This window comes from Schistocerca piceifrons, chromosome 1 (genome assembly GCF_021461385.2).
Source record: "Schistocerca piceifrons isolate TAMUIC-IGC-003096 chromosome 1, iqSchPice1.1, whole genome shotgun sequence".
Lineage (NCBI taxonomy): Eukaryota > Metazoa > Arthropoda > Insecta > Orthoptera > Acrididae > Schistocerca > Schistocerca piceifrons.
The window spans coordinates 330,166,831-330,235,489 of NC_060138.1; the positions used below are offsets into that span (position 1 = coordinate 330,166,831).

A 68,659-nucleotide genomic window follows, 5' to 3' on the forward strand; every position below is an offset into this window, starting at 1 on the left:
AACATTTACGATGTTTGTATTAATTTCTTGTCTAACATTCTTATCTTGGTGTGAAACCACCGTCAGAAGTTCGAGTTAATGTCGTGATTTTTGTTTAGCAGAATTACATTATCACAAATCAGAAGAACAACGCTGGTAAATGTCATATAGTCTACTGCAAAAACGCTGGTAAACGTCATATCGTCTATTGCAAATGGCTCTGTAAAGATCAGGGTTCAGAGGAAATTCTTGCCGCTCTTATCCTTCTCGGTCGTATAAAGATGCCTGCCACACGTCGAAATCGTAGCCTTTAGTTAAAGTTGCGAAGATACATGAAACGAGCTTACTCTGTGGGGTAGCCCATTGTAATGCTGACACCATTGCGCGAACTCGACTACAGATTCTCTCGAGCCCCAGTTCAGGAAAACCTTCTGTATGTATTCCCCTTTTCAAAAATAACAACACAGACACCTTCCGCCAATGAGATGCTCGGCCCAGTTACTTACCTGCTCTGGCATCGTTCTTAAAGATGCTTCCAGTTTAAAGAGAAGGGAGCATTTGTTAAATACAGAGAGTGCAGCCCTGAGAGCCTATAAACAGATAAGATTCAGTTTGAAAATGGGCGTCTTGTACATGAACGACAAACATTTCAGTGAAATAACAACAGGATTAATTTCAAAAACATTTTTAATCATATAAGTTGTCATTATAAAAGTGATATTTCAACGTTGCACTCCGTAAAACATTAAAAATTTATTTCCTTCGTCACAGAGACCCGAACAAATTGGTTGATGGCGAAATTGTAGACTACAGAGCGGTGAAATAACTATTTCCCTGTGGCTTCTTTATCGTCCTCAACACAATCTGTTCACAATGTTCCATACCTGCATTCTGCTACATATCTCCGAAACCGTTGTCAACTGAAACAAGGAAAAAGTGAGAATGACACAGAAAATTTTAAAAAGTTCCCAATTTTTTCTCACAAGAAACAGTTAATTACGAAAAATGATTATCTGGTAATTTACCGTCGATGACTAGATAATTATGGAAAGAATGAAAAATCATTCCTTATTGTACTATAACATTTTAATTAATCGGAGACAAATTTACACTTAGTAACGTCTGCAGTTCTCTTGTTGCCGTGTTAAATTCCGCTTCTTTTAACAAAACACGGCAGCTCGCCCAGCATCACTTCACTAACGTTCTAATTCAGAGGCAACTGTGACATAATCCTGTGACAGTGTGTCATTAAACAACCGAAGACAAGACAAGTCAAAAACTTTCCTAAGCGCTCAGTCTCAGCAGAAAGATAAACGTGTATTTTCGTCACTTCTGCTGTTGCAAACCCACGCCATTCTCATTTTACCTGCCATAGATGGTACTTGAAACTATTACATTATTCAATGGTAAGAAAGCTTCGCATATTAACTGTATCATAAAATAATGTTCTCCTGGGTGCGATAATCTGCCAAACTCGTTTCCATATCTTGAACCTTTTATGAGATACGACAGGCGGAAGTTAGTGCAACTACATACAATCCACCTTCTTCGTGATTAGAGTCAGATACAGATCTCCTCCCAGGTGTAAGAAAAAGCAATACGTTAGCTACATTTCATATGCAGCACCAAAGAAACTGATATAGGCATGCACATTCATTAACATAGATATGCAAACAGGCAGAATACGGCGGTGCCGTCGGCAGCGCCTGTAAAAGACAACAAGTGTCTGGCGCAGTTGTTAGATCGGTTACTGCTGCTACAATGGCAGGTTATCAAGATTTAAAAGAATTTGAGTGTGATGTTATAGTCGGCGCATGAGCGATGGGACACAGCGTCTCCGAGATAGCGACGAAGTGGGGACTGTTGATGACTGGAAACATGTTGCCTGGTCAGATAAGTCTTGTTTCAAATTGTGTCGAACAAGTGGACGAGTACGGGTATGAAGACCATGAATCCATGGACCCTGCATGTCATCAGCAGGGGACTGTTCAAGTTTGTGGAGACTCAGTAACGGTGTTGGGCGTGTGTGGTTGGAGTGTTATCGGACCCCTGATATGTCTAGATGCGACTCTGACAGGTGACACGTTCGTAAGCGTCCTGTCTGATCACCTGCACATCCATTCATGTCTGTTGTGCATTCCGATGGACTTGGGCAATTCCAGCAGGACAATGCGACACCCCACACGGCCAGAATTGCTACAGAGTGGCCCCAGGAACACTCTTCTGAGTTTAATTACGTCTTCTAGTCACCAGGCTCCCCAGGCATGAACATTATTGAGCATATCTGGGATGCCTTTCGCCGGCCGGGGTGGCCGAGCGGTTCTAAGCGCTACAGTCTGGAACTGCGCGACCTCTACGGTCGCAGGTTCGAACCCTGACTCGGGCATGGATGTGTGTGATGGCCTTAGGTTAGTTAGGTTTAAGTAGTTCTAAGTTCTAGGGGATTGATGACCTCAGAAGTTAAGTCCCATAGTGCTCAGAGCCATTTGAACCATTTGGGATGGCTTTCAACGCGCTGTCCAGAGGAGATTTCCACCCCCTCGTGCTGTTACGGATTTATGGACAGCCCTGCAGGACTCATGGTGCCAGTTCCATCCAGCAATACTTCAGACATTAGTCGAGTTCATGCCACGTCGTGTTCCGGCACTTCTGCGTGCTTGCGGGGATCCTATACGATATTAGGCAGGTGTACCAGTTTCTTTGGCTCGTCAGTGTAATTTGCGCCAAACGTAAAATCACAGCAACTGCTGTTTTTCGTTATAAACTATTCGAGTTTCGTGTGTCACGATAGTTTACTTCGAAATATCACAGTCACTATGAATGCTAACGAAAAGGTAGGCAGTTCACCATGAAGCTCACGAATGAGGCAAAGTGGAAATGAACGTATTCCGTCGGTGGCCGGGAGGCCCCTACTCGGGGAAGTTCGGCCGCCAAGTGCAAGTCTTATTTCATTCGATGCCGCACTGGGCGACTTGCGCGCCGGTGATGAGGATGAAACGATGATGAGGACAACACAACACCCAGATCACGAGCGGAGAAAATCTCCAACCCGGCCGGGAATCGAACCCGGGCCCGCTTGCATGGGAGGCGAGCACGTTACCACCCAGCAAAGCAAGCGGACACGAATGAAGCTATAAGGTGCTAAAAATAATTTTTTTATCGTATACTTTGTTTAAAAATTTTTTGATGAAGATTCACAGCTGCCGGCGCGTCTCCGCAGTACAGCGAGATGGCCACCGGCCGTGCTGGAGCCACCAAAGGACGTTGCGCCCGTTGGCGCCTCTCCGCTCGTTGACGCCGCTGTCGTGCCCCCAGTGTGTGTAGTCCCATTAGGCTGGATAACAAGAGGACATCCTTCACGCTGCTTCAAGTTGCCTCACGCTGACCATCACTATGAGGGCAATCTTTCTTTTTGTGCGCACCCTAATACGTTACTTTTGTCAGCGCGCCGGACGCTGAATGTCACAAGAACCTGGGAGTCAGAAATTTCCTCGCCGGCCTCGCGCTAACTGAGCATGGTAGCCAGTGAGGTAGAATGAGCGGGACAGCAGCTTTTGACACAGTCCATTTTCTAAAACGTATCTCAGCCCATCCCTTTGATGCTGTCCAAAATGTAGAACCATGTGTTATGTAACTTTTTACCTTGTGTTTATCTCAATGAATGGTCACTATTGTTTTCATGATTTGGGGAATCTATTTTATTTTAACATTATGATCGGATGTCCTTCCTGTTGCCACGGTCGTCAGTTAATCTGAGGGAAGGGAGTCGTGTGCACAGACTGTCTGTGGATCATGTAAACTTTGTTTTCTGTGTTATCGAATTTTAACTGGTTGTGTAGGCTATCGTATTTTCTGAGGCAGAGATTGGAGCAAGCCGAACATTTGCAGTAACGAGCGTGGAAAACGACTAAAGCTGTGTAGTGATACATCCTACTCCTTGAATGAGAGGAATCACGTACTCAAATACGTATGTCAGAGAAAAGATGTTCATGACTGAAAGTAGTCGATAAGTGGTGAGCACCCCACTGGTGGGGAGATCCAAGGTTAATGTTAAACAGTTATTTCAGCTTGATGCGCCTATGACTTCTGGAAATCAGAAACGAAAGAGTGCAGCTCCAATCTTTAATAATAATCTGGATCTGATTATTATTGAGGGGATAAATACTGTTTCCCATGCTATTGGGTACTTTATTTGAATCAACAAAATTGAAAATAATAATATTGTCGATGCTATTGCTTGGACAATAAAATATTTAATTGATGATTCATTTATCATTTTAGTTTTATTTCTTGTTAGAAGTGGGATAAATGAAAGTAAGTTGATCTCAAGTCCTATTCAAACCCCAAATCAGGAATTTGATGAAATGGACAGGATCGTTCCTATTATTAATATTGATAGGAAGAGAAGTTTTGTAGAGTTGTTGGTCAATAAAAAGGAGAGGATTGATATCTCTATAAATGGGGTATGAACCCATTAGCTTGATTACCTTACCTTTTTACATTAAGGTGTTTGATGCCCAGTAGTTTTTGATACTAAAGGAGGTAGTTTAATTCTATCTTATGTAACCTGTTTAATGAAGGTAATATTTATTTACTTAATTTACCATATCAAGGTAACCCTTTAACCAGGCACTTCATTTATTTAATATATCAATTAAAAGTTTTTTTAGAAATTAGGTTGTGTATTGTTTTGGTTATTTTGAATTAATTCGTTTCGATTTAGGCATATTTTTCGTTTAGTAATAATTTTTATTAGTATATTACATCTAATTAAATATAAATACCTATAAGTTTATTTTATTATTATTAAGTGATTATTTTAATACATTTATCTACCAAGAATTATAGCTACTTATGTTTTTAGCTTAAAATAAATTATTGTATTATAAAGTATATAATAATATGTAGATTAATATTAAATATTATTATAATTGAATATAATAAATAAGATTAATAATATTAAATATAATACCTTATATTAATATAAATAATTATATTAATTGTAATAATATAATTAAAGAATGATTTATAATTAGATTATTTAATTAATTAAAATTTAAGTTAACTTAATATAAAGTTAATTTTATATTAATAACATATTACATTTATTTATATATTTGTATCGAATATATTTATTATATTTAAATATTTATATTGTATACTTATACAAACACGTTAGCGACAATCTATATCAAACTCGACAGGAATTGTTGCAGTCAGTGAATATAGATCCATATCCAACGGTTTCCCCAATTGAAGGTACTGTAGGTGAAAAGCCGGAATGCGTTTTCTCTTAAATAAAGGTATATGAAAAGTGGCTGGTTGCTTTATTTCTTCAAATACTTTTAGTTCGCAGCCACGAGCTCGACCACCATTAACGTGGATGAATTATCAAGTTCACGCATATTTTAACCCAATGGCGATGACTTTTCAACAAAACTAAAACGTTTTTGACGCAACTGTTAATGTGTCAGGATTGGCGAGGAAGGGAAAGCAGTGGGCACCCGTTGAGGTGGAAACATATTTTAAGTGCATGGTTGTTTAATGCAATACAGAGGAAAGGCAGACCTAGAGAACTGAATGGTTCTGCTGCTCAAGAGAGCAGGAGAGGAGAGCGTCTGCTCGGGTCGGAAGCTGTCGGCAGAAGAGGGCGTACGGAGAGTCCGCTCCTGGCGGCTCGCCGCGGTTCCACCCCCACGTGACCGCCTCCAAGTCTCCCTATTGGACAGCCAAGTTGTAGACGTGCAGTTCGGTAGCGCTACCTCGTCAGCAACACGTGAGTTCATTTGCTGATGGTTCAACACGTGAGTTACAAAGTGGTTCAAATGGCTCTGAGCACTATGGGAGTCAACTGCTGTGGTCATAAGTCCCCTAGAACTTAGAACTACTTAAACCTAACTAACCTAAGGACAGTACACAACACCCAGCCATCACGAGGCAGAGAAAATCCCTGACCCCGCCGGGAATCGAACCCGGGAACCCGGGCGTGGGAAGCGAGAACGATACCGCACGACCACGAGATGCGGGCAGTTACAAAGTGGTTCTGTCCTGTTTTGTGTAATGTGACTGATATGCTGCAACTAGCAGCCAGGAAGAAGGCACTGGCGAACATCAGTGAAAAATAAAAATCAGATTTTATACTATTAAATCCATTCAGTAACGGCCCTCGCCGTGCTAAACATTAAGAGCATTTATTCCTTCCACGGAAGGAAGATATAGTAAAAGAAATGCTGTAACAAAAATCATTAGTATTCTACTGGTGTCTATTGCCGTTGATGGTTGTGCATCATCAAATACAACCATATCTACTAAGGAGCTTCGTACTAATTTTATACGAGTAAACTCAAGAGCATCCCGCATAGACCTGTTTAGGAAACTGGTGACATTAACCATTTCTACCCAATATATTCATTCCTTAATGAAATTTGTCGTTAGAAATATGTCTCTTTCTCAGACCAACAGCTCAGTTCATAGGTTCAATACTAGAAACAAGAAAATCTTCACAAAGATTTAAAGTCACTTACTTTTGACCAAGAAGATGTCCATTCTTCAGGAACAAACATTTTCAAAAACTTGGCGGCAGCCATAAAACGTTCAACTACAAATAAAGTTCAGTTTAAGAGCATCCTAAAGGATTAAAGGATTTATTGGTGGCCAACTACTTCTACTTTACTGATGAATTTCTTAGTAGAACCAACCGATGTTTGTTTGTGTGTGTGTGTGTGTGTGTGTGTGTGTGTGTGTGTGTGTGTTAGCGTTACCAACAATATGTAATAATCCGAGTATTAGTACAATTGGACTTCTGTACAAATTCAGTGCAGCAATGCGGCCATTGTAAGTAAATAATGTAACATTGATTTTTCTATTTAGCGTTTGTTGCCATACAAATGGAAATATTTTAAAAATTTTGTATTTATTCCACATCCATGACAGTCTTTCCATTTGAGATATGTGTAAGGTAATTAGGACATTTGTTTTTCATAGTAAATATTTATTGTGTGGTCCTGTTTTTCTGACATGTTTTACATCCTGGAGGATCTCCTAGCTATGGATCAACTGGAACGAAAAGTACACCTAAACGTAATCTAATTTCATCTTATTGTCATCTTGTTACACTGCTTATACCATCACGCAGTATTAGATAGCCATGTAAAAAAAGTGTTTATTGCATATCAACTTTGACCATGCTCCGCCGAAGGACATGCTTCTTTGCTGTTGGGCCAATATATCTAAACAATTGTAAAACTTTTTGTAAGTCTGATATAGATTCGTGTTTGGAACCACCGCACGAAATGTTGCAAGAACTGGAGTGAACCCACTTTGTAAAATGCATACCTCCACCTCAGCCGTTAAAACTCAACTAGCAGTTCAAAACCATTCGTGTGGATATGCCATATCATGTTGTTAGTTCTGCAATCCAAAAGCTCTAAAAAACGGATCCTCGGCTCCCCAGCTAACGCAACTATTACCAGCTACATTTTTGTTGCTTCGTAATCAGTTCACTTTTACAGCTGCTTGCAGGCCAGTCATTGCGTCGCAGTATGAGAAACACCCTTAGTGAGATTGTATATAAGCTTTGTTTAAACGCACATAAGCAGTTAGTATTACATAATGTTTAACTGATATGTAAGAATGGCTATAAATCAAGGTGATATTTACAAACGCTTTTACCCTTCGATAACATTCTTGTCGGGTCCAAAGCCAGATTGTACAATCATCCAGATGCAATATTCTGGCAGTCTATCTGGCCCCATCTGTTTGCTAATCTGAGCGTAACCGGTTCATGCCGTGAACGACAGCCCTTTTATACGCCGACAATAATATCTGTAGTTAATACTCCATAGTCGCATTAACCCTTTTATTATGACAGATTTGGATCCCGTTCCTGGGATAGGTCATATGACTCCTCACTTGGTTGTTGCTTAGTTCTAGCGATTGTCAAGCCCAAACCTAATGCATTTCTGTATTTGCAACGGACATGATAAAATTTTGATTATCGCTCTCTCTATAACAACGGTTACAATTATCATGTCTAATAATATAATAACCATATCCCATCATCTTTCTGGAGACCATCAGGGACAGTATTTCAGCTTCCGATCCTCAGGCCTTTAACGTGTAACCACCTTCAAGGCGGTTCAGTGACTGAATTCTGAGTATCCAAACGTGCCTGTGTGTAAGATAACAGGCTGTTAATTTTTTACCGTTTCTATCTGATTATAGAGGCATCATTCCGTGAAAGGGTAGTAGGACACTTGCAAACGCAGAGATTTGCGACCCCGGACATTTGCGTTTTACCTGTTCTGAAGAGTTGGGTACCCTTGCCCACTTCTCTTCCCGCCCCTCCTCCCAACCCAATCAGGCTCCACGGCCTTCTGCTCATTGCAGTGGTTATGTGTATCGTAAAGTGAAGGAATTTAAAGCAGGTTTTGTTAAGAGGGAGTGCTTAAGACAAAATCGGAGCATTGCAAGGGAACGATGCATTCGAAGGACCGGGAAGTGGTTTAACTTGTCAGATCATCTCTTTGGACCACCTGATGCAGCTCTGGAAGTGACGTAGCAAGTGGAGAGGGCGAAGAGATGGTTTCGAGAAGAAACCACCCAGTTATCCGAGGTATACGTGCGTGAAATGGAAAATCTTAATAATAATAATAATAATAATAGTGGTGCCTAACTCAGAATCTATGAGGAGGACCTCGTGTCGTCAGCGAAGTCACCCGCGGGGGAATCAATAATAGCCCAAGAACTCTTATGAAATTGCTCTTCATGAATATCTCTTAAACTGGGAGATGGCAGCAGTTAAAACGCCTTCCCATTTTTACGGATGGAACATTTAAGAGCTGCAGCAAGCAATTTGCATAGATCTATAACACACATACAGACATAGGAGTCCCAAGTGACGAAATAAACATTCTTCCTGTATTTACCCTGCACGCCAATAAGGAGGAAGACACATATGTTCGCCTGTTTCGTCTGATTAAAAAAGAATTTTCTCAGTGGTGTCCTAGAGAAGTGAACATAAATTTTGAGACTGCTAGGATATCGGTCCTTCGCCAAATTTTCGCCTCAAGAGAAATAAATGGACGTTATTTTCAGATGAAAAAGATTTATAGAGAAGGCTTCAAGATCTCGGTCTAAGAGTGCTGACAGAATGAAGATTTAAGACTTCACGTCTGCATTTGTAAAACCGAAGAAGCAAGTAACAGATGGGTTATGCACAAGTTCCTGATGACGAAAGGCTCTCTCAATTTTTTGACTACTTTGTCGACAACTGACTACGGGATGAGGATATCGCAATGACAATGTGGAATTGTTATGCATGAAAGGCACTCAGCGACGAATGCTGTTGAAGGGTTGCACAGCAAAGTAAATTAGAGTCAGATAATTAACCGCTTCAGTTGTAAATAGTTTGATTGGTTCAAAATAATGCAATAAAATAAATAATATTTTTGGAAACCCTCACTTGTTTGGTGGAATGCGTGAAGAAGGAAGCGGAGCTCACAAGCTGCATGTACATGAAGTTAGAGATGCATCTTAGAGGGAAGAAGAAAAAGAAGAAATACTTGAAGCTGGACGATAGCATAGAGAGAACAGTACAGACAGAGGGAGGGTGGAGCTATATTTTAGCTTGGAAGAAGTCATTACATATTTACATAGTCGATGGTATTGCTTTAGTTGCCCAAAAGTTTCAAATATTTCGATTTCCGTATACTGAACAGATAATAAAAGAAATATATAAAATATATACATATATAAAATATAAATATATATAATATATAAATATATGAAATAAAAGAAATATATTTCGGCAGAGTGGAATGGCAGTTGGAAATACGTTGGCATTAGGTAGAACTACTGTATCTAAAATCCATCTATGTAGTGGAGCATCTTCAGTAATCATATCAGTATTTTCATTTGGCAACGTGATTTCAGGAAGCCAAGCTGTGGAAGAAGGAGGCCCGCTTAGGTACTGACTATGTCGGTTAAGATGCGGAGACGGCGACGTGAAAGCGGACACGACGAATACAAAAAAGGGCCGCCCTTGCCTTGAGAGATTGCTGCTAAACTACCTGGCGAAGAGGGTGACTGCAAATGTCCTATCGACCGCAAATGCCCGCGATGGTAACGGTCTGGCATTCCCTTAAAACACGCAGTGCACAAACAAATAAAGTGCTTGGCTCCATATATTTATGCACGTCAACTAATTTTCGTAACATAATGTCGGCATTCGAAGAACGTTGCTGATATCCTCAGCTTGAAGTAATATGGAGCAATTCAGAATGTGAACGCCATTTATCAAATAACATGGAATCTGCTCAATACTAACGCTGATGGATCTCATTATCGTAAGCTGGTATCCGGTTCATGGTACAGGAAGAAAATTATTGCGCAAATAATTTGTGACTTTTACCCTATGTCTAAGAGCCACAATGCACATACATTAACTAAAAGTCTTTATAGTTACCAAAAGGTGAGTAGATTCGATGTTGTGCACGTGATCGAATGCTTTGAGAACCTCCGTATTAATTGTTCTGATGAAGGAATTTATGTGCATATCGTCAAGACTCCGCTAAGATTTAACAATTCCAGGCATATACGCTCTTGTAGCAAAAGATCCTCTCTATATGAGTTGCATACCCTTCAGCTCAATTCCAACCCTTCTGATTTCACCTAAACAATTCCCTCCCTCAGTTAATTTTCCTAAAATCATCTTGCTACATGTAATCTAACTTCCTTCGTCCTCGCTAAGATCCATTAACCCACTTATCCCTCTGGTTTGTCACAAGATTGCTTCCTCTCCGTACAAAACACCATTAACATCAAAATCAACCATTGGAAGACAACACGTTTTAAATCGTCTGCATTTCTTTACATCACTTAAAGTTTTATTAGTTCGTCCACTTTAGTGGCTGTTAACAACAAATTTCGACTTGGGATGTCTAACATTTCTTGAGAAAAAGGGCTGTTAACCGACGGACAGATGAAAAATCGGGTAAAGAATGACAAAAAACGTTTTTCGTGCAATATAATTACAAATTAACAAATTCCGGATTTTCTCCTTTTGTTGTACTGTGAAACCTTGCTTCTTGACAAATTTCATGATTCTCGGTCAACATCAAGTACACTGCGCGTTTTGATGAGTGAGTTTTCGAATGCGAAAATATGACATAAATGGCCGCATCTTTTGATAGCTTTGACTTAGAAACTTCAGTTTTTTACAGTCCCAAGGAACCGTAGACCTTAGTATGTGATACAGGAAGAGATGCAAATATGGAATAGGGGTGTTAATATGGAATACTATGACTTCTCACTTTGTAAGAGCTGTACTTTTATTATCTGCTTAAAAATTACGGTCAGCAACTGTAAACTGCTTTGGGATGCATTCATATTACAGTCGGCAGCCACTGCAAGTGAGTGAAACCGTTTTAACGAATTCGCTAGGAGGCATAATTGTTGCAGGTTGCTAGTTTTCAGCTTCATTCTTGTCATAATACATAAATTATTAATGTATTTTGTAAACAGACGTTTAGCTAATACATTAAGCCGTAAAATGGCGTGTTTGTTGGCTATTTAAATTTAATTTTCATTTTTATTTTCGTTTCTGAATTTCAAGATGGCTGTGTCACTAATATGGAATACTAATATTCCATATTTGTACCATACTTTCGCAAGCTGTTTTACTGATGGGAATTGCCTCAGAAATGACTTCACGAGCTCGAAAGCAGTGGGATGAGTCTCCTACGCAAATATCAATTAAAAACGTCACAGAAAATAAAATGGGCCACTCCAGTAATCTGGATGTTATAAATCTCGTACGTGAAACCATGCCAAAACCTTGTGGCTGCCTCCACTTGCCTCCCACAAGATGCAACGGCTAGATAGAACTTTCATGAGTCCTATGAAAGCCTATTATTCTGAGCTGGTATTCATATGGATGAATGTAAATGTACGTCCAGTAACAAACATGGACGTCACCGAACTGGATGGGCAGGTGTACCTCAAGTGCCACACAGGAGAGATAGCAGTCAATGGGTTTAGGGTGACAGGCATATACCCGTTAAACCCTCACATTTTCACGGTTGCAGTTTTGCATTGCCAGCAATAAATGTATAATTAAGGATTTACCTAATGATCCAGTCAATGTAACATCTGCAGGAGCTGTGGCTTCTAGAAGTGGGAAGGCTAATATTGAAGTCAAGGGAGGAACATCTTGTGCCTATTCTGAAATTATACCTTGACAAATCTCACCCATACAACAAATAAAGAAGAGGCCAGGCACCAGCGGAAGAAAAGCAAGTCCTTCAGCAGTCATAAGCTCGTCTCCATACAAGAGATCTCTTGAAGTATCGACGACAGCAACAAATAAACCGGAGACAAAGAAGCAGAGACCACCAAAGCCTAGGAACAAGGAATCATCTGATTCTGAGGGTGATGTTTTTAGTGTGAGAGTTGATTCTCCACCCTGGATAACAGTGTACCCACTAATGAAGATGGCAATTGTCTGCTCTGCTCAGGTAAATTTTCGCAGAACAAGGCAGATGGAGAATGGGTAACGTGTCTAATGTCCGAATTGTGTGAGCACATCGTATATGTACGTTATGGTAAAGGACGATAAGTGTGTGACTTCTGCAAGCGAAATTACTTAGGGTAAGGAATTTAATAACAGAAAAGGGTATATTTCGTGTATTGTTCTATTGTATTATTATGTTTTCTAGTGTTTTCTTTTACAATGATTTGTTAGATCTTCCATTATTTGTTTTAACTTTAACAAATTTGAAACGAATGGAATATTGCATATTTGCACCCCATAATCTGAAGTGCCAAAAATGTCAAACTTCACGGTAAGCTTAATTTAACAATGTTTCTAATGTAGTATGTATTCGAAAACACAGTAAGCATTGAAATATATTCCAAAGAATGTACTACGCATGTTTTGTTTGCTTAATGTGAAAAACTGAGAAACTTATGAAAAAAAAGAAAATGGTATTCCGTATTTGGACTACGTGCTCTATTCATTTCTACTTGATGCGTCTACCCTTTTCCCAGGAAGATAGTACACTACTGGCCATCAAAATTGATACACCAAGAAGAAATGCAGATGATAAACAGGTATTCATTGGACAAATATATTATACTAGAACTGACATGTGATTACATTTTCACGCAATTTGGGTGCACAGATCCTGAGAAATCAGTACCCACAGCAACCACCTCTGGCCGTAATAACGGCCTTCATACGCCTGGGCAATGAGTCAAACAGAGCTTGGGTGGCGTGTACAGGTACAGCTGCCCATGCAGCTTCAAGACGATAGTCTACCACAGTTCATCAAGATTAGTGACTGGCGTATTCTGACGAGCCAGTTGCTCGGCCACCATTGACCAGATGTTTTCAATTGGTGAGAAATATGGAGAACGTGCTGGCCAGGGCAGCAGTCGAACATTTTCTGTATCGAGAAACATGCGGTCGTGCATTATCCTGCTGAAATGTAGGGTTTCGCAGGGATCGAATGAAGGGTAGTGTCACGAGTCGTAACACGTCTCAAATGTAACGTCCACTGTTAAAAGTGCCGTCAATGCGAACAAGAGGTGACCGAGACGTGTAACCAATGGCACCCCAAACCATCACGCCGGGGGATACGCCAGTATGGCGATGACGAATACACGCTTCCAATGTGCGTTCACCGCGATGTCGCCAAACACGGATGCGACCATCATGATGCTGTAAACAGAACCTGGATTCATCCGAAAAAATTACGTTTTGCCATTCGTGCACCCAGGTTCATTGGTGAGTACACCATCGCAGGCGCTCCTGTCTGTGATGCAGCGCCAAGGATAGCCGCACCCCTGGTCTCCGAGCTGATAGTCCATGCTGCTGCAAACGTCGTCGAACTGTTCGTGCAGATGGTTGTTGTCTTGCAAACGTCGCCATCTGTTGACTCAGGAATCGAGACGTGGCTGCACCATCCGTTAGAGCCATGCGGATAAGATGCCTGTCATCTCGACTGCTAATGATACGAGGCCGTTGGGATCCAGCACGGCATCCCGTATTACCCTCCTGAACCCACCAATCCCATAATTGTGCTAACAGTCATTGGATCTCGACCAACGCGAGCAGCAATGTCGCGATACGATAAACCGCAATCGCGATAAGCTACAATCCGACCTTTATCAAAGTCGGAAACGTGACGGTACGCATTTCTCCTCCTTACACGAGGCATCAGCACAACGTTTGTGTATGCGATATCGTTTGGAAACTTTCCTCATGTCAGCACGTTGTAGGTGTCGCCGCCGGTGCCAACCTTGTGTGAATGCTCTGAAAAGCTAATCATTTACATATCACAGCATGTTCTTCCTGTCGGTTAAATTTCGCGTCAGTAGCACGTCATCATCGTGGTGTAGGAATTTCAATGGCCAGTAGTGTATTTTAACAGACTGACCGACAGACAGACACACTCACAACAAAGTGATCGTATAAGGATAACTTATTTACCGATTGATCTATGAAATCCGAAAAAAACATAAAAATTGGCAGGTTGCTGCATTCCTTAAAATAATTTAAATTTTTTAATAACTCTAATTTATAAAATCTGTGTTCGTGAAGAATAGCCAGCCAGCTGTTGCCAGCCTATGCAATGTCTGAGGGGACGATACAGCAAAGAAATAAAGCACCTGTGCCTGGGCTCACTATCTTCTCCTAGAGGAGGAGTGAGGTGTGTGTGTGTGTGTGTGTGTGACTGTCCTATAGTGTATTGTACTGAAATGCAGGAGGATCTGCAACGAATTGACGCATGGTCCAGGGAATAGCAATTGAATCTCAATGTAGACAAGTGTAATGTGATGCGAATACATAGAAAGAAAGATGATTTATCATTTAGCTACAATATAACAGGTCAGCAACTGGAAGCAGCTAATTCCATAAATTATCTGGGAGTAGCCATTAGGAGTGAATTAAAATGGAATGACCATATAAAATTAATCGACGGTAAAGCAGATGTCAGACTGAGATTCATTGGAAGAATGCTAAGGAAATGCAATCCGAAATCAAAGGAAGTAGGTTACAGTACACTTGTTCGCCCACTACTTGAATATTGCTCACCAGTGTGGGATCCGTGCCAGATTGGGTTGATAGAAGAGATAGAGAAGATCCAACGGAGAGCAGCGCGCTTCGTTACAGGATCATTTAGTAACCTCGAAAACGTTACGGGATGGATAAACTCCAGTGGAAGACTCTGCAGGAGAGACGCTCAGTAGCTCGGTACGGGCTTTTGTTAAAGTTTCGAGAACATACCTTCACTGAAGAGTCAAGCAGTATATTGCTCCCTGCTACGTATATCTCGCGAAGAGACCATGAGGATAAAATCAGAGAGATTAGAGCCCACACAGAGGCATACCGACAATCTTTCTTTCCCCGAACAATACGAGACTGGAAAAGAAGGGAGAACCGATAGGGGTACTCAAGGTACCCTCCGCCACACACCGTCAGGTGGCTTGCGGAGTATGGATGTAGACGTAGATGTAGATGTGTGTGTGTGTGTTTTACCTGGAGGCTCTCTTCCATACGGAGCGGCACGACTTGTCGTGTGCCACCTTGGTGCCGTCTGGGCACAGCGTAGGGATGTCCGGCGAGTTGATAAACGAGCGGAAGGCGATGGGAACTGCCGGCAAAGCCACCAACTGCGGGTCGCCACTGCTCTGCTCGGCCGGTCGAACGACTCCGCGCGTCAGCCCTGGGTCCTCTCCAGCCAGCCTGCCATTTTCGGCTTTGCCCTGCATTCGCTTCACTTCCTGCATCAGTAGCTGTAGAAACTGAGAACTCAGATCAGCAGTTCGCTGTGGCGCGAGCCTTTGAAAGTGCTCACTAGTCACAAACTGCGGTGCCATCCACCAAGGCCTCGGCTCACTCAGGGCAGTCGCGGCCTCGCGACCTCGGTTCTTCCGGAAGACGACGACGTAGTCCGGCAGCGATGACTCCTCTCGGCGGTACGCCGACGGGATGGGGAGGGAGAGCCGCGTCGGCCCCTGTTGCTGCTCTTCTCTGTGCCCCAGCAGCCCACTCTGCTGGTCGCCCCACGCCGGCGCGGATACGAGGCCGTCGGCTGTGGCGGCCATAGCCACCAGCAGGACCAGCAACCTGGTCAGCGCCATGGCCGGAACTGCGGCTAAGGCTCCGGATACAGCACGCCACGGAAGTCTCCTGCGGTTCCAGGTCACGAAACACAGCTGTATCTAAATTTTTTCCGCTCGTTTAGTGCTTTATCACTTCGAAAACGTTTCGTAAGGGGATTATTCCTAACCACAGTAAAAACTGGAGTCTGTGCGAGAATGAAGGTACGAGGTACATTGATGTTGTTATTGTGGTCTTCAGTCCTGAAACTGGTTTGATGCAGCTCTCCATGCTACTCTATCCTGTGCAAGCTTCTTCATCTCCCAGTACCTACTGCAGCCTACATCCTTCTGAATCTGCTTAGTGTATTCATCCCTTGGTCTCCCTCTACGACTTTTACCCTCCACGCTGCCCTCCAGTACTAAATTGGTGATCTCTTGATGCTTCAGAACATGTCCTACCAACCGATCCCTTCTTCTGGTCAAGTTGTGCCACAAACTCCTCTTCTCCACAATTCTATTCAATACCTCCTCATTAGTTACGTGATCTACCCATCTAATCTTCAGCATTCTTCTGTAGCACCACATTTCGAAAGCTTCTATTCTTTTCTTGTTTAAACTATTTATCGTCCATGTTTCACTTCCATACATGGCTACACTCCATACAAATAATTTGAGAAACGACTTCCTGACACTTAAATCTATACTCGATGTTAACAAATTTCTCTTCTTCAGAAACGCTTTCCTTGCCATTGCCAGTCGACATTTTATATCTTCTCTACATCGCCCATCTTCAGTTATTTTGCTCCCCATATAGCAAAACTCCATTACTACTTTAAGTGTCTCATTTCCTAATCTAATTCCCTCAGCATCACCCGACTTAATTCGACGACATTCCATTATCCTCGTTTTGCTTTTGTTTTTTGTTCATCTTATACCCTCCTTTCAAGACACTGTCCATTCCGTTCAACTGCTCTTCCAAGTCCGTTGCTGTCTCTGACAGGTACATTGGTATCCCAAAATAAATGAAGATACAAAACGCTGTAACCAATCACATTCAGTCTATTACACTTTAAACTATGCGTTTCGGAGGACTCATGCGGATTTACGTTAATTACCTAGGTACGATGTATCGTACGAGGCGTGTTTTTTAAGTAAGTACCGTTTTGAAATTAAAAAAAGACGTACTAAGATATCTCAATAATTTTAGTTTTACACGGATGCCTGTACCTTAATCTGCGCACTCACGCCATTACAGTCTACTTCTTTCTTCAAACTTCCTGGCAGATTAATACTGTGTGCCGGACTGAGACTCGAACTCGGGACCTTTGCCTTTCGCATGCAAGTGCTCTACCAACTGAGCTACCGAAGCACGACTCACGCCCCGTCCTGACAGCTTTACTTCTGCCAGTATCTCGTCTCCTACCTTCCAAACTTTACAGAAGCTCTCCTGCTAACCTTGCAGAACTAGCACTCCTGAAAAAAGGGTTATTGCGGAGACATGGCTTAGCCACAGCCTGGGGGATGTTTCCAGAATAAGATTTTCGCTCTGCAGCGGAGTTTGCGCTGATATGAAACTTCCTGACAGATTAAAACTGCGTGCCGGACCGAGACTCGAACTCGAGACCTTTGCCTTTCGCGGGCAAGTGCTCTACCAACATCCCGCAGCCTGTGGCTAAGCCATCTCTCCGCAATATCCTTTCTTTCAGGAGTGCTAGTTCTGCAAAAATGAGATCGACAGGAAGTGCAAAATGGCTAAGCAGGCATGGCTAGAGGACAAATTTAAGGATGTAGAGGCTTATCTCACTAGGGGGAAGATAGATACTGCCTACAGGAAAATTAAAGAGACCTTTGGAGGAAAGAGAACCACTTGCATGATTATCAAGGGCTCAGATGGAAACCCAGTTCTAAGCAAAGAAGGGAAAGCAGAAAGGATGAAGGAGTATATAGAGGGACTATACAAGGGCGATGTTCTTGAGGACAATATTATGGAAATGGAAGAGGATGTGGATGAAGATGAAATGGGAGATACGATACTGCGTGAAGAATTTGATAGAGCACTGAAAGACCTAAGTCGAAACAAGGCCCTGGGAGTAGACAACATTCCATTAGAACTACTGACAGCCTTGGGAGAGCCAGTCTCGACAAAACTCTACCATCTGGTGAGCAAAATGTATGAGACAGGCGAAATAACCTCAGACTTCAAGAAGAATATAATAATTCCAATCCCAAAGAAAGCAGGCGTTGACAAATATAAAATTACCGAACTATCAGTTTAATAAGTCACGGCTGCAAAATACTAATACGAATTCTTTACAGACGAATGGAAAAACTGATAGAAGCCAACCTCGGGGAAGATCAGTTTGGATTCCGTAGAAATATGGGAACACGTGAGGCAATACTGACCCTACGACTTATCTAAGAAGCTAGATTAAGAAAAGGCAAACCTACGTTTCTAGCATTTGTAGACTTGGAGAAAGCTTTTGACAATGTTGACTGGAATACTCTCTTTCAAATTCTGAAGGTGGCAGGGGTAAAATACAGGGAGCGAAAGGCTATTTACAATTTGTACAGAAAGCAGATGGCAGTTATAAGAGTCGAGGGGTCATGAAAGGGAAGCAGTGGTTGGGAAGGGAGTGAGACAGGGTTGTAGCCTATCCCCGATGTTATTCAACGTGTATATTTAGCAAGCAGTAAAGGAAACAAAAGAAAAATTTGGAGTAGGTATTAAAATCCATGGAGAAGAAATAAAAACTTTAAGGTGGGCCGGTGACATTGTAATTCTGTCAGAGACAGCAAAGGACTTGGAAGAGCAGTTGAACGGAATGGACAGTGTCTTGAAGGGAGGATATAAGATGAACACCAACAAAAGGAAAACGAGGATAATGGAATGTAGTCGAATTAAGTGGGACGATGCTGGGGGAATTAGATTAGGAAATGAGACACTTACAGTAGTAAATGAATTTTGCTATTTGGTGAGCAAAATAAATGATGATGGTCGAAGTAGAGAGAATATAAAATGTAGACTGGCAATGGCAAGGAAAGCGTTTCTGAAGAAGAAAAATTTGTTAACATCGAGTATAGGTTTAAACGTCAGGAAGTCGTTTCCCAAAGTATTTGTATGGAGTGTAGCCATGTATGGAAGTGGAACGTGGACGATAAATAGTTCAGACACGAAGAGAATAGAAGTTTTCTAAATGTGGTGCTACAGAAGAATGCTGAACATTAGATGGGCAGATCACATAACTAATGAGGAGGTATTGAATAGAATTGGGGAGAAGAGGAGCTTGTGGCACAACTTGACTAGAAGAAGGGATCGGTTGGTAGGACATGTTCTGAGACATCGAGGGATCACCAATTTAGTATTGGAGCGCAGCGTGGAAGGTAAAAATCGAAGAGGGAGACCAAGAGATGAATACACTAAGCAGATTCAGAAGGATGTAGGTTGCAGTAGGTACTGGGAGATAAAGAAGCTTGCACAGGATAGAATAGCATGGATAGTTGCAGCAAACCAGTCTCAGGACTGAAGAACACAACAACAACAACAACTAGGTACGATGTATTGTAGGAGACGTGTTTTTTAAGTAAGTACCGTTTTGAAATTAATAAAAGACGTGCTAAGATATCTCAATAATTTTAGTTTCACATGAAAGCCTGTACTTTAATCTTCGCACTGACGCCATTACAGTCTGATTCTTTCTTGTTTACGTTGTGTACTGAGTGTTTGAGATACCTGCGATAATAGTGAGTCCCGTCGACTGTGAAGTACGGGCTGTTACAAGATTTCTTAGTGCTAAAGGCCTAAAAGCGATCGATATTCATCGTGAAATCTGTGCAGTTTACGGAGAGAACATTATGAGTGATGGAATGGTAAGTGGGTGAGAGCATTTAAAGATGGCCGCGCAAGTGTGCATGATGAACAACGGAGTAGGCGTCCTTCGGTCGTTAATGAAAGCTTGGTGCAGGAAGCGGACAACAAGGTGAGAGAAAACAGACCCTTTATGATTTCCTCCTTGCAGGATGACTCTCCTAACGTTTCTCGTAGTGTTTTGTGTGGCATTGTGACCGAGCACTTGAATTACCGAAAATTGTGCGCACGTTGGGTACCGAAAATGTTGACGGATGTGCACAAAACCAAACGTTTAGACAGTGCATTGATTTTCCTTGAGCGGTACCACAACGACGGTGATGATTTCTTAAGCCAAATTGTTACGGGCCATGAAACATGGGTGGCCTACGTTACACCAGAATCAAAGCAACAGTCCATGGAAGTTGAGCAAGGGCATCGTTTTGCTGCAAGACAATGCCCGTCCGCATGTGGCGAATCAGACCAAGGATCTCATCACATCTTTTCGTACAGCCGCGGTCTTGCGCCCACTGACTACCATCTGTTCCTGCACTTGAAGAAACACCTGGGCGGTCAGCGTCTCCAAGACGATGACGAAGTCAAAACAGTGGTGATGCAGTGGTTAACAAGTCAGGCGGCAGACGTCTATGAGGAGGGTATTAAAAAACTGGTACAACGTTATGACAAGTGCCTCAATATTGACGGAAATTGTGTAGAAAAGTAGATTAAGGTACAGGCTTTCATGTAAAAATAAAATTATTGAGATATCTTAGAACGTCTTTCTTTAATTTCAAAACGGTTTTTTTTTTTTTTTTTTTTTTTTTTTTTTTTTTTTTTTTTTTTTTTTTTTTTTTTGCATCAGTCTGCTGACTGGTTTGATGCGGCCCGCCACAAATTCCTTTCCTGTGCTAACCTCTTCATCTCAGAGTAGTGCTAACCTCTTCATCTTAGAGTAGCACTTGCAACCTACGTCCTCAATTATTTGCTTGACGTATTCAAATCTCTATCTTCCTCTACAGTTTTTGCCCTCTACAGCTCCCTCTAGTACCATGGAAGTCATTTCCTCATGTCTTAGCAGATGTCCTATCATCCTGTCCCTTCTCCTTATCAGTGTTTTCCACATATTCCTTTCCTCTCCGATTCTGCGTAGAACCTTCTCATTCCTTACCTTACCAGTACACCTAATTTTCAACATTCGTCTATAGCACCACATCTCAAATGCTTCGATTCTCTTCTGTTCCGGTTTTCCCACAGTCCATGTTTCACTACCATACAATGCTGTACTCCAGACGTACATCCTCAGAAATTTCTTCCTCAAATTAAGGCCGGTACTTGATATTAATAGACTTCTCTTGGCCAGAAATGCCTTTTTTGCCATAGCGAGTCTGCTTTTGATGTCCTCCTTGCTCCGTCCGTCATTGGTTATTTTACTGCCTAGGTAGCAGAATTCCTTAACTTCATTGACTTCGTGACCATCAATCCTGATGTTAAGTTTCTCGCTGTTCTCATTTCTACTACTTCTCATTACATTCGTCTTCTCCGATTTACTCTCAAACCATACTGTGTACTCATTAGACTGTTCATTCCGTTCAGCAGATCATTTAATTCTTCTTCACTTTCACTCAGGATAGCAATGTCATCAGCGAATCGTATCATTGATATCCTTTCACCTTGTATTTTAGTTCCACTCCTGAACCTTTCTTTTATTTCCATCATTGCTTCCTCGATGTACAGATTGAAGAGTAGGGGCGAAAGGCTACAGCCTTGTCTTACACCCTTCTTAATACGAGCGCATCGTTCTTGATCGTCCACTCTTATTATTCCCTCTTGGTTGTTGTACATATTGTATATGACCCGTCTCTCCCTATAGCTTACCCCTACTTTTTTCAGAATCTCGAACAGCTTGTACCATTTTATACTGTCGAACGCTTTTTCCAGGTCGACAAATCCTATGAAAGTGTCTTGATTTTTCTTTAGCCTTGCTTCCATTATTAGCCGTAACGTCAGAATTGCCTCTCTCGCCCCTTTACTTTTCCTAAAGCCAAACTGATCGTCACCTAGCGCATTCTCAATTTTCTTTTCCATTCTTCTGTATATTATTCTTGTAAGCAGCTTCGATGCATGAGCTGTTAAGCTGATTGTGCGATAATTCTCGCACTTGTCAGCTCAACTTGCCGTCTTCGGAATTGTGTGGATGATGCTTTTCCGAAAGTCAGATGGTATATCGCCAGACTCATATATTCTACACACCAACGTGAATAGTCGTTTTGTTGCCACTTCCCCCAATGATTTTAGAAATTCTGATGGAATGTTATCTATCCCTTCGGCCTTATTTGACCGTAAGTCCTCCAAAGCTCTTTTAAATTTCGATTCTAATACTGGATCCCCTATCTCTTCTAAATCGACTCGTGTTTCTCCTTCTATCACATCAGACAAATCTTCACCCTCATAGAGGCTTTCAATGTATTCTTTCCACCTATCTGCTCTCTCCTCTGCATTTAACAGTGGAATTCCCGTTGCACTCTTAATGTTACCACCGTTGCTTTTAATGCCACCAAAGGCTGTTTTGACTTTCCTGTATGCTGAGTCTGTCCTTCCGACAATCATATCTTTTTCGATGTCTTCACATTTTTCCTGCAGCCATTTCGTCTTAGCTTCCATGCACTTCATATTTATTTCATTCCTCAGCGACTTGTATTTCTGTATTCCTGATTTTCCCGTAACCTGTTTGTACTTCCTCCTTTCATCAATCAACTGAAGTATTTCTTCTGTTACCCATGGTTTCTTCGCAGCTACCTTCTTTGTACCTATGTTTTCCTTCCCAACTTCTGTGATGGCCCTTTTTAGAGATGCCCATTCCTCTTCAACTGTACTACCTACTGCGCTGTTCCTTATTGCTGTATCTATAGCGTTAGAGAACTTCAAACGTATCTCGTCATTCCTTAGTACTTCCGTATCCCAGTTCTTTGTGTATTGATTCTTCCTGACTAATGTCTTGAACTTCAGCCGACTCTTCACCACTACTATATTGTGATCTGAGTCTATATCTGTTCCTGGGTACGCCTTACAATCCAGTATCTGATTTCGGAATCTCTGTCTGACCATGATGTAATCTAATTGAAATCTTCCCGTATCTCCCGGCCTTTTCCAAGTATACCTCCTCCTCTTGTGATTCTTGAACAGGGTATTCGCTATTACTAGCTGAAACTTGTTACAGAACTCAATTAGTCTTTCTCCTCTTTCATTCCTTGTCCCAAGCCCATATTCTCCGGTACCCTTTTCTTCTACTCCTTCCCCTACAACTGCATTCCAGTCGCCCATAACTATTAGATTTTCGTCCCCCTTTACATACTGCATTACCCATTCAATATCCTCATACACTTTCTCTATCTGTTCATCTTCAGCTTGCGACGTCGGCATGTACACCTGAACTATCGTTGTCGGTGTTGGTCTGCTGTCGATTCTGATTAGAACAACCCGCTCACTGAACTGTTCACAGTAACACACCCTCTGCCCTACCTTGCTATTCATAACGAATCCTACACCTGTTATACCATTTTCTGCTGCTGTTGATATTACCCGATACTCATCTGACCAGAAATCCTTGTCTTCCTTCCACTTCACTTCACTGACCCCTACTATATCTAGATTGAGCCTTTGCATTTCCCTTTTCAGATTTTCTAGTTTCCCTACCACGTTCAAGCTTCTGACATTCCACGCCCCGACTCGTAGAACGTTATCCTTTCGTAGATTATTCAATCTTTTTCTCATGGTAACCTCCCCCTTGGCAGTCCCCTCCCGGAGATCCGAATGGGGGACTATTTCGGAATCTTTTGCCAATGGAGAGATTATCATGACACTTCTTCAAATACAGGCCACATGTTCTGTGGATACACGTTACGTCTCTTTAATGCAGTGGTTTCCATTGCCTTCTGCTTCCTCATGTCGTTGATAATTGCTGATTCTTCTGCCTTTAGGGGCAATTTCCCACCCCTAGGACAAGAGAGTGCCCTGAACCTCTATCCGCTCCTCCGCCCTCTTTGACAAGGCCGTTGGCAGAATGAGGCTGACTTCTTATGCCGGAAGTCTTCGGCCGCCAATGCTGACTATTTATCAGAATTTAGGCAGTGGCGGAGACCGAACCCGGGACCGAAGACGTTTTGATTATGAATCAAAGACGCTACCCCTAGACCATGGGTACCCATTTCAAAACGGTACATACTTCAAAAACACGTCTCGTATGTACGAGGTTTAACCGGAAAGTAATGCACCGCATTCTTTTTCTCATCCCAAAAAAAAAAACAATGCTACGAACGTGAAACGTTGAGTATGTATTATCTGAAGTGTTCTGAGTGAGTGCGCTAAGTTTCTGTCACTTCCGACAGATAACATAGCTGCAGGACAGTTTCAAAATAGTGTCTGTAGGTGACGTACGTTACAAGCAACTTGCCGTCATTGAATTTCTCACTGCAGAGAGATAAACTGTGGAGAGTATCCACGAACGCTTGTGCAAAGTCTATGGAGCGTCTGCTGTCGACAGAAGTACAGTTAGTCACTGGGCACGCAGGGTGAGGTCATCAGAAGGCTGTCCGGCGAAGCCCCACGGTCACACCTCACTTGTTACAGCGAGCTGTCATTCGGAATGCCGGACATTTGCCACGCCGGACATTTGCCACACTTGGCCCTTCGCCAGGTAGCTTGAGTAGCGATCCCTCAGGTAAGGGACGCCCTTCCTCGTTCTTCTTCTGTCCGCTTTCAAACCACCGTCTCCGCATCTTACTCGATACAACCAGTACGTAAGGGACCTTCTTCTTCGACATCTTGGCGAAATGTAGAGCTTCTTTTCTGAAATCGAAATATTTATAACTTTTGGGAAACTAAAGCACTTCCGTCGATTATGTCTGTATGTAATTAGTTCTGGCAAGTATAAATATAGATCCCTCTGTCTGTACGGTAGCTTCCTATCACACTTACTGGTTGCGATAGAAACAGTCCATCGCCATGGGAGCAACAAGAAAGGAACGATGTAAAGAGAATGCGAATGTACGCTAATCATTTCTTTTTGATCACTGCATTTGTGCCTACTTTAATTACTACAACTGCATGCCCAAAAGACAGTAAGGAAAGAATAAATGGGTATGTGAATGATTGAAAAGAAGAACGACATACTCTATATTAATTTACTCTCTAAAATCCGATATCCCTTGCGGCGAAACATTAGTTAATAAAGTGTAACGGAACAATGTTCAAAACATGAGGGGAAGTACTTTTATAAACAGAGATAAGAACGTCTAGGGTTGACATGTCATCTAAAGTCGACGTACAATTTTAAACTGTTAGAAATAAGGAAATGAAGTAATGCAGAATGCTATGCTTCTAACGTACGTTGTTCTACATTGTTTAGCTCTGGTATTTGCAGGGTTACAGAGAAAGCATCCTAGGTTTTGGAGGGAAAAGCCATAATTGTAATGATCTGGGAAAAATAATGTAATATGTGTTCCAGCTCACAAGCGACATTGAAGCCGGTAGTTCCTGTGACTTAGTATGGACGGAGGTTATATTCGACAACCGGAATAAATTAATAACTGGCTCATTTTACCGACACCTGGTCTCAGATGAAACAGTTGCTCAACATTTCAAAGAAAACTCTAGTCTCATCGCAAGTAGGTACCCTACTCATACAATTATAGTTGGAAGTGACTTCAAATATTCCTTCCGTATGTTGACAAAAATACATTTTCAGACCCTATTGTAGATAGAAAACAACTTCCGTAATTGTTCTAAATGCTTTATTTAAAATTATTTTGAAGAATTAGTTCACGAGGCCATTCAAATTGTAAATGGTTACGAAAACACACTTGACCTCTTAACCACAAATAATTCTGATCATCACGACGGATACAGGGATTACTGAACACACAGTCATAGCGAGGCTCAATTCCGTAACAAAGAAATTCACTAAAATTAAACGCGAAATATATCTATTTATAAAAGCTACTAAAAATTCGGTTGACGTCTTTCTAAGAGACAGTCTCCAATCCTTCCAAACTATGTAAGTGAAGACCATATGTGTCTTACGTTCAAAAAAATAGTATCAACAGCACTTGAGAGATTCATACCAAATTAATTCATAACAGACGGAACTGATCCCCAATGGTACACAAAACACGACAGAAAGCTGCTGCAGGACCACCGAAAAAGGCACGTATAATTTCGACGAACGCAAAATCTCCAAGATTGGCGAAGTTTTACTCAGGCTCGAAATTTGGTACGGATTTCAATGCGAGATGCATTTAATAGTTTCCACAACGAAATTCTCTCTAGAAATGTGGCGGAAAATCCATAGAGATTCTGGTCCTGTGTTAAGTAAACCAGCGGAAAAGCTCAGTAAGTACCTTCACTGCGGGTCGGGCGACGGGTGAGGAGGAGGAGGAGGGGGAGGGGGAGATAAGGGACTCAACCTTCGGAGCAGGTAAAATCGTGGCAAATGTCCAGCGTGGCAAAAGTCCGCAGACCGTCATTCGCGAGGACAGACAGACTCGTGGAAGACGTTTTCAGGATGATGAGGAGGTGATTCACTAAGCGTATCACTGGCTCCACCACCATTACAAGGATTGGTACCGACAGGGCATACCTGCTGGAGGAAGGTCATAGAAAGGGACGGAGATTACGTGGAAAAATAGGATGTGTGGATAAAACACCATTCTCTCGTGTGTGTGACTCTCATTATGTTCAATAAAGAATTTCCGAAGGAAAAAATGTGGTGCATTACTTTCTGGGCAACCCTCATACGTCTTTTCGATAACCTGTAGCACTGTCTGGCAGCAGAAGACCAAAAATAAGTTCAATGTTATGTCAACGTTTTGATTACATAGACATACAGTAGTATACATGTAAATATCTTTTAGTGGATATGGTCTCATTTTCCAGTCGTATTTGCATCGCTTGTGATACACTGAAATAAACGTTATATGTGGTCAAAAAGTAACGAGAATTTTTTCATCCTAATTCCAAAGAAAATAGTTGCTGACAGTTGCGAAAATTATCGAACTATCAGTCATGGTTGCAAAATATTAACAAGAACTGTTTACACAAGAATGGAAAAACTGATAGAAGCGGCCCTCAGGGAAGATCACTTTGGATCGGAGAAATTTAGGAGCACACGAAGTGATACTTACCTCATGACTTATGTTAGAAGTTAGATTTTAAGAAGGCCAAGCAGTACATGAAAGAGTCAGTTTTGAGAAATCCTTGTCAGATTAATTTTCATCTAAAAACCTGCTGTGATATAAGGAAATTCATCAAACCATTGAAAAATAAATGTTCTGTTGGAGTAGATGACATCTCTAATAAGGTATTTAAACAATGTGGGGCAGTTACAGCTGATGTCCTGAGTCACATCTGTAATGCATCACTAACTCAAGGTATGCCTTTGTCAAGCCTCTGTATAAGGAAGAGGACAGCACAGATGTCAATAATCACCGCCCAGTATCCTTCCTTACAGCATTTTCAAAAATCATCGAGAAAGTAATGTACTCAAGAGTGGTTAGTCTCTGAACAGTAATGGAATGCTTAGTAAATCATAGTTTGGATTTCAAAAATGCTGTTCTACTGAAATAGCAGTATACAATTTCACTGCCCACACAATAGAGTCTTCAAATAGTAAAATGTCACCAATAGGAATTTTCTGTGACTTACCCAAAGCATCTGATTGTGTGAACCATTACATTATGTTACAGAAATTACGATTCTACAATATAAATGAAACAGCAGATGAGTGATAAAGTCATATCTACAGAACAGGAAGCAAAATGTTTCTTTATGTGGTTTAAGCGAGTTAAGAAAGTTTACCACTTCATCTAATGGGGTGAAATTAGATTAGGTGTTCCACAGGGTTCGATCATGGGTCCCCTTCTGTTCTTGATATATGTAAATGATCTCTCTTCTTATCTGAAACAAGAAGCTAAACTGACACTGTTTGCTGATGATACAAGCATCATTATTAATTCAGTAAAATAAACTCCAAGAGAAGATGATACAAATAATGCCTTTGGAAAAGTTATTGATTGGTTTGCTGCGAATGGGCTTGCTCTGAACTTTGAAGATACACAGTGCATCCAATTTTTCCACTGCAGTGATTATAGTTCGTCCAATAAATACAACATACCAACAAAAGTCAGTAGCCAAGGTAGAGCACACTAATTTTTTTTGTGTGCATATATGTGAGAATCTTAATTGGAAAATTGATATTTTGGATCTCCAAAAGCGACTAGTTCAGCAACTTTTGCAATCGGAATAATTGCTAATTTTGAGGTTATATAAATCAGCAAGCTAACATACGTTGCGTAATTTCATTCTCTGATGTAATACAGAATAATATTTTGGTGTAACTCAATACTTAGGGACAAACTATTCACTGCTCAAAAGAAAGTGGTTAGAATAATATGTGGGGCTCATAATCGCACATCTTGTAGGCATCTCTTTAAAAGGTTAGGAATTCTTACAACAGCCTCATAGTACATTTGCTGAATAATGAAATTTGTTCTCAAAAACATGGACCAGTTTAAAAACAACAGTGACATTCATGATTATAATAGCAGAAGAAAGAAAGACTTCCACTTCCACGACAGTGTGGAAGAAATAAAGAAAATGGTTCTGGAAAATCGCTGAATTACCATCAGAGAGGTTGCTGATAATGTCGGCATGTTCTTTAGCTCAGGCCACGCAGTTTTTTCGGATGTTTTGGACATGAAACGTGTAGCAGCAAAGTTTGTTCCGAGATTGTTGAAACCCTGTTATTGCTTTCATTTTATTTACTTCATTCATCTACCCATCCGTAGAAGATTACCATATGAATGTTTTCCAATGTATATTGAATCAACGTTGTCATTGTTCGCCTGCTAGTAGTCTGTCTTGTGATTGAATTTAAAAAAATAAAAAAAAGAACAATAAATTAATGAAGTTATTTGAACTTACTTTTGGTGAAATTTCTGTAGTGTATCTTGATTCATAATCAGCTGCAAGCTCCAGTTTTCGGAAAAATGATCCGTTATGTGTGGTTTGCGGGGAAATTATTACCAACGCGCGAAATCGTCAGCAACGTGAAGGACGTTTCTTTCCCGAGTGAATTCGTACGAAGAAATGTCTCTGTGGCAAACCTGGCTTCGCGCGATGCTCTTAGTGTTCGGAATTTCTATGTTTCCAATGTTTCGGCTATCGGTATTATCCATAGAAATGGACCAAATCTTCCTGAAGAATAAACGTAAGAATAAATGCAAGAATTAATAGAAGAATATAGTAAAGGGTGCCACTATTCTCCTTAGTGTCGTATTTAGAACCTATAGACCATCTGTCCAAATAGTACAGAGAATGATTTCATGCCTGTCGTGTAAGCGACGTCAGCGCAGTGACTACGAGGCAGCTTGAACTAACATATGCAAACAAAGGATGTGCTTTCCATCAGTTGTGAGTGGGAAGTGTTTCGTAGTGGATTCGTAACAACAGTGTGTCACCGTCGTTGTGTCACAAATCGCAATGGAGGAATGCCCATAATTAATTTGTTCAAGATTTTCTGCAACATTATCTCTATAAATAAAAGGCAATGTCCTGACTGACTCACTCACTCACACACTCACTGACTCAGCTCCCAGCACCAACCGCTAAGGATAGAAATTTGAAATTTAGAGATGGTGTTGACCTTATACGCTAAGCCGTCGTTTAAGAAGGGATATTTCGATATTCTACCACTAAGTTATGAAATAGGCGATGAAAGGATTTTTTGAAAATATGTTGCTACTAAACCAATTTAAACTAGACCTACGAAAATTGGTATTTGGTTTCTCGTTCAGAAATAGAGAACTACATGTTTCAGCGTTTTTGGAAATTTAACTCCTATGGGGGTGAAACAGTGGGTGGAAGTTTGTTTGGAAAATAAATCGTAATTAAAGAACTACTAAAGTATTTTTAAAGCTATATCTATGAAGTATAGTATGTGACTTCTCGGTTACAAATAAATAAATAAGTGCTCGAGTATTTTTGGAAATTCAACCCCTAAGGGGGTGAAATAGGAGATCAAAATTTTTAAGAAAACATTTATTTATATCAAAATTATTTTAAAACTAAATCTATGGAAACTGGTATTTCGCTTCTCTGTTACATATAAAGAAACAAGTGTTAAGGGATGAAAGTTTCTGTAGAAATACCTGCACAGCAAGACAAAAGGCACGCTGAAAAAATACATAGAACTCCATCTACTAGAATCGGTTTTTGGTCAGGAAGTTGCCAGGAAGTTTCATATCAGTGCACACTCCGCTGTAGAGTGAAAGCATTTCATTCTGGAAACAGCCCCCAGGCTGTGGCTAAGTCATGTCTCCGCAATATCCTTTCCTCCAGGAGTGCTAGGTCTGCAAGGTTCGCAGAAGAGTTTCTGTGAAGTTTGGAAGGTGGGAGACGAGGTACTGGCGGAATTGACGCTGTGAGGACGGGGCGTGCGCCGTGCTTGGGTAGCTCAGTTGGTAGAGCACTTGCCTGCCAAAGGCATAGGTTCCGAGTTTGAGTCTCGGTCAGGCACACAGTTTTAATCTGCCAGGAAGTTTCAACTGTGAAAGTGATTCCTCGAAACCTGAGGACAATATATTAATTATGAAGAACCAGAGTTCCAGGAAACCCACACCAACTGAACAAACCCCAAGCTACCACGCATCAACCCTGCGTACGGCCACAGATGATCTACCGCCATTTTCCGCAGTCCCAGAAGGGAGAAGGGTCAGCCAATGAGACATCGTTCTCCTCCCTCCTCCCCCACCCCCCACTTCCCCTCCCCCCACCCCCTCACCCGCGACACACACCTCAACCTCTCCGCCTCTCCTGGAGCTTGCTCTTGCTGGAAGACCCACGTAAGTCACCTACATGTGCTCATTCATTCAGTTGGATCTATGGACCTGTCATGCCCCAGATGCCAAGTTGTTGGCCGCAAGTTCATTGCTGGAACACCAGTGTTTCGTTCGACCGGAGCTGAGTGGTGTCCGGTTCGCAGAGGCAGTGGCCCCATCCCGCAGGATGTAGCGACCGCCTCGCGATCCCCCCCCGCCCCCCCCCCCCCCCACCCCTTCCCGACCCACTCCGAGCGCCACATCCGCGAGTTGCCGCGTCCCGCGTCACCGGAAGCAGGAAATCATTACCGCCACCTGCGGTCGCACCCGCACACGCAGATCCGGCGTGCCTCTAATTTATCACACAAACAGCCGGCTCGCACCGATCTGCGGTAGGAAATGTTTCCCAACCGCAACACTTTGCTGGTTTCCACTAATATCACTTATCAGAGAGTCAATCAGGCGGTGCCTATTAGTCACTCAATTCTAGTCCAAGAACACCTTTCTGGGTAATAAATGAACAAAATATGAACGTAATTTTTAAATTTAAGGAAAGTGCCTGATAATAAAAGCTAAAAATATTAATCGAGCTCAGTTATAGATCGTTCACAGCGTTAGTGATTTTTACTATAACTTTTAAGTACGTTTACGTTAGTTGTGCGCATCAACGAAAATTTTTATAATTACTACGCAAGCAACTCTGTCCATTATCATGGACCAAGATCTAGACTAAATTTAGATTCACCCCGAAAAAATTATCATAAAACTCTAAACAGCATTTTCTACTAACGAGCAAAATAGTACAGTAAACTGCCAAAGAAGATTAAAGAGATTTTTTTAAACAAACTTATTTTTAAAAACTCAGGTACAAAGTACATCTTAAGCTGTTTATTCTGTACGGCGAATGATCATATAGATAACGTTGGACTAGGGGTTTGCCAAAAAAAACGCAAGACAAGCAATAATGACAAAACTCCTCTCTCATTTCACAAAACACTTCGCCATCAGAAATTTTCTTCTGGAAAATCTTATACCAAAGTCTTCAGTGGATAATAATAATATCTTATCCTCAAAATCTCATTCGTTACGCAATGATACCGATTCAGATTTTCAGGCAAGCAAATGGAGATTCCAATAGACAAAATGGAAACCAGACATCTTCTTCATAGTCTTGTCAAGTGATAGTGAGTGTATAGCGTGTGTAACGTGTGCGGTGACTTCTGTTGATAAATGTCTGAACGCTGAAGTAGTAGCTTTTTACATTGTGGAATAACTTGTTTACAACAATGTAGGCTTAAACAAAACATTATTATACACTGAAGATAAGCAGTTTGCACTGTTTTTAACTGAGCGGATGAAGGTTCTAATCACTCGGATTTGTTTTCTGTGTTTTCTCTAAATTACTTCAAGCAAATACCAGGATGGTCCCTACGATAAGATTGCGGTCAACTATCAATCCCATCCTACTTAAAACTAGACCTGCAAGTAGTTAAATGCCTTTATTTATGAATTACGTTTTTTGTTCTTAAACTACAATACCACAACATTTCCAGCATCTTAGTAAAAGTGACCGACGAATACTATGTGCCTTTATCCAACTTCGTGTCCAAGTCAAATGGCTCTAAGCACTATGGGACTTAACATCTGAGGTCATCAGTCCCCTAGAAGTTACAACTACTTAAACCTAACTAACCTAAGGACATCACACACATCCATTCCTGAGGCAGGATTCGAACTTGCGACCGTAGCAGCAGCGCGGTTCCAGAGTGAAGCGCCTAGAACCGCTCGGTCACAGAAGCCGGCCCGTTTCCAAGTCGTTAACGGAGGCTGGTGCGGTAGATGCTTCAAAGTGGCTCTGAGCACTATGGGACTTAACATCTCAGGTCATCAGTCCACTAGACTCAGAACTACTTAAACCTAACTAACCTAAGGACATCACACACATCCATGCCCGAGGCACGATTCGAACCTCCGACAGTAGCAGTCGCGCGGTTCCGGACTGAAGCGCCTAGAACCGCTCGGCCACCGCGGCCGGCGGTGCGGTAGATCCCGATAAGGCGATGTTCAATTCGCCATCGCGTTGGAAGAACAAATTTCTTTATTGAAATTTTTGGTCCATCACTGTTGTGTGTTAAATATCAAACTTCTCAACAGTGCACCATGGTGTGAGGCAATGGGTATTGTTGAAAGTGGTCCGCCCCTCGGATAAGGACGACATGCTAGGAGTCCCCATTGGAGCTATACGATAAGAAGACTCGCTTTTGTCTATTTTTGTCATCAACATTACAAACTCAACACTAATCCATTGCAAACCAGATTCATTAAAAGACTTTATCGTAACAATTATTTATTATCACTGGTTTCAGCTGTGTTTTAGTTAACTTAGAACCCACTTCCATATTAGGTACTCCTGATATGCGTGAGACTGTACCATATAGCCATACAGTACTGAGAAGTGACGCACTGATGTGTGTAACTTGCACGGAAATGAGTTAGCCTCGTCTAAAGGTAGCTAAGTGCTCGCAAGAAAGACGTCATATAAAGTGATTGATAGGACTATCAAGAAATTTAGCATACAATTCCAGAAAACTATCGGTCTTTTTTCTTTTTTTGCATTAGATGTTATATCAGTCAACCTTTATGAGAACACTACCCTTGCCACTGACTTGTCACGGCCATCATCGCCAAACACGTACACTTCACGAAGGCGTAAGGCTCACAGATCGCAAAAATAGGTTCCAGCGAGCGCTATGCAAGAAATCCTTTCCAATTATGTGGCTCAAATTGCCACTCGAATTCCATCACTACCAGTTAACAACGCCGCAAAGTTTCTCGTTTCTCCATTACTCTGTCTCCATTTGCTGTAAAGACTTCTGTAGCATGGAGCTTCCACAGGCGCGCTTCGGAAATTCATCCTGCTTATAGACGATGTATCCAGTTTTACGTTTATGAATGACTTTTAACATCTAGTTCGCATCTATTTTTTGAAAGGAAGTAGTATAAACGGAGAAAATTTGCCTCTAAATCTCCACGTCTTTGGCGGTATATGGTAGTAAATAAAAGAACTAATACCATTTGTAAGAAAAGCTGCATTAAGATTCTCTACTTGTATTTCTGAGAGAATAATAAACTATAAATCAAAATATGGAAAACTATTCCCCAAAACTGAACGATGCAATAACTAATATACTTCACAAGGAAGGAGACAGAGAAAACACGAAAAGCTGGAAAGCTATCAGTCTCGTCTCCGTGATGTACAAGATCTGCAGTAAAATTATCACCAATCGTATAGAAAAATATTAGGTTTTAATGAAGCAAAGCGACATGATAGCTTTAGAAGGATAGGTAGTGCAGCAGACAATTTGAACGTCATGAAGGAAATCACAGAACGGAGTAGTGAGCATTAATTATTGGCCGGCCGCGGTGGCCGAGCGGTTCTAGGCGCTTCAGTCCGGAACCGCGCGACTGCTACGGTCGTAGATTCGAATCCTGCCTCGGGCATGGATATGTGTGATGTCCTTAGGTTAGTTAGGTTTAAGTAGTTCTAACTTCTAGTATCTGTTAAAGCATACGTGCTAGAGTCGTCTTCATCATCATCATTCATCCCCATTACGGTCGGAGGAAGGCAATGGCAAACCACCTCCGCTAGGGCCTTGCCTAGTACGGCGGTGCGGGTCTCCCGTATTGTCCCCTATGCTCTGTCTAGGAGTATGGGACGTCATCATCATCACACCTACAAGTATTATCGTACGCCTCCTATTACAACCCTTGATCAGTTCACAGCAATGTTCGAATATCCCACTGTCAACTTCAGTGATTTGTGCACTCTTCGAAGGACACGTTGTGTTGTTTGTCTGATTACCTCTACATGTTCCTTAATGGGACCAAGCAGTTCATCTCGTGTATTCACCTTTCGTCTGTACACCTTAGGCTTCATCGAACCCCTAAACAAAAACCTTGATCGTCAGTTAATTGTACTACACCAACCGATTCAGTGATTAAGGTAAATGCGTGTGAGATGTACCGTCACACGTCTCGTAATATGAAGGCAGGCTCCGTCATGCTGAAAGTATACATTGCACACCGCGTGATCAAAGGAACGTCCTCATTGTGTTCAACAAACTACACTACTGGCCATTAAAATTGCTACACCACGAACATGACGTGCTACAGACGCGAAATTTAGCCGTCGAGAAGAAGATGCTGTGATATGGAAATGATTAGCTTTTCAGAGCATTCGCATAAGGCTGGCGCCGGTGGCGACAAATACAACGTGCTGACATGAGGAAAGTTTCCAACCGATTTCTCGTACGCAAACAGCAGTTGACTGGCGTTGCCTGGTGAAGCGTTGTTGTGATGCCTTGCGTAAGAAAGGAGAAATGCGTACCATCACGATTCCGACTTTGATAATGGTCGGATTGTAGCCTATCGCGATTGTGGTTTCTCGTGTCGCGACATTGCTGCTCGCGTTGGTCGAGATCCAATGCCTGTTAGCAGAATATAGAATCGGTGGGTTCAGGAGGGTAATACGGAACGCCGTGCTGGATCCCAACGACCTCGTATCACTAGCAGTCGAGATGACAGGCATATTCGCATGGCTGTAACGGATCGTGCAGCCACGTCTCGATCCCTGAGTCAACAGATGGGGACGTTTGCAAGACGACAACCATCAGCACGAACAGCTCGACGACGTTTGCAGCAGCATGGACTATCAGCTCGGAAACCATGGCTGCGGTTACCCTTGACGCTGCATCACAGACAGGAGCACCTGCGATGGTGTACTCAACTACGAACCTGGGTGTACGAATGGCAAAACGTCATTTTTTCGAATGAATCCAGGTTCTGTTTACAGCATCATGATGGTCGCATCCGTGTTTGGCGACGTCGCGGTGAACACACATTGGAAGCGTCTATTCGTCATCGGCATACTGGCGCATCACCCGGCGTCATGTTATGGTGTGCCATTGGTTACACGTCTCTGTCACCTCTTGTTCGCATTGACGGCACTTTGAACAGTGGACGTTACGTTTCAGATGTGTTACGACCCGTAGCTCTACCCTTCATTCGATCCCTGCGAAACCCTACATTTCAGTAGGATAATGCACGACCACAGATTGCAGGTCCTGTACGGGCCTTTCTGGATACAGCAAATGTTCGACTGCTGCCCTAGCCAGCACATTCTCCATATCTCTCACCAATTGAAAATGTGTGGTCAATGGTGACCGAGCAACTGGCTCGTCACAATACACCAGTCACTACTCTTGATTAACTGTGGTATCGTGTTGAAGCTGCATGGGCAGCTGTACCTGTACACGCCATCCAAGCTCTGTTTGACTCAATGCCCAGGCGTATCACGGCCGTTATTCCGGCCAGAGGTGGTTGTTCTGGGTACTGGTTTCTCAGGATCTATGCACCCAAATTGCGTGAAAATGTAATCACATGTCAGGTCTAGTGTAATATATTTGTCCAATGAATACCCGTTTATCATTTGCATTAATTCTTGGTGTAGCAATTTTAATGGCCAGTAGCGTAATTTTCCAAAAAATTCGAGTAATTCTATCGCGTCATTCGCTCTTCTAAAATGGCTGAACCCATCAACATATTACCGATCATTCCGCACCAAAAACTGATCGAAAAACGAACTTGGAAATTGGTTCCCACTGTAGCATGTGGATTTTCCTGTGACCGCCTATGATTATTTCGTGTACTGCTGATACCATCCCGTGTTAACGTGACTTCATCAGTGAATAGAATTAAAGATAGAAAATGACGATTGTCATTTAACAAGTGACAAAATTCAAGTCGCATGGCACTGTAGCCGATGTTCTGAAGAAAAACGGGAACCTGGAAGAATACTTGCTTCACGCAAACTCTGGTAGACACTCTACTATCAGGTACTCGTCGTATCGGAAAGCGCCGACGGTACTCTTCGGCAGCGGATGAACCCGTAAACATTCTTCATCAGTGTAGGTGTATGTTAATTAACAGAGGCTTCTCTCTGATACACTCTCAGTCCCTCTCACTACTTCACTCGCAACACACCATGGACTGAAAGACATTCCGAGCGAAGAGGTTGAGAGACATGGGGTAAGTTGGACTAGAATAAAATGTCAAAGGGGCTGGGTGGATAAAACATATAGGGTGTTCAGAAATTCCCGTTACAAACTTCTAGAAATTGTAGAAGGGAGCGAGTACATAATATTTTGAATATGAACCCATGTCCGGAAACGTACCGTTTCTCTTCTACGACTTTTTCAATTCGGATGTTTAACTCATCCGCTTCTGTTTGAGGAATTGAATTAGACGCGACACAGTACAAGTTATTAGATAACAGTTCGAAAGGAAGCACAACTAAAAATCAATTGCTCACTTACGCTCGTTTGGTTGTATTAACATTTAAACATTACGTGTTTACATTATTCCAAGCCAAAAAAGAAACCAGCAAATGTTCAAATGTGTGAAAATTCCTAAGGGGCCAAACTGCTAAGGTCATCGTTCCCTAGACGTACACACTAATTAAACTAACCTATGATAAGAACAACACACACACCCCTGCCCGAGGGAGGGCTCGAACCTCCGGCGCGAGGGGCTGCTCAGTCCGTGACATGGCGCCTCAAACCGCGCGGCCACTCCACGCGGCAAGAACCCAGCATATTGCACGTACAGAAAAGTACTGATGCATGACAACAGCGTTTCGATGTAGCGACCACCTACGCTGTTAAAGACATTGTACACATTGTAGCTACGAAGGATGTTGTGGTACGTGCTCTGCGTCGCACTGGGTGTCTCTTCAGTTGCTACCACAGCGACCAGACATCGTGCATCACATCTTCCTTTGTCTCAAGAGGAGTCTCGTAAATTAAACTTTGCATATGACCCCACAAGGAGTACACGTCATCCTGTCATCCTACTGCATACAGTGATAAGCTACTCTGAGATTTTTCTCTTTATCACAGCAGACGTGAACTCGTTACATGTCTAAAGTGAAGCCATCGTAGAACACAAACGAAAAGTTTCGGGACACGGGTTTCTATTCAAAATATTATGTACTCACTCCATTTTACAAGTCCTAGAAGCTTGTAACGAGAATTTCGGAACTCCTTGTGTATGTGAACGCCACTAGCTCAAAAACAAACGAAAATTAAATATATTCTATCTCTGAAACCATTCGGGATTTGGCGTATGTCCGTATGAAGTTTTTTGCCACAGATCATTGTTCGTTTATTTGCCTGAATGTTGACCATTCCTTCTGGGACAACCTGTATATCATTCACTGAATAGCATACGATGACACGAGAGAGTAAGTGTAGATATAAATGTAGATTAATTAGTCTGAGGAGAAACATAAGAACGTTGTTGGTCGGCTTAAAAAAACAGACGACCGAAAAATTCATGCATTTGACTTTTTCACCTGTTAGGCAATTCAGCAACGACCCATACAGTGTCCGCTAGCGAGCGCGATAAGATGAGGAACGGAAGAATATGAGGCGACGGCAAACAAGTAGGTTTTGCGGAGAGCCGCAAGCTGCTTCCTTCGGGAGCCCAGGCGCGCCACCTGCGGAGGGACGCAGTCGCCTTCCAGCAGCGTCGGGAAAATGCAGGCGGCGCCTCAGCTACTGCTTCTAGCGGCTGCAGCGGCCTATCCGGTACTCGGCTATCCCATCGTGCCGAGGGCCCTCCAGCGCTACGGCTCTATAGACGGACCCGTATGGGGAGGCCCGTATGAGGCTGGCAGCGAGTTGACGGACAACAGAATAAGGTTACTACTCATAGAGAGCAAATAATTTCTGTTTTCAGTCAGTCAGTATAATAAGGTTATTACTCAAAGAGAACAAATAATATCTGTTTTCAGTCAGTTCTTAAATGCTATATTATTGTAGTGTTAAATGTATTCTTTGTATTTGTCACATTAATTCTCTAAAAACATCTGAACCTTCGGTAACATTCACCGCTCTCTACACGGTGCGTCTCAGTTCCGTTAGAATTGTTCGTGCGAAATTCCATAATGCAACGCTATCTTATGGCGAGTTGCGCCTTTCGATCTTGAAGTTTCGACAACAGCCGTGTAGAAGGTCAAACCAGGCGTCCTGGCTACGTAAGTAACAATACGTATCTGACACTAGTCGAAAGATGGCAGTTATGGGGGGAACATCAAGTTTTGTTTTACGTTAGACAAATCAGCCCATGAGACGTTTGATATTGTTAAAAGTGTTAGGATAGTGATTGCTTAAGTCATTCAAATGTTTTTCGGTGGTATGTTCAATTTCTTGACCGCATGGAGGGCAATAAGGACGCCTCACAAGCATCAAAGCCACGAAGAAGTCGTACGGACTAAAATGTGCAAATAGATCGCCGAAACCATTGCATCGGATAGATGTGTTTCTGCACAATTCAGCAATGAGCTGTCAGGAACAGCGAAAACTGTTGTGCACAGAATTTTGACCAAAGAGCTCAAAAAGAAAGCCTGTGATCGGTGTGTGCCACACGACTTTCAGGCGATGAAAAACATGGCGTAATCCAATAAAGCAAAGATCTGTTACAGGCAGCCCAAAGTGATACTGATTTCACGATCTAACTGGCGACGAGACATAGTGTCTCCAATACGAGCCTCTTAGATGGTTCAAATGGCTCTGAGCACTATGGGACTTAATATCTGATGTCATCAGTCCCCTAGGACTTAGAACTACTTAAACCTAACTAACCTAAGGACATCACACACAACCATGCCCGAGGCAGGATTCGAACCCGCGACCGTAGCGGTCGCGCGGTTCCAGGCTGAAGCACCTAGAACCGCTCGGCCACACCGGCCGGCCGAGCCTCATAGAACGCGGCAGAGAAGAGCGTAACTGAGCTCGAAGAAGTCGAAACCAAAGAAAAGTGCGCTTGCAGAAGAGTCGTGTGAAGACAATGATAAAGAGTTTTCTTCGATTCCAAAGGAATCATTCACAGAGTTTGTTCCAGAAGGGCAAACCTTTAATGCTAAGTAGTATCTCGGAGTCCTCCGTCGTCCATGGGCGAGAATTCGTCGAATTCGACCCAAATCCCGAGAGGCAGGTTCCTGGTCGCCCCAGTCCACAAAGGGAAGATAATGGGCGGTGTTTTGCCAGCAAACGAATCACAGTCCTGAATCTCTCCCCGGATTTGACCCCAGCCGACTTCTGGTGGTTCCCCAAACTGAAGTTGGCAATAAAAGCACACAGTTACGATGCAGTTAAGGACACACAGAAAACTGTACTGCAGTACTAAACGCAGTTCCAGAAAAGGACTACAGTAACCGTTTGAAAACACTTTTAAACCGGTTTCAGCTGTGTATTAATTCAGAGGAGACCATTTTTAAAAAACACAGTGATTTTTTTTAACATAATCCAAGGCTTTTATTTGTCAAAGTCATTGTCCTATCGGACCTGGGCACACTATGTACGTCAGGAGAGCAACTGACCTCCGAAGAAGTAACGGAATAACACACGTGTCAATGATGTAGAAACCCCCATTGCCACCACAAAACAGTAACATCTACGGAGTGAGCATTCAGAACAGAAGTTTTATTGCCAACATACATTACCTCCAAAGTTAAGTGACTATGCTACAGCGCGAATATTTGCCCGTAAGTGGTCTCAAATTTGTAAATGTTATTACACCCCTGGTACAAACCGATCCCCTTCCAAAGTACTGTAGATTTTCTACACGCGTTTCATTGGCATCTTAATAACTTGCATTCGATATGAGGGTGAACTTCGCTTAGTGCTTTGAAGAGTTAAACGCAAGGGTACTTCGCTTATTTGGTCAGTGATATTTCTCATATATTGCAAATTATTTGCTGCAGGAAAAGAAGGAAAGAAGGGACAGCCACCGCTATTTTTTATGTTTTATACTGCACTTGATGGTATATCCGAGTTTCTGTTTTAATAAATTATGCTATGGAGGCTACGTGATATGACTTCCTAGTAGGTCAATGTGTAACATCGAATTTTCGAGCTATGACCTGCAGCAAACTAGCAATTTATCAGGCATTGATTTATTTTAGGGGTGAAAATCTTACGTTTTCATTTTTTGATACCATATACTAAATCATCTTTCATCCTTATGGAAGAAAGATATTAATCACACACACTGATCCGCAATGTCGTAAGTAACAGACCTGCCAGCTGCGACTGCCTTAACGAAGTAGTTGCGCGATTTTTTTTTTTTTTTTTTTTTTTTTAACAAACGGGACTGTGCACACTTGTTACCTGCCAGTATCCATGTCCTGGATGCAGCAAAGCAGCTACGCTGTAGTATTACATAAATGCCTCCCCTCCCCTTTTCTCTTTTCTAATTTAAGAGTTACATTTAATAATTTTGATTGAACTAAACTGCAGTTAATAATAGAGACAATAAAAGGCTTCACTATATTTAATGTAAACGAATCTCGCCACCTCGAAGGTGAGATGATAAAATCTATCTGTTAACAAGTTTTCTTTACTGAATTTCAGTAGTAGTAATAATAGCAAAAGCCACAGAATTATCGTTGCGCAAGCTTATCTAAAACGTTGAGCCTCTATAAAGTGGCAAGGCTTTGCAAACACACGAGGGTGGAAATGATTAGAGGATCCGGCATGCGGGAAAGCAGCTTCTTTCGAGAATGTTCTAGATCAGGGGTAGTCACCTTGTTTTGTCTACTGCTCACTTCAGTAACTCTCATAATAGTAATATCATCCAACCATTCTCCGATTCCACAAAATTGTGAGATATGAAGCAGGAAAGTGACGTTAATTTATAAAATTTAAAAAACGGAGTTACATCAAGTTGAAACACATCACAATGTCAAATACTTTATGTTAAAATACTATGAAAACCTAATGCAAATATTTTTAAAACTCTCACCGTCTACTGCCCACCCTGAAAGCTGGAACGGCCAGTAGTGGGTGGTAGGGACCAGGTTGACTACCACTGTTCTAGATCTTTCTTAGCGTCTGTAGGTACAAAGTCTACCCCCTTCAGGTTTAGCATCGTTCTAGAACGAGCAACCATATAGATATAGTAGTAGTTAGATGAAATTTTGGTTTAAGTCGCATCAAGTATGCAAAATTCCATGCATTTCTTCAAACTGATGCAGTATTAATGCGTCCCGAGGAAAGACGCGAGTTCATTTGGCAAAAGAGCACAAAACAATCAACAGATGACACTTGACATGATGCAATAAATAGCATAACAATTGAGATTTAGCAAAGACGATGTTCTTTGAGATATAACAAATGGTCCAAACGTCGGCTTCATCAAGCCAGTCCAGCGACAATGTTGTGAACAGCACTGTACAACATATCAGGAGGACTGTGAGAAACTGCCGTCATATGTTGTGTTTTAGCATCCCAAATGACAACTGTGGTAACCCCACAGCCAGTACTCGTAACCACAGGGATTGAGGTCTGGGGATCTGGGAGGTCGAGCATGACAAGAGGTGGCTGCTCAGCATGCGATCCGCACCAAACGATGTGTACAAGATATCTTTCAGACGTATAGCGGCATCCTGCATAGAATAGTACCTTTCAGCAGGCTTTTATCAGACAGGCTAGTGATGATTCGACTCCATAACGTATCTGCGTACCTCGCATACGACACACTGGCGTTTCATAGCTACACAATTCTCATGTGGCGTGACTGAGTTATCGCTGTCCAGCGCCATCTTGTGCCCGATTTTGCGCTCGTTTTTGGTTTCAATAAGATCCCATGTCATTTCACACCTATCTCTCTGCCTACATTATTCCGTGAAGTAGTGCATTTTGAAATGAAATGTTACCTGACTTTTTGGTCACCCTGTAGATTACGTTTGGTTCAAGTTTGAAACAAAGTTGGCAGGACGGCTTTTTCATTTTAAAATTCGTTCTACTGTTACATAACATTGTAATGTTTGTTTCATTTGATGAAAGCTGTTTTTCATTCAGACATCTTTGCATGTGCATTAATACATTTCTTTTTTCAGTTATCGAAACTTTATATTATTTTTCAAACAGAGTGAGCATTGCGCCTTACACCGTGCCTATTGACAAGGGAGATCTGTGTACAGGCTTGCAGTATGAGGCATGTGCAGGACAGGTGGCGTCAGACTGCTCGAGAATACGTAGTTTCTATGCGATCTGGCAGAGGCCACTAGCTGACGGGTACTTTTTGAGCTGCAATTAAAATACTGTCATTTTTATTTGCAGTTCTGTTTGTTTAATTTTATAATTGTTTGTTAATTACTACCATTGTTTTGCTTAGCTATGAGAGTGAATGAAGGTATGAATGTGAAATAATGTTTTCTATAAAGTTTTTGTATTATACATTGAAGTAATTGGTCTCGTGAGGAATGCTCGAGAATGACGTGCTTGTTATTCACACCGGGAAATTTGTTATAAACTGTTCCGTCAGTTTATGGTACTGGGGAAATGAGATTATGATTTCGGTAAAGTACTTTCGTTAAGAGGGAATTGATTTTATATTTGTGGATTTTCAAAATTTATTTATGTACTTTACTGTTCTGATTCAATGACAAATTTTGATTGGTTCTGTATATACGCGCGGAATTGATCGGGTTTGATGCTGCTTTCATATTAGCTGTAATTTTTCCCTGCCAATCAGAAATTAGTGCATTCGCGCCTTTTTCGGGGAACTAGAGACTTATTTTGTGTTGCGAGATGAGTAGAGTCAGGGGCTTGGATTTCATAGTGATCAGACCTATTGATACGTGCTCCGTTGAAAATTACTAATATTGTGATGTTTCGGTACCAAAATGTTCGAGAAGTGCCGTAAAGTGTGAATGAGAGATAGATTTAATGCCTGGTGTGAAATTTCGAGTTTTTTGTGTCTTTTCCAATACTGAATTCCACGTGACGTGTTGCATACTCGCAAACGCCAACCTTTTGTTACGTGGGACATTATACCAACATCTGAGCGAGCAATTCTACCTAAAAGAAACAATCCGTTTGAAATTTTCTGTGAAGGCTAATTCATAATTACCATAAACTGGCTACGGTCAAGAATGATGTGTGTGTGCGGACTTTTCAGGTTATATACAACTTAGAGTAAGGCTTGGTAGTGGTGTATGCAAGCTTACCGTAATAGAATGAAATTTTACACACATAAATACATTTTTTACTATTTCTTCCACTGGCAAAACAATTTTAATGCGACTTGTAGTTACAAGGTGTACAGCTGTTTTTTTCTATAGTTTTTTTCCGGCTCAGAAGTGCAATTCAGTTTCTTCAAGGAGGCGTGCGTGAGACACGAGATTCGCCACAGGGTGCGTGGAGCTTTGCAATGAACGGCATCGCTGCAAGAGCCAAGTTTGACTGCAGAAACATGAAATAAATTTCACTGATCGGAATACTGAAAAAATCTGAAATTTTTTTAGGTGGCCTGTCTTCGGCGTCAAAAAATTGTCTTAATAGATCGCAAATCTTAACGAATCCTCTCACTGCGGGCATTAATGAAAGCCATCTTGTTTTTGAGTGAGATAGAAGAATCTTATGATTGATGTCAACGTATAAGCAGAACTGTTTCAGCTTCTCTGTACTTACCGTGTATATTGAAAAATAATTAAAAATTTTCGTGACTATTATTTCAATGTCGAGAGTTGAGACTACAGCAGCGCTTGATTCAGTATTGTTGAGAAGGGCATCCAATTACTTGTACTTTTCCCCCACTTCTTCTTTAATTTGGTGAAACACGTTCCGCTGGCAGCGTCGATGAAATCCATCTAAGCTTGTGTTCGTATTGTCTCTACAAAAAGCGATTAATTTATCAAATAGAATTTGTGGTTGTCGTAAAGCGTCGAGACAAAACTTTGCAAATGTCCCGATGTTTCGTAACTCAGCGAATCAAACTTCAACAGCTTCTGTTGGATACCGTCAGTTTCAGTAAAGTATTGAACAACTAAAGGAAATCTACTTTCAGCCTTGTGGTTCGATGCGTCGGAGCTTATGCCATAATACGAAACTTCCTGCAATTGTTTTATTCATTCGGACACGGAGTGTGCTGTGAGAATATTTTTAAAAATCGCTGTAGCTTCGGTCTTGGCTGTAGACTGCTTTGCGACGCCTTTGGAGCCAGCATACATTGTAACTTTCAGTTTTACGGTATAGTCAAGAGAAATGAAGCTTTAAAGATGCCTTACAAAGTCATAAGCTGTTTTTTTTCTGCAGCAGCAACGAGCAGCTCATCCTGGGTATCTTCTTTAATCACGAATGTAGAAATAGGCTTTGATGTCGATGCTACCTGATCCTATTTGTATGATTCTTCCTAGAAATGTGATACCTCGAATCTGCCTTATCTCCATGAGTTACTGACATGAAAAAGCTACACACCTCACTCAACTCTTCTTGATCCGTACGTCCTTTCTTGACAAAAGTCCACTCTGGTAAGGTATAGGATTGGTAAGCTGCGCACATGGGCTGCTGGAGTGGAATGATGACACCTTTTGAGGATACAAAAATTTATTTTCACCACCTTAATTAAAACAGAGCACTGTAACAACACAATGATTAATTAGCATCTGCAAATTGCGGTGATCTACACCGATTATTTAATTGTATAAAAGCAACAAGAATAATTCAAAAAAATTAAAAGAAAAATAGCCTTATGGCCCCAACCTTAAAGCCGGCCGAAGTGGCCGTGCGGTTAAAGGCGCTGCAGTCTGAAACCGCAAGACCGCTACGGTCGCAGGTTCGAATCCTGCCTCGGGCATGGATGTTTGTGATGTCCTTAGGTTAGTTAGGTTTAACTAGTTCTAAGTACTAGGGGACTAATGACCTCATCAGTTGAGTCCCATAGTGCTCAGAGCCATTTGAACCATTTGAACCCAACCTTAAATTAACAAAAAAATCCTTTACACAAATATAACCTTTACATTACTGCAGATCTGATCTCACTAGTTATGAAATTAAGTCAATTATCAGGCCTTGTGAATATGAAAAATAACGATTTATAAAAGCTATTAGGTTTCAAAAAATACTCAAATAGCAAGAGCTCATAAATAAGTGAATTAACTATTATGGGCCGCGCGGGATTAGCCGAGCTGTCTAGGGCGCTGCAGTCATGGACTGTGCGACTGGTCCCGGCGGGCGTTCGAGTCCTCCCTCGGGCATGGGTGTGTGTGTTTGTCCTTAGTATAATTTAGGTTAAGTAGTGTGTAAGCTTAGGGACTGATGTCCTTAGCAGTTAAGTCCCATAAGATTTCACACACATTTTGAAACGTCCCCTTAGAAAAATTATACATGACTGTGCTTAGACTGACACACAATATTTTTTTTTAGCGCAACGCAATCTGACTTTCAAAAATCCCTACAAAAGAATGGCCCTGACTAACATTAGCCTATACCTTTCGCAAATCACTTACCTCACCAAAAATCTTCGTTACTCGAACTACTGTAAGCGAGCGCCACTACTGCCAGCTAAATAAAAGATTCAAACTACTGAAGGCACTAACTACTGACAGGCATAGTTAGCAAATGAAAGATTTTGATAGAGAGCACTCCTGGAAATGGAAAAAAGAACACATTGACACCGGTGTGTCAGACCCACCATACTTGCTCCGGACACTGCGAGAGGGCTGTACAAGCAATGATCACACGCACGGCACAGCGGACACACCAGGAACCGCGGTGTTGGCCGTCGAATGGCGCTAGCTGAGCAGCATTTGTGCACCGCCGCCGTCAGTGCCAGCCAGTTTGCCGTGGCATACGGAGCTCCATCGCAGTCTTTAACACTGGTAGCATGCCGCGACAGCGTGGACGTGAACCGTATGTGCAGTTGACGGACTTTGAGCGAGGGCGTATAGTGGGCATGCGGGAGGCCGGGTGGACGTACCGCCGAATTGCTCAACACGTGGGGCGTGAGGTCTCCACAGTACATCGATGTTGTCGCCAGTAGTCGGCGGAAGGTGCACGCGCCCGTCGACCTGGGACCGGACCGCAGCGACGCACGGATGCACGCCAAGACCGTAGGATCCTACGCAGTGCCGTAGGGGACCGCACCGCCACTTCCCAGCAAATTAGGGACACTGTTGCTCCTGGGGTATCGGCGAGGACCATTCGCAACCGTCTCCATGAAGCTGGGCTACGGTCCCGCACACCGTTAGGCCGTCTTCCGCTCACGCCCCAACATCGTGCAGCCCGCCTCCAGTGGTGTCGCGACAGGCGTGAATGGAGGGACGAATGGAGACGTGTCGTCTTCAGCGATGAGAGTCGCTTCTGCCTTGGTGCCAATGATGGCGCCGTGCAGGTGAGCGCCACAATCAGGACTGCATACGACCGAGGCACACAGGGCCAACACCCAGCATCATGGTGTGGGGAGCGATGTCCTACACTGGCCGTACACCACTGGTGATCGTCGAGGGGACGCTGAATAGTGCACGGTACATCCAAACCGTCATCGAACCCATCGTTCTACCATTCCTAGACGGCAAGGGAACTTGCTGTTCCAACAGGACAATGCACGTCCGCATGTATCCCGTGCCACCCAACGTGCTCTAGAAGGTGTAAGTCAACTACCCTGGCCAGCAAGATCTCCGGATCTGTCCCCCATTGAGCATGTTTGGGACTGGATGAAGCGTCGTCTCACGCGGTCTGCACGTCCAGCACGAACGCTGGTCCAACTGAGGCGCCAGGTGGAAATGGTATGGCAAGCCGTTCCACAGGACTACATCCAGCATCTCTACGATTGTCTCCATGGGAGAATAGCAGCCTGCATTGCTGCGAAAGGTGGATATACACTGTACTAGTGCCGACATTGTGCATGCTCTGTTGCCTGTGTCTATGTGCCTGTGGTTCTGTCAGTGTGATCATGTGATGTATCTGACCCCAGGAATGTGTCAATAAAGTTTCCCCTTCCTGGGACAATGATTTCACGGTGTTCTTATTTCAATTTCCAGGAGTGTATTTACCTTAATAGTGTTCAAAAGTCATAATATATATAGCAGTTCATGACATCCAGCCTTACAAATTTCAAAACTCCGCCATTTCTCTCCTCACATCCACCACTGCTGGCGGCTCGCCTCCAACTGCGCAACGCTACGCGCTGTTCACATCCAGCTGCCGCTTCCCAACACTACAATGGCGAGTATTACAACAATGCCAATCAGCCACTGACTGCACACAGCACAGCCAGTGATTTTCATCAGAGCACTACGTGGCGTTACCAATATAAAAACCTAAACAGCCTACTTACATAGCCCCCATGCTCCCCACAAAAAAATTTACAAATTTTTTTGGGCAGTGACCAATAACGATTTGATAAAATTTTTCATAATTACAATAACAAAGATATCAAATGCACACACTTATTGATACAATGTTGGTCAAAAGCTAAAATTTTCTCACAGTCCATAAAGACAGTCTTGATCATTCATCACAGTAAAACTGCCGTTTCTTTTCTCAAAGTCTGAGCAGTAAAAGACAATGCACACGGAAGTAGTGGGTTTCCATGCAGTCTTGAAGAAGTAGTGTTGTTCTTCCAACGGAAAGACAGTGCTTACTCTTGGCATGCAAACAGGTAATGGGCCACAACAGAGCAAACCCACAGCAGAGTCAGTCCAAGTTCAAGAATATTGATAGGTAGGTCATCACAGAGTAGAGCCACTGTAGTTCTGGTAGAGAGTATGGTATTGGAGCGCCACCAGAGGTGCAGATCCACTGCAGTCCTTGTAGAAATAATGGTATTGGTGGGTCATCAAAGGTGCAGACCCACTGTAGTCCTTGTAGAGACAGCCAGTCGCCATCTATTGCGACTGTGCAGGTACACAATCACCATCGAAGAGTCTCACGGAGAATATAGCAAGTCCATAAACCACCACTTGTGTACTCACAAAGTTTTTTTTTTTTTTTTTGTCCTTAGAACCAGCAATCCTGTTAACCAGTCCCTTGCTGAATTATTAACACATGTGCAAACACTATCAGTCGCTACTTCTCACATATTGTCCATATACTATGACCAACAGAAACATGTGCAGTGAAATGTAACTTACAAGTTACTTAATTCAATGAACTGGTGTCAATTACAATTTTATAACATAAGAATACAATAACAAAGGTACAAAATACATAATTAAAAACATAATAATACAGATAACATTTGTAGTAATAGGGGCTTTACAAAAGAATAGGAATAAACATGTACATCAGTGTTACAAGAATTATGACATAAGTACATACATAAAATAATGAGAATAGTTTTCGAAACATTAATTTCACACATGATCATTAAAACAAAACAGAATAAATAATGTTTAAACATCTTTACAAAGTAAATAACATATTATCAGAAAAATTCTACAATGTAACTCTCATCAGATAAACACATAAAGACAGGAAAAACACAAAAATACAAGAGTACACAAACACATAGCAGAATAACAGAAGTGGAAAGGGCAGGGTTTGTTTTCAGTGTAATATTTGGTACTGCAGTCCAACCTAAAAACTTCATTCCATAGACCTTTCGTCTTATTTCAACATTCGTTTCCACCAAAAAAATCATATCCAAGCATTCTTTCTGTATTTATATGTTCACATATTTCTTACCTCATTATTTGTTTCTATTATCTTACCTCATCATTTATTTCCAAGAAAATGCTACCTAAACCTGTTGTCCCTAAACCCTACTTTTTTGGTCCATATCCTCTTTCAAAATACTTTTTTGACCAAACCATTTTCTTACAGCTTCTCAATGCATTTCTTCCAATTCATCACAACTCGTTCTCTTATATAGCCTACCCCATCTTAAGCTAACTTAAATCTACTGAGCTCAGATGCTAAACTAAGGAACAAGGCAACGCAGCAGCACAAAACAATTAACACAAACAGCAATGATAAAAAACATAAATGGCAAAGCAAGCAGCATAAATTAGCAAAGCAAATGCAATATTACAATTAATATAAGGCAATGCGCAGCAAACAATAAAAATAAATTCGTAGTAAAACTGGCTTAACAGAGTAATGTAAAGTGAAATTTAGTAGCACTATGCCTGGCAAACAGCAGCAGCAAATGCAATACCTTATACCTAAACATGACATAACTCAATCAGAAAAAATATTACACTAAAAATGGCCATGTCTAATACCTACGTCACATCTTAACACTAGAGTGATGCATCACTGTAACTTGCTCTAGCAGACAAGTTACCAAGTCACTGACAAAAATTATGTATGCAATTCCTGTGAAGTGAAAATGTCTTTTTGTGCTCCCTCATTTTTTTGGAGTACATCCATCATAAAGTTATTTTTTACTGGATATGTAGGCATAAAATATTTATATTAGTACATCTATGAAATTTTATTTTAACCAATGCTGCAGTGCAGCTAGGAACTAGATATTAAACAAAATAGGCAAAGCAAGGCATGAAATGTCATTCACTAGCCATATGGCATTTCATAATGCAGTAAACAATCTTTCAACTAGTGAGGCAATAGACATGAAATGTTTCTCATCTTTTCATTTCAGTAAATAACGTAAATTAAGAACTCTACAGTGTAATCATGTTTTCAAGTTTGAGGGTGTCGTATTTACGATGCTTTCTACAAAGGAAAGTCAATAGCGAGGATAATGGCCTCTTTTTTTTTTTTCTTCTTCTCCACCTGTGCTCTGAAAGGCACACACTAATGGCTTTTTTCCAGGCGTCTGTCATGCAGCTGGGTGCCCACAACGCATTACGTGTAGGTGGTCACTTAACTTTCTTACCGAAATATTTACGACAGCAGTTTCCGCTACAGTGAGTAACAGTCTCATATAAAAATATTTCACGGGTCAAGAATTGCATTACAAATCTGTAGAAACAAAATCCTATTGATATAACAGTGTCCAAAAAATTTTTGCCGGCATTGTAATACATTCATGCATTTACATACATTTCATAACTCTTAAAGTACGATTCTTGGTTTCCAACAACCTTTTTCACAAACCAGAGTCCCTAACCACTACTCATTATTCCTTACCTTATTCGTCGACACTTCTTCAATATTTCATCATAACAGATATGTAGCATAATCAAATAACTCATATAGCATCAGCTTATTGATCATAAACATACCTCAACAGCATAATACCAACGTCGTCGTAAAAATAACATCATAACACCTCAGTCAAATCTCAAAAACGTCGTAGCTTCCTCCAATAATTTCAAAACCTAAAAAAGATTCTCTGCTCATTTCGATAGTGTCATCTACCTCAAATGTACTTTAAAAATCATGATCTCATACCAAATACGTCATTCAAAGCTCTCATAGTATCACAATGGTTCCGAAAAAATATGAACAGTTCACACAGCACAGACAAAATACAGTTTCATAAGTGTGAAATTATCCAACTGTGTAATTGTGTAAACTTGTATCACTGATGTAGTAAAATACAGTTTATCTCTCAGTTAAATGATCAGATAGCTGTGTAATTTATGTGTTAGAGGAATATGGTACCGATGTGCAAAGTTGTATAAGCAAATACCATATTAGCTAGGGCTCCTTGTGCTTGCCAAACACATGGTACACAAAGTAGGCGTGTACCCCCCTGAGGATTAATGTAATTATACCCCCAGCAATGGAATGAAATGTATCACGGAAAACTTTCTTTGTAATTCAAAAATCTTTAAAAATAAATGTTTTAAGTATAAAATTAATCACTCAAATACGTGTACTGTAGCGCTAAACTGTGCGTCTTGTTGCAACATAATCTCTGTGGAAGTGTCGTAGTTATCGTCCTCTGAAAGTTAAGTTCTGCAGCAGTCAATGTACTTACCTCTTGATAAACAAAAGTGAAATGCTTTGCGTATAGATATCGTAGTTATTATGCTTATTGGCGTGATGAAGAAAATACTGTACAGTAACGTATTGTTGTACCACGAAAAAGGCTGTCTCATTGTTGCTATACCACAAAAGTTACTACTAAAACATGTTTTACTTTCCAGAATAATGCAGAAAAACTGTACAGATATAAAACAGAAACACCGCAAAAGCAACATTGTAAATTGTCACTCATTAGTGGTGTCGTGATAAAACCATGTAGTTGTCACATAAACTAACCAGTGTGTCGTCTGGTGTCTCACAGAAAGTACTTTAAATCCAGAATGTATTTTCAAGTAAACCAAAATGTTGCATTAAAATCTCATTAGCAGTAGCCAGTATATGTTCTAAGTATGTAAGCCTTATAGTCGTTACGTAATCGTGCAACTAACAAGCAAGAATGTACACACACAATAACACTGTGACATCTGTTCACTATAACAATGCATTCGTAATTTCTGTTTCTATAAGTTCTCTTGGTTCTTGACTGGATATTTAACTTCAAACATTATTGCATGTTAACAGATTCTAAGTCTGACAAAGCATACTACCAATGTAAAGTGAAAAGTTATATGGCAAAGACAAAGTTAAAAAGCAGATTATCTTTCAATAAACGGTTTTACATTTGAAATGTGGTACAATCTTTTACTCTACATAGTACTCAGAGTTTCAGCTTGAACGCAATTATCGTGCAGTATACGTCGGTAAAGAATGCTGAAATTTTTCTCAAGGTTAGCCTCTATGTCATTTTTCTCTGAGCCAGCCGGCGCACGTGGCTGCCTGCGGTGCGAGACATTGTCTGTCTCTTTGTTGGCGCGCATCGTTATTAGGATTAGGAGATCTAACTTCTACAAATTCACTTTGTCGAGAGTGCCCTGCTCTGTTTGAATCCCGCCAGTTCTGATGCAATTCAAGTCTGTCGTTACGATTATATCGTCTGTCGTCATGTCGGTAATTCCTGTAGTTTCTTTCTTGTCGGTTAAGTGGTGGAGAATTTCTCCCTGAATTATCACTGCATGGTGGACCGTTGCGTCTGAAGTTATTCTGTCTCCCGTGATAATAATAGTTCTGGTTGCCATATTGTCTGTTTCTATGATTGTCTCTGTTATATTCATTACTGCGGAAGTGCGATCTTTCTCTGTAACTATTATTCTGCCAACGGTTGTCATAAGGGTGGTGTCTGTTTTGGTCACGATTTGTGTTGTGAGAATAGCCTTGTTGTGTCCAGTTATTATTTTTTTCATCGCGGAATCGTGACGGATGTGACCTGCAATTGTTGTGCTCTTGTTTTCGCGTTCTGCGATTGTCAGTGTCAATTTCTAATTCTTGTAAGAGTCCCTGAAAAGCTTCAGTATCGTCTTTGCAACGTCCTGCCAAAATAATATGTCGTAAATGTTCAGGTAATTTGATTAAGCAAATGCAGATGAGTTCTGAGGGGCTGTATGGGTTTGACAGGTACTGATTCTTGTGCAACATGTCTTCAAAATATTTCGCAAGACTGGAGAATTCAGATTGTTCGAAATGTTTCGTCATTATGATGCTATGTTTTACTCGGTCTTGTGACAATCGTGAATGACCGATCGCATTCTTACAGCTGGTTCATTCTCCAAGTAGCCACACCTAAATTCAAATCTGTGTTCTAACGACCAGTTGGGAGAAAAACAATGAGAGAATTGATGGAGCCATGCTTGTGGATGAATGTCGTTGCCAGAATTCTTAAATGTTTTGAATTTACGTGTAGTAATGAACAGCTTATAGTCAAAATCATCATGTCGGCGAGTCGCATGTCGGTCATTGTTACGTCGTTTCGGCGGTTCCATCTCAAAATTCGGTGTGCCTTGCCAATTTCTTTCATAACTTCCGAAGTGTCCTGTGTTATTATTTTGTGGTTGTTCCGTGTTTCTAAGTCCCTCTTCCCGTACTGGAGCGCGAGTGTCCTCTGAAATATGTAATTCTTGTATTACTTGTGCCAACTGATCTTGTACTTACCGGATTTCTCTTTTGTACTGTGTATTGATTTGATTTTGATTTTGTTTGAATTTTCTAATTTGTTCATACTCTTCAGTGTCAGTGAAAGCTACAGGTCTTGTGTCATTCAGATCATCATCTACCTTTGTAGATAAGTTAGTGAACTGATGCGAAAGTTCGGCTACTTTCTCCGATAGTGTACTTATTTCCTCAGTGTGTTTTCCTGAACCAAGTTTCAGAGTATCTACTGTGTCCTTTAAGTTTTCCTGAGTTTTTGCAAGTTGCGTAACCGAATCGGTAGATGCAACTGAGTCAATTTTAGCTTGCAAGGTGTCGTGATTTTCATGAACAATGGTTTGCAGTTCTTTTATGGCTGCTTCGTGATTCTGTAATGCATTTTCATGCCGCGAAAAAATAGGTTGAAAATGCTCACAAATTTGTGTTTTTACTTCATTACAGACTTTTTGACATTTCGATTCAATGTTATGTAGCTCAGTAGTTAAATCTTCACGTGTTTGTTCAAGTGTGGTGTCTAACTTTTGAAGCTTTTGCTGTGTTTGTCTCTGATTTTGTTCCATTGTGTCTAACTGTTGCTGTGTTTGTCTCTGATTTTGTTTCATTTGTTGCATTAATTGCAATAATAATGTATTAGTGTCTGGAATCTGTTCCTCTATGCTTTTCGGCAGTGCATTTGCACCGGCAACATTCACATTCTGAAAAGCAGAAAATGTGTCTTGACTTATTTGAGAAAACGGTGAGGACGCAAAATCTGAATCTACAGTATTTGCAAGCTGTTGCCGACCGATCGATCGATAATGCTTCCCTGTTCACTAATTGTTTCACTGCCTAAACCATTATTTGCAGCCCGCTCCATTTCCCTATGCACAATTACCAAATTACTACTTTGAACATTGGTTAATTCATTACACGGTGGCGCTAACACACTGCTTTCGTCTTCACTGTCATTTCTCACTTTACTTTGGAGCCTAGTATTACGTTTTTCACGCGCCATTATTGTCACAATATTTCACACGACAACACAGAAAAGCACAATTTGAAGAGCAAAATAAGAAAACACATTAACATAGCATTGAAAATAATATCTCGTTAATTGCAAGAGCAGGTGCGAAATACTTGGTGCAAATATACATGCATGTACAACAATGCCAACCAGCCACTGACTGCACACAGCACAGCCAGTGATTTTCATCAGAGCGCTACATGGCGTTACCAATATAAAAACCTAAACAGCCTACTTACAATTTGAACATTTTTGAACTATTATGGAAAACATTAGGCAATATGATGTTATGATAGCCAGAAACCTCTACACAGCAATCAGCACATTCTCGAAGTTTGGCATTCACATCGGCCGCGCGTCTGAATTCCGCGCTCGAGAGCTCGAGGGACAACAATAGGCAGGATGGCCTGCGCCCACCAATGACACCTTCTAGAATACACAAACCCAGTATTAATACACTGTTCACCAAAATACTAAAACTAACAGCCAAACACTGAGTAGCACCAAATGCAGGAAGAGATGTTAAACGTTATAGTGTGACAACCGCAGTTACTATTAAAGCAATAGTTCGTTAAACAATGTCCAACGACGTGAAATTTCACTTGATAAATTCATAAACCACAACTGGCACAATCCGCACACAACCTTAAATACCAAAGCATCGTTTGATGGCGCAAAATTGTTACTATTATAGTTGCCAACAAAGGAGTTTGCAATTCCAATTTAAATGAGCAGCTGAAGTTTTATACAGAGAATAAGCTTTGATTCATAAAACTGACCACTTGAAATATTAACAATAATAATAAAATAGGAATCGCCGAACACCGCCCACACTTGTAATTCAAGATAAATGCAACGGACTCACGCCCAACTGGTTTAAGGAATGACTAGCGAAAATCAAAGTGTCTACACGGAGCTATCACATCCAAAAGTTCCACCACAAAATGGCTCACCATTTAAAGTTAGTCCAGGAGCTCGCTGTTAACATGCACGCCACGGTAAACTCTCGCGCTCTCCTCATGATTCTAGACAGATAAACAGAGTCTATGTTGACCGGTGACTGCTTCCGCACTCCAGTTCTGCTCGCCGCCAGATCCAGGCGCCGGAATGTCAACACCGTGTGTCCTCTCAGTACGCCAAGCACGGACTGACTACTCGCGTTGCTCCGTGCGCTGTCTTCCCTCTGTCACTCCAACCGACCGAGTCTCCCGTCGCGAGCCGCGGCCGTCCTAAATACACTACTGGCCATTAAAATTGCTACACCAAGAAGAAAAGCAGATGATAAACGGGTATTCATTGGACAAATATATTATACTAGAACTGACATGTGATTACAATTTCACGCAATTTGGGTGCATAGACCCTGAGAAATCAGTACCCAGAACAACCACCTCTGGCCGTAATAACGGCCTTGATACGCCTGGGCATTGAGTTAAACAGACCTTGGATGGCGTGTGCAGGTACAGCTGCCCATGCAGCTTCAACACGATACCACAGTTCATCAATAGTAGCGACTGGTGTATTGTGACGAGCCAGTTGCTCGGCCACCATTGAACAGACATTTTCAGTTGGTGAGAGATTTTCTGTATCCATAAAGGAACGTACAGGACCTGCAACTTGCGGTCGTGCATTATCCTGCTGAAAAGTAGGGTTCCGTAGGGATCGAATGAAGGGTAGAGCCACGGGTCGTAACACATCTGAAATATAACATCCACTGTTCAAAGTGCTGTCAATGTGTACAAGAGGAGACCGAGACGTGTAACCAATGGCACCCCATACCATCACGCCGGGTGATACGCCAGTATGGCGATGACGAATACACGCTTCCAATGTGCGTTCACCGAGATGTCGCCAAACTCGGATGCGACCATCATGAAGCTGTAAACAGAACCTGGATTCCTCCGAAAAAATGACGTTTTGCCATTCGTGCACCCGGGTTCGTCATTGAGTACACCATCGCAGGCGCTCCTGTCTGTGATGCAGCGTCAAGGGTAACCGCAGCCGTGGTCTCCGAGCTGATAGTCCATGCTGCTGCAAACGTCGTCGAACTGTTCGTGCAGATGGTTGTTCTCTTGCAAACGTCCCCATCTGTTGACTCAGGGATCGAGACGTGGCTGCACGATCCGTTACAGCTATGCGAATAAGATATCTGTCATCTCGACTGCTAGTGATACGAGGCCGTTGGGATCCAGCACGGCGTTCCCTATTACCCTCCTGAACCCACCGATTCCATATTCTGCTAAGTCACTGGATCTCGATCAACGCGAGCAGCAATGTCGCGATACGATAAACCGCAATCGCGATAGGCTACAATCCGACCTTTATCAAAATCGGAAAGGTGATGGTACGCATTTTTCCTCCTTACACGAGGCATCACAACAACATTTCACTACGCAATGCCGGTCAACTGCTGTGTGTGTATGAGAAATCGGTTGGAAACTTTCCTCATGTCAGCACGTTGTAGGTGTCGCCTCCGACGCCAGCCTTGTGTGAATGCTCTGAAAAGCTAATCATTTGCATATCATAGCATCTTATTCCTTTCGGTTAAATTTCGCGTCTGTAGCACGTCAACTTCGTGGTGTAGCAATTTTAATGGCCAGTAGTGTAGGTGACACTTTCTTTCCATGTTTCTTAAGCTGTTATGCGATAAGTTTACTAGACGGTAAACAGTCGACAATAACACTTTAGTCATAGAAGTACACGTCACTATACACTTCACGCCCTATACACGCGCCGAAAACAGTTCAAACACCACTAACTTGCACTCGTTGTTCTTATTGCTTTTAGAAAGAATCATCTTATCAGATTCTATCCAAATGGTTACTGTCCGATTTGTCCGCGATCCGCTGCTCAAATAGTTCCAGCCCCATATTACGGGAGAAGTCTGGTATTTTCACGAATGATGACGCTAGATATAGAAGATGGTTGCATCGTCGAAACAAGATTGGTAACATGGAACGCCATCTGTGAGACGATATTGTCTACATAAACTTGTGGACATAAATGAAACTAATTGAGGCTGCGTTTACATTTTTCGCTAACAGATAGCGTTACTTCAGTACTTGAGCCAAGTTCACAACAGTATTTTGCAAAATCGGGACGAAATTGGGTCTTATCGGGACGTCCGGACAAGAAAGTCCAAACAGTGACGGTCACGATACATAGGGGCGGATTGCACCATAATCTCAGTTCAGTCTCTGGAGAAAATTGTAATTTTTTCTGGGGGGAAGGGAGGCAGCTGCTATCCTCACCCCTCCCACCTGTTTGGTACCTTCTTGCACTGTAAATTATAATAATTACTGTAACAAACTATTGCTTACTACATCCTATAAAGTAAGAACTAAGGCAAATGCTTCTGTACTTCTTTCTCCGTATTATAGTTGGCGTCACAAATGATGGCGGTCTAGTTTATGCTCGTTCTGCTCACCTCCGTCACTTAGACAGCCAATGAGCCTCTGCTGTGGACGTCATACTCATTAGTGTTTGGTTTGTGGGGCGCTAAACTGCGCGGTTATCGGCGCCCGTACAAATTCCAATCTTTACTCAGTCCAATCTCGCTACTTTCATGAATGATGATGATATGGTGAGGACAACACAAACACCTAGTCCCCGGGTGGAGGAAATCCCCAACCCGGCCGGTAATCGAACCCGGGTCCCCTTGACTCAGAGGCAGCAACGCTAGCCACTTTTTTTTATCTCATTTTGTTCGTTTTCGTTCGTTGTATCTGCTCGGGGCGGACGTCGCAAGACACCAGTTTTCCTTCGTCGTTGATCCATTAACTCAGTTTTTTTTATTACAGAGCCACTAGACCACGAGCTGCGGTCGTCATACACACTGCGAGCATTAAACGTGAGCGTAGCGAATTGCTCGGTGAATGCTTTATTCCATTTGTTGTGAGTTGTCATGATGGTAAGCGACAAATTCAACACAAGCAAATGAGAGATATAATTTGTGGGATACTCGCTTACATCCCAAGTGCAAAGCACATGTAAGCGCGTAACGCAACTGTCGTTCGGAACCAGCAACACTGCAATCCCCGTCTGTTTCTCGACCTGCGCAAACCGCCATCGTTCGTGGATCGAACTATAGTGCTATCTTACTTTGAATTTTGAAAGACTTGACAGTGTTAAGGAGACAAATCGTCCTTAATACTTCACTAAAGATGTATTTGTCTTGATTTCAATATAAATAAGCAGTTACATAACTAGTTTCAGTTGTTGGAAAACCATCTTCAGACTACGAAAAATAAGAGCTCAAGACACAACACATTTAAAAAATATTTAGAACATACAAAGTGAAAACAGGATAACGTCTAAGTTTCAAGGAAGTCAATGCGAGGTGCTTTTAATAGTTTCCACAATGAAACATTGTCTCCAAATATCGTAGAAAACCCAAAGTGATTCTGGTCGTAAAAACCAGAACAGCTGTTAGCATGAGAGACATAAAAGTAGATGTCTTAGGTGTTGCGAAACAACTCAAATCACTTAAGAAAGGCAAGTCTTCCGGTTAAGATGGTATACCAATCAGGTTTCTTTCATAGTATGCAGACGCAATAGCGCCTTTCTTAGCAATCATATGCAACCGTTCACTTGACGAAAGGTTGGTTCCTAAAGACTGGAAAGTAGCACAGGTCACACCAATATTCAAGAAAGGAAATAGGAGTAACTCACTGAATTACAGACCCATATCACTGACCTCAATTTGCAGCAGGATTTTGGAGCATATACTGTACTCGAACATTATGAATCACCTTGAAGAAAATGACTTATTGATACATAAGAAACATGGATTCAGAAAAGATCGTTCTTGTGCAACACAGCTAGCTCTTTATTCCCATGAAGTAATGAGCACTGTCGACAAGGGATCTCAGATCGATTCCATATTCCTAGATTTCCAGAAGGCTTTTGATACCGTTTCTTACAAGCGACTATTAATCAAATTGCGTGCATATGGAGTATCGTCTCAGTTGTGCGACTGGATTCGTGGTTTCCTCTCAGAGAGGTCACAGTTCGTAGTGATAGACGGTAAATCATCAAGTAGAACAGAAGTAATACCTGGCGTTCGGCAAGGTTGTGTCATAGGCCCTCTGCTGTTCCTGATTTACATAAATGATCTAGGTGATCCCTTGATGCCTCAGAACACGTCCTACCAACCGATCCCTTCTTCTACACGAGTTGTGCAACAAATTTCTCTTCTCCTCAATTCTATTCAATACCCCCCCATGAACCATGGACCCTGCCGTTGGTGGGGAGGCTTGCGTGCCTCAGCGATACAGATGGTCGTACCGTAGGTGCAACCACAACGGAGGGGTATCTGTTGAGAGGCCAGACAAACATGTGGTTCCTGAAGAGGGGCAGCAGCCTTTTCAGTAGTTGCAGGGGCAACAGTCTGGATGATTGACTGATCTGGCCTTGTAACATTAACCAAAACGGCCTTGCTGTGCTGGTACAGCGAACGGCTGAAAGCAAGGGGAAACTACAGCCGTAATTTTCCCGAGGACATGCAGCTTTACTGTATGATTAAATGATGATGGCGTCCTCTTGGGTAAAATATTCCGGAGGTAAAATAGTCCCCCATTCGGATCTCCGGGCGGGGACTACTCAAGAGGACGTCGTTATCAGGAGAAAGAAAACTGGCATTCTGCGGATCGGAGCGTGGAATGTCAGATCCCTTAATCGGGCAGGTAGGTTAGAAAATTTAAAAATGGAAATGGATAGGTTGAAGTTAGATATAGTGGGAATTAGTGAAGTTCGGTGGCAGGAGGAACGAGACTTCTGGTCAGGTGACTACAGGGTTATAAACACAAAATCAAATAGGGGTAATGCAGGAGTAGGTTTAATAATGAATAGGAAAATAGGAATGCGGGTTAGCTACTACAAACAGCATAGTGAACGCATTATTGTGGCCAAGATAGACACAAAGCCCATGCCTACTACAGTAGTACAAGTTTATATGCCAACTAGCTCTGCAGATGATGAAGAAATTGATGAAATGTATGACGAGATAAAAGAAATTATTCAGGTAGTGAAGGGAGACGAAAATTTAATAAAAACATCAAACCAGTCTCAGGACTGAAGACCACAACAACAACAAAAACAACCTCCTCATTAGTTATGAGATCTACCCATCTAATCTTCAGTATTCTTCTGTAACACCACATTTCGAAAACTTCTATTCTCTTCTTGTCCAAACTATTTATCGTCCATGTTTCACTTCCATGCATGGCTACACTCCATACAAATACTTCCAGAAACGACTTCCTGACACTTACCCGATGTTACAAAATTTCTCTTCTTCAGAAACGCTTTCCTTCCCATTGCCAGTCTACATTTTATATTCTCTCTACTTCGACCATCATTAGTTATTTTCCTCCGCAAATAGCAAAACTCATCTGCTACTTTAAGTGTCTCATTTCGTAATCTAATTTCCTCAGCATCACCCGACTTCATTCGACTACATTCCATTATCCTCGTTTTGCTTTTGTTGATGTTCACCTTATATCCTCCTTTCAAGACTCTGTCTATTCCGTTCAACAGCTCTTCCAGTCCTTTGCTGTCTCTCATAGAATTACAATGTCATCGGTGAACCTCAAAGTTTTTATTTCTACTCCATGGATTTTCACATCTGTCAACACCTACTTTCTTTGGGATTGGAATTATTATATTCTTCCTGAAGTCTGAGGGTATTTCGCCTGTCTCATACGTCTTGCTCAACAGATGGTAGAGTTTTGCCAGGACTGGCTCTCCCAAGGCTGTCAGTAGTTCTAATAGAATGTTGTCTACTCCCGGGGCCTTGTTTCGACTCAGGTCTTTCAGTGCCTGTCAAACTCTTCACGCATTATCATATCTCCCATTTCATCTTCATCTACGTTCTCTTCCATTTCCATAATATTGTCCTCAAGTACATCGCCCTTGTATACAGGGTGTGTTCTATACAGGGTGTTACAAAAAGGTACGGCCAAACTTTCAGGAAACATTCCTCACACGGAAACGCTTACTTTCCATGTTAGAGCTCATTTCATTACTTCTCTTCAAATCACATTAATCGTGGAATGGAAACACACAGCAACAGAACGTACCAGCGTGACTTCAAACACTTTGTTACAGGAAATGTTCAAAATGTCCTCCGTTAGCGAGGATACCTGCATCCACCCTCCGTGGCATGGAATCCCTGATGCGCTGATGCAGCTCTGGAGAATGGCGTATTGTATCACACCCGTCCACAATACGAGCACGAAGAGTCTCTACATTTGGTACCGGGTTTGCGTAGACAAGAGCTTTCAAATGCCCCCATAAATGAAAGTCAAGAGGGTTGAGGTCAGGAGAGCGTGGAGGCCATGGAACTGGTCCGCCTCTACCAATCCATCGGACACCGAATCTGTTGTTGAGAGGCGTACGAATACTTCGACTGAAATGTGAAGGAGCTCCATCGTGCATGAACCACATGTTGTGTCGTACTTGTAAAGGCACATGTTCTAGCAGCACAGGTAGAGTATCCCGTATGAAATCATGATAACGTGCTCCATTGAGCGTAGGTGGAAGAACACGGGGCCCAATCAAGACATCACCAACAATACCTGCCCAAACGTTCATAGAAAATCTGTGTTGATGACGTGATTGCACAATTGCGTGCGGATTCTCGTCAGCCCACACATGTTGATTGTGAAAATTTACAATTTGATCACGTTGGAAAGAAGCCTCATCCGTAAAGAGAACATTTGCACTGAAATGAGGATTGACTCATTGTTGGATGAACCGTTCGCTGAAGTGTACCCGTGGAGGCAAATCAGCTGCTGATAGTGCCTGCACACGCTGCACATGTTACAGAAACAATTGGTTCTCCCGTAGCACTCTCCATACAGTGACGTGGTCAACGTTACCTTGTACAGCAGCAACTTCTCTGACACTGACATTAGGGTTATCGTCAACTGCACGAAGAAATGCCTCGTCCATTGCAGGTGTCCTCGTCGTTCTAGGTCTTCCCCAGTCGCGAGTCATAAGCTGGAATGTTCCGTGCTCCCTAAGACCCCAATCAATTGCTTCGAACGTCTTCCTGTCGGGACACGTTCGTTCTGGAAATCTGTCTCGATACAAACGTACCGCGCCACGGCTATTGCCCCGTGCTAATCCATACATCAAATGGGCATCTGCCAACTCCGCCTTTGTAAACATTGCACTGTCTGCAAAACCACGTTCGTGATGAACACTAACCTGTTGATGCTACGTACTGATGTGCTTGATGCTAGTACTGTAGAGCAATGAGTCGCATGTCAACACAAGCACCGAAGTCAACATTACCTTCCTTCAATTGAGCCAACTGGCGGTGAATCGAGGAAGTACAATACATACTGACGAAACTAAAATGAGCTCTAACATGGAAATTAAGCGTTTCCGGCACATGTCCACATAACTTCTTTTCTTTATTTGTGTGTGAGGAATGTTTCCTGAAAGTTTGGCCGTACCTTTTTGTAACACCCTGTATACTCCTTCCACCTTTCTGCTTTCCCTTCTTTGCTTAGAACTGGGTTTCCATCCGAGCTCTTGATATTCATACAAGTGCTTCTCCTTTCTCCAAAGGTCTCTTTAATTTTCCTGTAGGTTGTATCTATCTTACCCCTAGTGAGATAAGTCTCTACGTCCTGACATTTGTCCTCTAGCCATCCCTGCTTAGCCATTTTGCACTTCCTGTCGATCTCATTTTTGAGACGTTTGTATTCCCTTTTGCCTATTTCATTTACTGCATTTTTATATTTTCTAATTTCATCAATTAAATTCAAGATTTCTTCTGTTACCCAAGGATTTGTACTAGTTCTCGTCTTTTTACCTACTTGATCCTCTGCTGCCTTCACTATTTCATCCCTCAAAGCTACCTATTCTTCTTCTACTGTATTTCTTTCCTCCATTCCTGTCAATTTTCCCTTATGCTCTCCCTGAAACTCTGTACAACCTCTGGTTTAGTCAGTTTATCCAGGACCCATCTCCTTAAATTCCCACCTTTTTACAGTTTCTTCAGTTTTAATCTACAGTTCATAACCAATAGATTGTGGTCAGAGTTCAAATCTGCCCCTGGAAATGTCTTACAATTTAAAACCTGGTTCCTAAATCTCTGTCTTACCATTATATAAACTATCTGATACCTTTTAGTATCTCCAGGCTTCTTCCATGTATACAGCCTTCTGTCATGATTATTGAACCAAGTGTTAGCTATGATTAAGTTGTGGTCTGTGCAAAATTCTACCAGGCGGCTTCCTCTTTCATTTCTTACCCCCAATCCATAATCACCTACTACGTTTCCTTCACTTCCTTTTCCTACTACCGAATTCCAGTGAACCATGACTATTAAATTTTCATCTCCCTTCACTACCTGAATAATTTCTTTTATCTCATCATACATTTCATAAATTTCTTCGTCATCTGCAGAGCTAGTTGGCGTATAAACTTGTATTGTAGGCGTGGGCTTCGTGTCTATCTTGGCCACAATAAGGTGTTCACTATGCTGTTTGTAGTAGCTTACCCGCACTCCAATTTTTTTATTCATTATTAAACCTACTCCTGCATTATCCCTATTTGATTTTGTATATATAACCCTGTATTCACCTGACCAGAAGTCTTGTTCCTCCTGCCACCGAACTTCACTAATTCCCACTATACCTAACTTTAACCTATCCATTTCCCTTTTTAAATTTTCTAACCTACCTGCCCGATTAAGGGATCTGACATTCCACGCTCCGATCCGTAGAACCCCAGTTTTCTTTCTCCTGATAACGACAACCTCTCGAGTAGTCCCCGCCCGGAGATCCGAATGGGGGACTTTTTTACCTCTGGAATGTTTTACCCAAGAGGACGCCATCATCAATTCACCATACAGTAAAGCTGCATGCCCTCGGGAAAAATTATGGCTGTAGTTTCCCCTTGCTTTCAGCCGTTCGCAGTACCAGCACAGCAAGGCCGTTTTGGTTAGTGTTACAAGGCCAGGTCAGTCAATCATCCAGACTGTTGCCCTTGCAACTACTGAAAAAGCTGCTGCCCCTCTTCAGGAGCCACACGTTTGTCTGGCCTCTGAACAGATATCCCTCCGTTGTTGTTGCACCTACGGTACGGCTATCTGTATCTCTGAGGCACGCAAGCCTCCCCACCAACCGCAAGGTCCATGGTTCATGGGGGGAGGTTAATGTGATCACTTTTGAAAAAAAAAATTATGGGGCAGTAGTTGAGTTGTCACCTCACACTTGAAAATAGCTAACAGGCGAAACTGCGATGATGAAACAAACGAATAAAAAAGAACTTACAATCCAACTGCGGCAATGATTTCATTTAAAAAGTATGCTGCGACTATGTTCACCCGGCCTAGGTAAAATCGTCATACAGGTATAATCTCAATTCTGTTTCTTAAATCTGTTGCATACTAGAGCTAACGAAAGCGAACCGGAGTGAACTAGTGCCAAGCATCGAACGCGAGTGGAAGCGGACGCAAGCGAAGCACCATTCATAGACAATTCGCCAGTGTTCACAAGTATTCGTTCCTACCCGTGGACAAGCGTCTACACTAGATTGGTAGGAGGAGAACACGAGAGAACTCTTCTGACACTGCGTATTTTTTTCGATAATAATCGTCACATAGGTTTCACGCGATAACAGCACTAGTTATAGCTACGATTAAATCTTCAATATTGAGGTAGGGTTATTTTACCCGGTGTTTTTGACTAAGGAAACTAATTGCAACAGGGAAATAGGTACACTATGTGATCAAAAGTATCCGGACACCTGGCTGAAAATGACTTACAAGTTAGTGCCGCCCTCCATCGGTAATGCTGGTATTCAGTATGGTGTTGGCCCGCCTTTAGCCTTGATGGCAGCTTCCACTATCGTGGACATACGTTCAGTCAGTTCCTGGAAGGTTTCTTGGGGAACGGCAGTCCATTCCTCACGGAGTGCTGCACTGTGGAGAGGTATCGATGTCGGTCGGTGAGGCCTGGCACGGAGTCGTCGTTCCAAAACACCCCAAAGGTGTTCTGTAGGATTCAGGTCAGGACTCTTTGCAGGCCAGTCCATTACAGGGATGTTATTGTCGGGTAACCACTCCGCCACAGGCCGTACGTTATGAACTGGTACTCGAGCGTGTTGAAAGATGCAATCGCCAACCCCGAAATGCTCTTCAACAGTGGGAAGCAAGAAGGCGCTTGAAACATCAATGTAGACCTGTGCTGTAAAAGTGCCACGCAAAACAACAAGGGGTGCAAGCCCCCTCCATGAAAAACACGACCACACCGTAACACCACTGTCCCCGAATTTTACTGTTGGCATTATACACGCTGGCAGATGAAGTTCATCGGGCATTCCTCATACCCAAACCCAGCCATCGAATCGCCACATTGTGTACCGTGATTCGTCACTCAACACAACGTTTTTCCACTGTTCAGTCGTCCAATGTTTACGCTCCTTACACCAAGCAAGGCGTCATTTGGCATTTACCGACATGATGTGTGGCTTATGAGCAGCCGCTCGACCATGAAATCCAAGTTTTCTCATCTGCTGCCTAACTGTCTTAGTATTTGAAGTGGATCCTGATGCCATTTGGAATTCCTGTGTAATGGTCTGGATAGATGTCTGGCTATTACACGTTATGACCCTACCCAGCTGTCAATGGTCTCTGTCAGTCAACAGAAGAGATCGGCCTGTACGATTTTGTGCTGTACGTGTTCTCTGCAAATGGGCTCTCATTAAACTTTGACAAAACACAGTACATACAGTTCCAAACAGTAAATGGAATGACACCATTAATAAATATAGACTTCGATCAGAAATCGGTAGCTAAGGTAGAATATTCAAAATTTCTAGGTGTATGCATTGATGAGGGGTTGAACTGGAAAAAACACACTGAAGATCTGCTGAAACGTTTGAGTTCAGCTACTTATGCTATCAGAGTCATTGCAAATTTTGGCGATATACATCTCAGTAAATTAGCTTACCACGCCTATTTTCACTCTCTGCTTTCGTATGGCATCACATTGAGTAAAAGAGTGTTCATTGCACAAAAGCGTGTAATCAGAATAATTGCTCGAGCTCATCCAAGATTATCCTGCAGACACTTATTTAAAGAGCTAGAGATCTTCACTTTAGCCTCACAATATATATATATATATATATATATATATATATATATATATATATATATATATATATATATATTCACTTATTCAAAAGTAATAGCAGTGTACATGGCTACAACACTAGGAGAAAGGATGATCTTCACTACTCAAGGTTAAATCTAACTTTGGCTCAGAAGGGGGTAAATTATGCTGCCACAAAAGTCTTTGGTCACTTACCTAATAACATCAAAAGTCTGACAAATAGCCATATAGCATTTAAAAGGAAATTAAAAGAATTTCTTAATGGCAACTTTTTCTACTCATTAGATGAGTTTTTGGATGTAGTAAGTGGGTAATTTCCCCAACCCCCCCCCCCAAAAAAATTAAAAATATTAAGTGTAATGTAATATTTTGTGTTATATAATATCTTGTATAGACACCTTTTATTAACCTGACACGTTCCATATCATTACGAAGTGTAGTATCCATGATCTATGGAACAAGTACTAGTCTAATCTAATCTATGGTAACCAAGTGTTTATTGCATAACTATGTTACCTTAATTATAAGTTCTATTTAGAATTACTGTTGCAGTCTTACAACCATTGCAGCCTGTTATTGTGGTAACATGTTTTAGCAGACACATCAGTTGCTCATTTCTATTATAAGGTTCTTTTAAGCACATTATGTCTGCCTGCAAGTCTTGTGCTATTTTAGGGACTTCCGCGCTGACTGTCGTACTGTTTTTTTTTTTTGTATTATGTTGTAAGATATTCATTTTTTGTCTATGTGTTCTGGGTGTTCTACGTGTACAAAACATTTACTGCCAATCTGTGAGTAATCGAAATATGTCCGTTCGTGTGCTCTTACATGATCTATATATATTTTGTCCAAGTCGAATGATTCTGACCTGCGCAGGCAGACCTGGAGCATGAGGTCGAGCAGCGGCTCTGCTGACATAGGATTATTTTCTGTCCTTAGGATGATTCTGTCTGTTTGCTCAGTTACTGCGATGTCTGCAGTATCTTTTTTTCTCTAGCCTATTTAAAAGTAAGTTAAATTCTAAATTATCATAATTAGGTGCAGCTGGCTTGCTGTTGGTGCTGGTTTCTGTTGCTGTCTCTGAGGTGGTACTAGACTGATGGTGGCTTGGTGTTGGCCGCTGATTGGGAGACATTTTAAGACCCCTTTGGGATGTCACACGGTTACATTTCGTTTTGTCACACGCTTTTTCAATGCTTTTTGCCTTCACACGTTTTTCACTGATGTTGGTGGTGCTTGCTGGTGTGATGTCGGCGATGTTGGTGATTTGTGTGGGACTGACTGTATGTTTTATGTTGTCTTTGTTGATGTTTGGAGTGGAAGTTGTTTTAGACGCACGTTCACATCGTTGCAAATGTCACATGCCTCTCCCTCAGATTTGTTCTCATCTAATTTGTCTACTTTTATAAGACTTTGTCCGGCAGTTCTGAGTTTTGTATTGGTCTGTGGCCTGATTGTTTCGATGTGTATTGATTCACGTTCTACGTGCCTGTCTGTTCCTTGTTCTTTTTTCCCGGGGTGAAGAGTGCCTCCTGAGATAGATTTGACTGTTTTGATGTACTGCTCACATTTACGTGTGCCGTAGGGTTTTCCATGTGATGATGATTCTGGTTTGTGTTCATCTTGTGTATGTGTGATGTGCTGTACTTCAGTTGGTAGAAATTGTGAAGGTGTATGTCGGTTTCGTTTGAATATTTTCTTGTGCACAATATATGTAAGCTCATCTTCCAACTCATCTATCCTCTGCGTTAATGTTATTTGAAAGTTTATCCAGTGGGGTAATTGTCTTTTAATTTGCTTTGCTACCTCGTAGTGGATGGAGCCACCGATTGCATGTCATCTATATATTGCATCGTAGTAATGCAGCCATCCTGTAACGTCGCTTAGTGTGTTAAGGTGCTAGTTCCGAAACAGCATTAGTAATTCGCTAATGAAACCTGACACTTCAGACTGTGAAA

At 41.8% G+C, this 68,659-nt stretch overlaps 1 protein-coding gene across 1 annotated transcript; it reads right to left on the reverse strand.

Annotated features, from left to right (window-relative positions):
* Window positions 1–648: 648 nt before the first annotated feature.
* On the reverse strand, window positions 649–16,125 carry LOC124795932. Its single transcript, XM_047260016.1, has 2 exons — window positions 15,521–16,125; window positions 649–899 (listed from the first exon to the last, which is right to left on the reverse strand). The coding sequence occupies exons 1-2, from the start codon at window positions 16,123–16,125 to the stop codon at window positions 896–898; spliced, it is 609 nt and encodes a 202-aa protein (XP_047115972.1). The 3' UTR covers window positions 649–895.
* Between the last annotated feature and the right edge of the window lie 52,534 nt (window positions 16,126–68,659).

What these genes read in the sequence shown, in the direction of transcription:
- LOC124795932 (XM_047260016.1), bottom strand. Translation starts at nt 16,125, where the DNA reads ATGGCGCTGACCAGGTTGCTGGTCCTGCTGGTGGCTATGGCCGCCACA.